A 72,089-nucleotide genomic window follows, 5' to 3' on the forward strand; every position below is an offset into this window, starting at 1 on the left:
ACGAGTCAAGAAGGGGACAGTGAAAGAACCTCTCAGAATAGTGATGACTACACAAGCTTGTTTCTGTGGTCATTTCGTATTTTGCTTGCTGGATTAATATTATACGAACTCAGATCGACGATGTGTTATTATACCCCCCAGCATTTGCCTGGTGTGAAAATAGGAAACCTCGGAAAGGGCTGCTGATGCTGGGGTTCGCGCCCACCATCTCCGGAATGCAAGCTAACAGCTACACCACAGGATCTCCAGTTTTACGTGAATTGCGGCCCACGGGGTTTGAAAAATCCAACATGCATTAGCCGGGCCTCAAACCTCCTCACTTTGTGGAGAAACCAGCATCTCTGCCACTCTGTTGTGACACCCCTTGAGCTCCCCAGGATAGCGAAAAGCATAGCAGATGGCTTTGAGTAGCCCGGAGGAGCTGTTTGGAGAAGCTTTAGGTCATGATAATTCGGTCTAGAAATGTTCCCCTGTTATATCGCAGTGACATTAGGTACGACAATAATAATAATAATAATAATAATAATAATAATAATAATAATAATAATAATAATAATAATAATAATAATAATAATAATAACGTTGTTACTTGATTCATCACTCCATAGACTCATATGATGAAGCTATCCATGCCTCCCTATCTTGCACTAATCTTTTCATTTCTACGAACTACTACATCCTGCATCTGCTCTAATATATTTGTGATATTCATACCTTGGTCTACCGCTACCGTTCTTACCATTCACACTTCCCACATAAACCAACTGAACAAATTCCTGGTGTCCCATCATTCTCTCCCTTCCTTTCGTCAAATTTCACCAAATCGTTCTCCTCTCAGCAATTCGATTCAGTAGTTCCACATTCTTCATTCGATCTATCCATCTCACCTTCAGTACTCTTTATTCCTATACTAGTGTTCGAAATGAACACATTTCTTTTCTTAAGAAAGACCCTTCTTGTTTGTGCTAGTCTGCGTTTTATGTCGTTATTTCTTCATCCATCATTTATCATTTTACTACCCATGTAACAAGATGAATAATAATAATAATATTGGAAGATGGCGTCGGATTTTTGAAGGGCGGAAAAAAGTCCATTCGACACTCCATGCCGTACGATGTCGGCATGTAAAAGATCTCTGGGGACACATTTGGTGTTTACCCGACAAAATTCATTAAATCTCAGCCATAGACGCCCAAAAGAGTTTCGGTTTACTCGGTCTGCCATCTAGTGGGCCTACAGTAAAACGGATCGTCGAAATTGACGAGCAGACAGCCAGATGGCGTACAACTGAAATGTCTGCACACGGTAACTGAGGTCATACGATTATTATTATTATTATTATTATTATTATTATTATTATTATTATTATTATTATTATTATTATTATTATTATTATTTCATTAACAACGAAATCTTAAGAAAAGGTCAATAGAGAATGCAGAAAATTGCTGAACAAAGAAGAAGGTAATGAAGATCGGTCCCGGAGAGTCTATGTTGACTATCTGACTTTCACGGATGACTTAGCCATTTTTGCCAACAACATCCATTCGGCAATTAGGAAGATGAACCTTCTTAAAGAAACAGCAGGGAATGTAGGACTGCAGATCTCCTTTGAGAAGACAAAGTAAATGAGGAACAGCAGTGATAGGCTGGAGTGGATGAAAACTGACCACGGAAAGTTTGTAGGAGTTAGGAATTTAAGTATCTGAGTGAAGTAATCCAACAGTATGATCTAGAAGAAGAAGCGACCAGTATCCGAATGTGAAAATTAGAGCGGGCATACGTACCAACTGGCTAGAAACATTTGTAATAAGATGATGCTGAGTATAGGAGACAAACTACGAAAATACAGAACGGAGACTCGATGCATGTATCGAAAAGGACAAGTCGACCAGTTACTTATTAGGTAACGCAGGCCACTACGAAAGATCCTGGGGGTAGGATGGGTTGATAGGCAGGTTCGATTAATGTCGAACAAAGAAGTGCAGCAAGATATAACAAATACGGACAGCAATTAGAAAGACAAGACTGCTGTTCTACGGGAACATCTTCCCTATGAACAACGAGCGGCCCTCGAAAAAATCTGGAAAAGTTTCAATCCGAAGTCTCCCAAGTTTAGGTGGTTCCAAGAGTGTGAGAGAGATCTGCGAGAGGATGACATTGCGGGGGACAAAATCAATGGGATAGTCTCAGGAGGATTGGGAAAAGTCATCGTGGTTTTATGGCGGAGTCAGGACCCAGAAGACGGAGAGCACCTTTAAGAGGAGAGAGAAAGAAAGTGCTGATTGACGGACTCAATAGTTGCTGGCAGAACGTCAAAGCCGGGAAACGAACAAGATCTACTAGACACTGAAATTGAGATTAGTTGTTAACATGCAGTCCATAGATAATTGATAATGATAATCCTCTGCCTGTTTCCAGTCATTCGATCGGGTCAGTACTGTAATGAATGAAACTCCCATCTAGCGGCGTAGGTAGGCACTGTGCCAGCTGCCGAAGCCTGTAGCACTCCTCTGGGGCAATGACTAATGAGTGATAGATGAAATGATTGAAATAATATTGGAGAGTTTTGGTGGAATGAATGATGACAGAGCAAACAGGAGTATCCGAATAAAAACCTGACCTGCCTCCGATTTTTCCAGCACAAATCTCACATTGAGTGACCGGCATTTGAACCACGGAACCCAGACATGAGAGACCGCGCTGCCGCCTGAGTTAGGGAGGCTTTAGAGGCTTGTTTAGAATGTTAAAATAATAATAATAGTAATAATAATAATAGTAATAATAATAATAACACCAGGTGTACACTTCTCCCAGCTAGATAAACTGCACACCTTCTCTACGGCCATCTATGCCAGCGGACGTGAACTTTTAAAAACTTTCAAAAACGTTCTTCTTCGATGGGGAGATGGCTCTGCCATCTAGTTTCTGATAATATATGGTGGACTAAAAACAAACTAATAGCTGAGGAAATTTTGTTTTTTTTGTTATTGGTAAATCTTTTTCCTGAGGATTGTTTTTTTAATGTAACGAAGTTGTCAACACTTCAGCTGGTTCGTCCTCTACTGCAATCTACCTATCAAATGCTTGTAACTTCGTTCTCTAGCCAATCAAAACCAGGGGTGTGTATGAAAATACAGCCTAGCAGAGTATTGTATTCTAATTTAGTCTGGAACTTTCTCCTACGGAACTATTTATAAGGAGGGCACTTCAGAGCCGTCTTGTCTGAATTGCTCCAGTTATTGAGAGTGCGACTTGACGGAGGCCACAGAGGGCTAGGGAGGCAGGGGGGCGGTCAACTTGAAGAACATCCGGCGATACAAGGTAATGGCAGAATTCATATAACATGCGATCATGCCTGCGGGTAGTTCGCAGGAAAGGTTTCAGCCGTTTCTTAATGTAACTTTGTATTTTGGTGATTCAAATGTAGAACCTCCGGGCTCTATTTCTAATCCCTACTAAATATTTAATGTAAGGTAGCACGAAAAGTAACCCTCAATTGTCTCCCCTTCAAGTTTTGAGTTGGGCGACTAAAGTTTTCAACCTCTAAATTCTGAAAATATTGTCTCGGCTCGTAAAGTTTCCACCTTTAGCCACCTTTTTTATTATGGGGTTAGCCTCTGTTTCAGTGGGCCTAAAGCCCGCTTAGGTTCTCGTTCTTCCAGAAATTTCTATAAAGGGTGCTGGTGTTTAGCCTCCTTGCCTTATGTTGATGGCGTGTTATGTGTAACCTTTTTTTATTCTTAAGGCCGTGTAGTATGGGTATATATGGCACTGTTTATTAGGGTGTCCCTTAAAAGGACAAAAATTGTTTTTTTCATTTATTGAAACGCATACCCCGTTATTGTGTTTATTAGTCTATCAGTTACCCAAATACAGAATTTCAACTTTCTACATTAATTTTAACCCGTGCCGACGGGACCTAAAAGTTTTAGAAAATAGCTGCTTAAAGGGTCTCTTAAATGTAGTTGTAGATGATCACTCAAAACAATTATTTTAGAGAAATACAAATGAAAACAGAAATTTATATAATGCTCTTCTTGTAAGTAACAAAAAAGATACAATTTTTACAGTTATTCATTTGGATATTTCCTCTTCAAAGTCTCTTTTTTTTACAGTCTGGGTAAATTGTTCTATGTTCTTGCACACAATGTAATAAGAACTGCTTCTGTTCTTCATCTGCGGTAATCAAACCATGAAAGTCTGTCATTAGTTTAACAGCTCTTTCAGCTGTGCCATTAACTGCTTTTAAGGTAGAAACCTTCTTTTTACCTTCCACAAACGCCACGTTGTCTTTCCATGAAGATACAGTTTCTTGAAGGAAACCACTGTCAAGTTTCATTCGTGAAAATAAATCTTTACTCTTGACAGAAACAAAATCACTCCAAGATTTCCCTGAAACAAGATAAAAAATACTTGTAGTGCCTATAAATAAAACAAATAAGTTCTAAATTGAATACCAGATTAAACACTACTAGTATACTATGTACCATATAGAGAGCCAGACATCTCTTCTTTCGATGGAACATATCTCTTTCCGGAATCACCAAAGCTTTCTTTTTGTAAGTTTTCTACAATGTTTCCTTCGGTCTGCTCATCAACTTCATTATCAAAAACTGAAAGGATGGCTATTTCCTCTGACAAGTACCACAAGTGTTGACTGAACTTGTTTAAAGCCACATTGGAAATCAACTTGTCAACTTTCTCGTAATATTTTAAGGTCTTTAAAAACAAAAATCTTGATTTGGCGCTTTTATCGCCAAACTACATCGAAGCCAGGGCTTCACATAAACTGCCACAATGAATAAACAAACATCTTGTAAAGCTTGTTTGTCCTTAGCGCTCATTTTAAACTGGGACTTCAGTAAACACATTTTTAAGGAGTAAATAGCTCTTGCCATCCATCGTGCTTGATGCATTGCACCAGGAGGTCTGATTTTTGTTTTATTTTTAAGGTCTCCACCCAGAAAAACAATACCGAGCTCCGATAATCATCTCGTACAGTCGATTTTGCCAGTTCATTGTTAAAAAACGTCACCAATTCAATAATATTTGCCTCACAGAGATGTTGTTGGACAAAACCAGTGCACGGTTCGATGGCACTAGGATTAATATTCTTCCAGTTGTCTCTAAACTTTTTAAATAGCGGAATATCAGGACTGCTAGTGATTTGTTGGATCTTTGATTTAAACACACTTTTGAGCACCAGTTCGTAAATATGATGGCGGCAAGGAAAGAGTAACAACTCTCTTTCTAGTTTTTGATCTAAAAGCACACAAGCTCCGTTCAAGCGTCCTGTATTAGATGCTGTTGTATCACAGCACATTATTTGTATCTTATCATCCAGTTTCCAGTCATGAAGGGCATTTGACACTGCTTTCGCTTGCTCTTTGCCGGAAGAGTTGTCTAACTTCGGCACAGCAAGATGTTGTTCTTCCTCGTCGTATGAAATAATAATTGGTAGCCGTTCTTCTTTAGAACTTCTTACGTCCAGAGCAGATAACAATTTTCCATCCCAATCAACAGTAACTACTTCGGGCACGTTATTCTGAAAATCGGATTTAATGGATCTCGCTCTATCTTTTCTCATTTGTGTTCGAATGCGTTGAATGGAAGGTTTGTTGATCGGGTAATTGTCAGAACTAAGACCAAGTGCTTCTACTACAGACTGAATTATATAAACAGAACCTCTGATGCTTAGTTGACATCTGTCTAAAGTTGCAACTAATTTAGATGTGATAAAATATTTTCTTGCTCTTCTTGTCGACGAAGCTAAAGAACTTACAGATTGAGATGTGGATGGCGGAGATTCTTCAAGGCTTTCTTCAGAGCTTGTAGATTGTTCTTCTATGTCTTCATGTGTATCAAAAGTCTGTAAACTTGCAGATTACAATGAGCCCGCGGAAGCCATTTGCTTTAGTCTCTTTTTATCTTCTGCGAGTTTTCACAGCCGGGCCCTTTCTTCAATTTCAGCCAACTTTTTGTCAACACCCGCTAGGCATCCTGGACTCTCTGGCTCTCTTTGCTTTTGAAAAAATATTTTATCTTCTTCGATTTTTATTCTTTCAAGTGCATCAGCATGTGCGATATCGAATAAATAATCTAATTCAATTTTTTTGGAGTTCTCGCCAGACCTGATAAAGATCCACTAACTTCTTAACACAATTAGGCACAGCTCTGGTAGGTATTCTAGCCTTTTCCCAGAATATATTGCACTCCCGAATGACAAGATTTGCGCTTTCACTAACAGTCAACTTAACCTCACGTATGTTGAAAAATAGAACTGCGAGAACTTGACGATTAGACGGTAATTTTGCGCCTGTTATTTGGTGATTTACTTCACCAACCAAGAAAATGCTTTTTTTATTGCTCCTTAGTTCCACTGACATCTTCGAAATATAAAACAATCCGTGCTAGCTACCCGATAAGCGAAAACTAAGTGGCAATAACAATGAGAGCGCGCCACTCTTGTGACGCAACTTGTATGGACATGTTTGCGCGCGAGTCGGTACAGGTTGCACTGTTCCAAATAAGGGAAAAAATTTGTTTTCGGGTGTTTTAGGCCCAAATGAATAAAACAATAACCTATGCATTGCAAAATTAAAACTATGAACAATAAGGGACACCCTACTGTTTATTCTGCATTCTTAGGGTAATTGTGTCTTCGGTCTGGTTCCCTTTGGGAACAGTAATTCAACTTATTGTGGAACCTTGCAATTGATAAGCCCACCATGGGTCAACCGCGCAAGAACACTTTGAAGTGGGGTCACCCTATGAGTTGCCTATTGTAATTAAGAATGTCAAAAGCAACTTACTGCCTGCTCGAGGCTGAGACTCCTATAAAGTGTACCTGTTCGAAGCAAGTATGCTTTTTCACAATATTGCACCTGTCAGGAGCATTTATGCTCTTTTGTATGTAATTTAAAGACTGCGAGTTTTCTCCCAAGTTATTACATGTTTTAAGACTTCTAAGTTCAAGGCTCGTTGTTAACATTTTCAACTGTTCTTTGTTATACCATTCAATTTCTAACTCTCAATTTTAAGAAAGGAAAGAAATAAAATTTCCAAATTTGTTAAAGTAAAAGTTGCTTTAAGTAATCCCCTATCCAGCCATTCAACCCAGGCGTTTCCTATTCCACTGTGAGCCACGGAAACCAGAATTAATAATAATAATAATAATAATAATAATAATAATAATAATAATAATAATAATAATAATAATAATAATAATAATAATAATATTATTATTATTATCATAATAATAATTTATTGTACCAATAACAATAAGCGTATGGTCTCAGCTACTGCAGGTGCAGACATTCTGCCAACGAGTCAATTTTCAAGTTCCGTTTCACTTCACCAGACGGCAGAGTTGGGCGACCTATGGCTAAGTTGTTTTAATGAATTTTGTGCTGTAAACGCAAAAAGTGTCGGCAGAATTCTTTAACATGTCTACACCATTTGACTTGAACCGCCGAATGACATTTCTGGCCCTTGACCCTGCCTGGCTTGAACCCCCGCTTTTGGAATCCGGAGCCCGACAGTCGACAACTGATCCACAGAGCGGACGTACACGCTTGTTACTGTTGATATCATTTCAATAGCCACGGGACCTACAGTTATACCAGGAATTCACTTCAAGAATCCCACATATATCAGCTGGAATTTGAGTGGCACCTGCATCAGTGGGAAGTGGGCGAGAATGTCACTCGGTTATCACGGTCCCCGCCCTCTTTTCTGGAGATCGACATACATGACCTTCACTGAGAGGACTTGAGAAGTAGAGGAGTTCCCAACCAATCTTAAAGGACAGTCAAGGTGTCTCTGACATTCCATTTCTCCTTGGATTTGAAACATTTAGCGTCTGATGTTACACCGTGTTCGTAGCACAGCAGTTGACATTGTCCTGATGTGCTCGTTTATTGGTCACTGTGTAGATGGTATGGCTCCCTCACCGGTGATCGTCGATTCGATGCTCGGTCGATCGGAGGTCAATTCCTCTGGCTCGGGGATTGGATATTTCTTCATTTACGCGAAGCACGTGACACTACCAGCCAATGTAGAAACTCACAATTGTGAATACATTCCTGGGCATAGGATTGGTGTCAAGAATGGCATCCAACCGTTGAACTGCACTAAAATAACAAGGTAGAATTGCCACTCAAAGGCAACCTTAACTTGAAAACAACAAAAATTGAGATGGAAATTCAGTTAATTTCACATTACTTTCTACTTTATGGACGACGTTGAAATTAACTCATTAACTGTAAAACAAGCATTAACATTTATATCTAGCATCAAAAATTATTTTATCTTTCAGCGTTGTTAAACAACGCCGAACATTTTTAAATTTCTTTTTTACCTTGCTCATCACAACGCTCCTGGAGTGGGTGTTTGTTAATTTATTTCATTTTCTTCTCTTTATTCTGCACTTCGTTTTCTTCATATTTTCCCATTATCTACAGCTGAAAAACTCTCTTCTTCATTTCCCGTATCGTCTTCTTTCTCCTCAATAAACTGTAAATTGTCTTTAATAAGGAAGACTGTTTCGGTGTGAGAGGGGATCATCATCATCATCATCTAAGGGCTTCGCCTTGTCGCTGCAACCATTGATCTCTTCTCTCTGCGATCCTTTTCATCTCTCCATAACCTTGGCATCCCATCATCTCAACTACCTCTTCAATGATCTTCTTCCGTGGTTTCCCTCTGCCTTTCTTTCCCATCACCTTGCCTTCGAACAAGTTCTTTATGAAGTTATTATGCCGGAGAATGTGACCGAAAACTGATGCTTTTCTCCTTTTTATCGCTGTTATTAAATGCCTCTGGGTGTTTATTTCTCTAAGCACTGCTTCATTAGTTTTCTTCTCAATCCAGCTAGTTCTAGTCATCTTCCTCCATAGCCACATTTCCACTGCCTCTAGTCGTTTCACGTCCTCCTTCAAGAAAGTCCATCCTTCACAGCCGTATAGCAGCACACTCCAAATGAACGGTTTGATAAATAATTTCTTTTGTTCAGTATTTAAGGATTTATTAGTTAAGAGCTGCTTCTTCTCCTCAAAGGCTTTCTTACACAGGGAAATCCTTTTTTTTATTTCCACAGTGCATCTGTTGTCATCGGTAATAACTGATCCTAAGTAGCAGAACTTGTGCACCTGTTTTATTAAAATATTTCCAATTCTGAGCTGTGCCTTTGGCTTCATTTTAGATTTGCTTACAACCATAACATTAGTTTTATTTACATTAATGTTAAGTTGGAAATCTTTTAAGATGGATGTTAATTTGTTGAGCATGATCTGCATGTTCTTCTCATTGTCAGCCAGAAGTGCAATATCGTCGGCAAATCTAATACAGTGTACAGTTGTTCCATTTATTTTAATGCCAGGTGTTTTGGATTTAAAAATTTTCATGGCCTCTTCAATGTACAGATTAAATAGAAATGGTGATAAGGAACACCCCTGCCTTACTCCTTTCCTGATTCTCACCTTGCATACTTTATCATTACTTTCGATGTTTATTCTTTGATTGATGTAGAGGTTGAGTATTGCTTTTCTGTCTTTCCAGTCCAAATGAATGTCCTTCATAATTTTGAACAGTCTTTTCCAATGAACATTGTCAAAAGCTTTTTCCAGGTCTACAAAAGCTATATATGTATTTCTGTTAAGCTCCAGTCTTCTCTCCAAGATGGTTTTAAGTGCTATAATAGCTTCTCTTGTTCCTACTCCTTTCCTGAACCCAAACTGATCATCATCTACATTCTGCTCAATTTTCATTTTGATTCTGTTTTTTAATATGCATGTGAATATTTTTGCTGCATGTGAAACAAGACTTAGTATTCTGTAATTGGAGCATTCTGTTGAATCTCCTTTTTTGTGCAGAAGTACTGCTTTGCTTTCAACAAAATCCTCTGGCATATCTCCGTTTTCATAGCAGTACTGGATGATTTTGAAGAGTTCATCCTTCAGCTTTTTTCCAGCGTTTTTCCACAGTTCAGCAGGCAGTTTGTCTGGTCCAGGAGCCTTGTTCTTTTTCAGCTGTTGCAGTGCTGTTTCGAATTCACTTCTCACTATGGGAGGACCTAGTTCATCTTGTGAAACCTGGTCTTGTTTTTTGATGTACTCATCTACATTGTCAATTTCTTCTCCATTATATAGATCCTCCAAATACTCTTTCCATCTCTTCATTACCTCCTCATCTTCTATTAACAGACTTCCTTCCGTATCTTTTATTACACTGGATTTCATTTTAGCCTTGAATTGTGTTCTTTTTACTTGATTGTATGCTCTGTCAACATTTCCGATTTTCATATCATGTTCTATGCTTTTACAAATGTCATTCATCCATCTTTCTTTCGCCTCTCGGCACTTCTGTGTAACTAAGTTTTTTAGTTTCTTATAGTTCATCATTCCTTCTGGGGTATTTTTCCGATGCTCTTTGTTTCTTTCCTGAATGAGATTTAGTATTTCTTCGGTCATCCAGTTCTTCCTGGGTTCAAGCGTCTTTTTTCCTAGCACTTCATCTGCTGCCGTTGTAAGTGAAGCTTTGACAGCGTCCCAATCTGTTTCGTTGCAGTTGTTGTACATGATCGTATCTGTCTTTTCTTCGAATGCTACTTGTGTTAATGGATCATTTAACTTTTCTAGATTCCATTTCTTGCTTCTTGGTTTCCTAAACTTCTTCAGCCTAATTCGACATTTTGCTAATACTGGGACATGGTCGCTGTCGATGTCTAAGCCAGGATAGCTATGGCATGAAGTTACCTGATTTCTATACCTTCTCTTAACTAGAATGTAGTCAATTTGGTATCTGTTATTATCTCCGAAATCCTTCCATGTGTAACGTCTTCTATTAGGCATGTCAAATACAGTGTTCATTATGATCATGTCCTGTTCTTCACAGAAGTCCATCATACGTTCTCCTCTATCATTTGTTCGTCCTAGACCGAATCTGCCAGCAACTTTTCTAGTAATATTGCTGCCAACCACAGCATTGAAGTCTCCCATTATGATTATGTTATCTTTGTCTTTGTTTAGTTTAATTATATCTTCTATTTTATGATACATTTCCTCAACTTCATCGTCGTCATGTCCAGTAGTAGGGAAGTATACCTGTATTATTACCATATCTGTTGGTTTGGCAGCTATTTTCACCATCATTATTCTATCATCAACATGATATGTGTTTAGCACGTATATTACAGCTACTCCATATTGTCCACCATTTTCATTTCCACTGTACACAATTCTGAATGGGTCACTGTGGAAATCACCTTTGCCAGGCCATCTAGTTTCACATAATCCCATGATATCTATTTTGTTTTCATCCATAATTCGTTTGAGTTCTTCTAGTCTTCCTGTTTTTAGCATTGTTCTTGTATTCCATGTCCCTATTTTAATCCCTTCTCCAAACTTCTGAGGTTTTCGCTTGCTGACGACCTGGGATACCTCAGTTACTCCCCTACCGGATCTTGGTGTCCGAGTTCCATGATCAGTAGTATCTAAGTTACAATTCGTACTATCCATGGTTGCTATACTAGGAAAAATAATGTGGTGGTTTCCCGTTGCCTTCCACATCGCAGTTTTACTGCCATTCAAGTCTTCTTGACCATGCCAGTAAATTTTCAGCGACAGTCCAGTAGACACCTCAGTCCTGCACTGTGCTGACACTGATAGCGCTGCTTCCACTACCAGGAAGAGAGACTCCTCCACCTTTCCAGCTGTTGGGACATATCCTCATCCACCCTTCAAGCCATTGGTCCTCTTCACCTGTAACCCTAGGTAGGGGCCCTATAACAGTGTGCTACCATCCGGAGCCAGATGGACCCTGGTTTTTTAACGAGGGAAGAGGCTTTCACTTGGGCAGAGTCCGTAGCAGTGTAGCAGTAAAGATGCCCGCACAAACTCCTATAAGAGCATGCGCCAGCCAAATCTCCATGGACGCATGCAATAAAATGAGATAATAATTTATGACCTTGTTTGCCCTATTATTTTTGTTTTAAGAAGAAAATAATTATATTGAAATTTAACATTTGAGACCAGTAATTTTTATTCAAATTGGGAAGATTGCCAGCAGTGAATTAGTTTGTTTTCGCGTGGAAGACTTGAATGAGTGTGGTGGTACTGGTCAGTAGCAAAGAAAGATTTGTAGGAAAAAGCACTGTTCCCCCTCCCCCTCCCCCCCCCCCACCCCGCCGCGAGCTGAGAGTCTACCGACCGCCACTGCAGTGTAGCATAAACTAACAGATCTTTGATGACTGCGCTCAAACTCAAGGATTCCCCATGTAAGTAGCATATTGTGGGAAGGAATGCAGTGTGTAATTTATATCCTGTCTGTTCAATTTCTTGTGCTACACTGCGATGGGAAGCGAAGAGAACTCGGTTTAAACCCATTGTCATTCCCCCTGCTGTCGAGGCGCTTTTAATGACCACCTCTTAAAATCTATGTGAATGTCAGGACGGATCGTTTGGCAGAAGCCACAGCCATGTGTACAGACGAGCAGAGGCGCTCGACAGCGAGAGTGCTCGCTAACCTTGTCCTAGATACAGCACCTCACTGCCGGTACCGGTGTACTGTGTTCTGATGCGCAATACAACACGACAAATATGGCGCTTGTTGCTCTCCTCTCTGCTCCAGCGTTACAGTCTGCAGTCCATGGCTGCAATGAAGAGAAGTAAGACAGGGCTGCAGTCCTCTCCCACTCCATTACAATGCTAAAAGGAAATCAAAGATAAATTTAGGGAGAAGCATCACAGTTCAATCAATCAATCAATCAATCAATCAATCAATCAATCAATCAATCAATCAATCAATCAATCAATCAATCAATCAATCAATCAATCAATCAATCAATCAATCAATCAATCAATCAATCAATCAATCAATCAATCAATCAATCAATCAATCAATCAATCGACATTGATTTGCATTTAGGGCTCTCCCTAAGTGGCAGATTCCCTATCATTTCTTTACCAACTCTGTTCTTAAATGATTTCAATGAAGTTAGAAATTTTGGTAAATTATTCCAATCCCTAACTCCTCTTCCTATAAATGAATATTTACCCCAGTTTGACCTCTTGAATTCCAACTTTATCTTCATATTGTGATCTTTCCTACTGTCAAATTCTCAACTCAAGCTTATTCATTTGCTAATGACTGTCCACGCCATCTCTCCACTGACAGCTCCAAACATGCCACTTAATCGAGCAGCTCGTCTTCTTACTCCCAAGTCATCCCGGTCCAAAGTTGACAACATTTTCGTAACACCAGTTCCTTGTCGGAAATCACCCAGACCGCTCCTAGTTCTCGTATCAAATAGTCCTGGTGTGGGTCGCGTACCGGAGCTAACCACTGTACCCGACGAAGCACCGAGGTTACGGGTAGTGGCCTTTACTTCTTACCCATTCCAGGGCCTAGATCATTTTGCTTTTCTCCTTTTACGAAAACAAATCTCGTGGTGCTCGTGAGTGGCTGAGTTCTAAGATCAAAATTAGGCATGACTTGAAACCTAACCTTTTTATTCACATCCTCACATAAAATATTCAATTTATAGTTTCTTTGTAGCTGTAGTAACCGTCCCTGTGTGCTTTTCTGAATGTTTCTTTTCAGTATTTGTATTACGTGTTTGGTTTCAGATTTCTTTATTATGACGTTGATAGATATTTTGCGAACATTTTTGTTGTAAATGTAGAGTTATTGTGATATGTATTATTTTGAGATTATTTAGCTTAACGTTAAACATTGTCCTTGAGCCAGCCTAGATTATCTGAAGCACATAATAAAAGTAATTTAAGACATTTAGGCGTTGCTCTATAGATTTCAACTGTTACTCCGACTGTCACCACGAAAACTCTCAATAATCTTGGTCATTTTAGACGTTACCTTTTAACATCGATATATTTTTGTTCGGGGGTCTCTCTCAACTTAACGCGAAAAGTACCCCGACACCATCGTAACCCGACAACGAGTGTACGTCATATGGAAGGAAGAAGGATGTCATTTTGGCGGACGGAAAGACATGTTTTTGGAAGATGTACATGTTGGACGTACTAGACCTACAAAGAGAAGCGGTAAGCAAAGCAATGGCAAATAATTTTAACGGAAAAACATTAATTCAAATTCTGAACACTGAAGAAGGAAGAGAAATGTATTTATTGGACATAAAGTCATGCGCCTTGGACCAACGGTAGGCCCTATTTTATTTTCTTGTAATGGCGTAGTTTTCTTCTTTCGAGCTCTACCGTGACTTCGTGATTACGTCCACTAAAATTGCGTCGTTCTATCATACATTTTCTTTCATAGTTTATGATTTCTTTTTGTGCTCTGGTTAGGAATGCCAAGAATTTATAAGAAGCAAGACCGACTAAAATATCTCAGACCTTAATGCTATTATCGATTTTCCGGAAAATGATGGAATTCGTGGTGGTCGTAAGTGATGGTTGTGTTTGTTTACATTGTACTTATAGCATAAGTATATACGTAGACATTATCGAGTCATTCATATTGTGTAGGACTAGTGTTGAGTCAAAATAGATCGTTCGTGCTGCGTACTAGGTTGTAGATTAAATTATACTGTTGCAGATACCGTCCTTCCCTCAATATACAGCTCTAATGGTTAAATGTGTAAGGAATATTCACTGGGAATATTAAGTCAAAGGTCAAACCGTTCAACGTATTGAATCAAGATTGGTGGTTAGAAAGCGTCTCTTTCCAACAGAAAGTGGTAATATTTCAGGGAGACGAGTTGAATTTTGTTAAAACTTGATCTACTTTTGATGACAGCAGAACAAACTCCTGGTTCCACTTAATGTGGACGATAGTGCTCTTTTTATTAAGGTACACGATGATGAATGATTTGATGACATCTTCTCAAGTAATGCCTGTTTTGAAGTGTCGAGTACTTTAAATGTGAAGGTGTTTTATTAGAAAATAGGCGTGTGCTAACCGAGACTGGGATAAGCTGTACAATTTGGTGAGTCAATTTACAATTACGAACATCTTTCCACCTCCAATAGGATTTATATCCCAGTGAATACTTTTGAGGATGCCGTCATTCCTGATAATGGTAGGAAGTAGGATGTAGGAAAATAACATTTGCTTTGAAACGATATTGCATTTATTAGTTTCAGCTTAGGGCACAGTATCCACCAGAGCTTTTGATATGGACTCCTACAATTTCTCACACATATCCGGGTGTCTATAAGTTGATACAAGGAACTAACATCTTGGCTCTATCTCATCATTGATTGAGTAGGTTCGTACTAATACTATGAAAGCTTGCTCTAAATTTGACCATGTATCCAACAGTTATCGAGATAAAGTTTCACTTATGATAAGATAACAATTGTATTTCTGAGGGCACGGTGCAATTTCTGAATGTAATACCCAAATAGCGGTTGAACAGAGGTGTGCCCAACCTATATACTCACATTAACTTACTTTGAATTTCCTGCCGTAGCAATTCCGTCTTAATATTTCTGTAACTGCTCAATTAGGATTGCGTTGATGGAGATCGTCAAACCTACCGCCATCGTGTACCTTAATAAAAAGAAACGATATCATACTTTATTACTATGTTAAGTGAAACTAGCTGTTTGTTGGATAAAATTAATCTAGTGCATACCATATTTACTTACGTGTTTCGTTATATCAGTGTTGTGTTACTCATATTTTAAACCTAACGTATGAACACCTGAAACTACAGTAGCTTCGTTCGAAATCCTCTTCTTGCTTATTGTGCATCATTTCCATTAATGTCTATAAAGTACATGGTTGTGTCATTAATCTGGGAGTTCCTGGAGGAATGAAGTTATTTAGAGGACTCCCTAACCTTGAACAGTCGGCAGCTGATCCCCCTATAACGTCCACCATTTTGTTTTTGATATTACGGTCTGATAATGATACTGTAGTCGTTCTTGTGAGAAGGTATTAAAGCGCAGTAGTAATGGGAATATGGAATGTTTTAAACTTTCGGTAGACTACCGATTGCGAAGCTTGACTATCGAATATTTTTTGAAATTGATTAGAAAGTAGTAAAATACGTTTTGTACTGCGGCGCTGGACTGCTAGTAACTAGTAATAAATCATTTGCTAGTAACTACAAAGATCAAATGTTGAAATGTGGATTGCTGTATTATACTACCAATTTGTATAGCATGTTTGTTTTGTTGGTAGTGATATAAGAGGCTAATAACAAACGTTACACAATGTTCACGTGAAATGATTGGAAACTGAAGTACTTTGGTCTGTATCCCTCCCACTTCTGTCCCATCCTCGCCATAAGACCTGTCTGGGTCTGTACGACGTAAAGCAACTTGTAAGCCCAAAAATATATCCATGATTCGATTTTTTCCTTGGAGCGGAAAAATTTACATAGATTTTCCTCACCGTTTCTCGCCCACATGACTATAGGGGCTGAACTTGGACTTATCTACAACGGAAGAATTACTATTCTTCTCAGCGAAGCGAAAAGTATGGATTCGACTCTATTTTCGATTATTGTTATATCTCACTCCATCCCCACTCCTACCTCTAGCGGTGCTAGGAATGCCTTACCCCCCACCCCGACTATTTTTCTCAAGATAGTAAGTCAAAACTGTACCAAGTTTGCTTGAATTTTCTCCAGAAGTTGGAAGGAGATGTTGAATATATACAACGACACACATACAAAATTTTTACAGATAAATAGATTATATAATAAAAGGAAATGGACGAACTGCAATAGTAGAAAATAGCTGAACTTGGAGTAGGCGACATGAGTTGACCCATTATCGGTGCACCGTATATACAGTTCTGGACGACTCCGCATGGACGAAATACTGCAGTGAAGGAATGGACGTAAAAATTTGGGACAAACTGTCAGTTGAGGAAACGTCCTGGAAAGAGCTTGATAGGTTCCCTTGTTCTCAAACTGCACAATGTGAGGAGCTCAGCCAGTTGATATATTCCTTTCACCATTCAGTAACGAGACCTCAGTGAGGTAGCTACAGTGATCCAATATGCGGTGGTATTCACCTTCACAGGAACAACTTTCACCTGAGAGTGCTCATAAATATTTTAAATATCAACGCTTCCATCAGTGGGTGTGAAATAACGACTTCACAGGACACACATATTCTGTTGAATACTGAACGTGCGTATTTCATTCCCTCTCCATTACGAAACTCCCTTATTACTGCGAAGATTGTCGTTCTTGGCTCCAATGACCAATATGGTGTACGAACATCAGGAAAACAATTTTATCGTTTTCATGTTATCACTTTAGCTCTATCGCGCCTACGTGCACTTGCTAAATAGGGCACACATAAAGTGACTGTCATATTCTGATGAAGCCGACAGCTGACATGTTGGGAATTTAAATGCAAAATTAGAAAACAATAGTATATTCTCATCCTGAAAGTTATGTTGTGTATAAATATGTTTTGATTCCGAGTCATCTGGAATTAGCGACAGAAAATGTGTGACGCGACGTTAACTAGCAACTGTGCAGGCTGTGATGTGAAGTACTGATGGCTGGCCAAGATTGAGAGACATATTATCAAAGAAACCTTTGGAGTAAGGAAGTATAGATGTATGAATATTAAGATCTCAGATGGAAAGCCACTTTTAGGGAAAGAATACAAAGCAGAAGGATGGCAGGAGCATATCCAACAGCTGTATCAAGGTAAAGATGTAGAGAGTTTGGTTCTGGAACAAGAAGAGGGTGTTGATGCTGATGAAATGGGAGACCCAATTTTGAGGTCAGAGTTTGACAGAGCTATGAGAGACCTAAATAGGAATAAGGCACCTGGAATTGATGACATTCTCTCTGAATTACTGATTGCCTTAGGAGAAACCAGCATGGCAAGGTTATTCCATTTAGTGTGTAAGATGTATGAAACAGGAGACCACCCATCCGATTTTTGGCAGAATGTTGTTATACCTATTCCCAAGAAAGCCGATGCTGACAAGTGTGAAAACTATCGCACCATTAGTTTAGTATCTCATGCCTGCAAAATTTAACACGTATTATTTACAGAAGAATGGAAAGACAAATTGAAGCTGAGTTGGGAGAAGATCAATTTGGCTTCAGAAGAAATGTAGGAACACGTGAAGAAATATTGACTTTACGTCTGATCTTAGAGGATCGAATTAAGAAGGTTAAGCCCACGTACATGGCGTTCGTAGATCTAGAAAAGGCATTCGATAATGTTGATTGGACCAAGCTGTTTAAGATTCTGAAGGTGATTGGGATCAGATACCGAGAATGGAGAATTATCTACAATCTATATAAAAATCAGTCTGCAGTGATAAGAATCGAGGGCTTTGAAAAAGAAGCAGCAATCCAGAGAGGAGTGAGGCAAGGCTGTAGCTTGTCCCCCCTCCTTTGCAATGTTTACATAGAACAGGCAGTAAAAAAACAAAGAGGAGTTTGGAAAGGGAATCGCAATCCAAGGGAGGAAATCAAGACCTTGAGATTTGCCGGTGATATTGTTATTTTATCTGAGACTGCAGAAGATCTGGAGAAGTTGAATGATATGAACGATGTCTTGTGTAAGGAGTACGAGATGAAAATAAATACGAGTAAGTCCAAAACCAATGTAATGGAGTGCAGTCGAACAAAGGCAGGTGATGCAGGAAATATTAGATTAGGAAATGAAGTCTTAAAGGAAGTAGTTGAATGTTGTTACTTGGATAGTAAAATAACTAATGATGGCAGAAGTAAGGAGGACATGAAATGCAGACTAGCACAAGCAAAGAAAAGCTTCCTTAAGAAAAAAAAAAATGCTCACTTTAAACATTGATATTAAACCATTCTGTTCATGACTGAATAGGCGATATTTAACGCAATTGTAATATTGCGCTACATGGCGCGATGCAGTATAGAACGCGGGAGCTTGGGGGTGGTTTCCTAGGAAGGGTGTGACCATGCGTGAATGAAACAGAAGATGTGTTGGAGAAGGAAAGAGAGATAAGAACTTTGTTTTAGGAAGTACCATGCCACCTTAACAACATTTAAAGCGGGAAGAGTCAGGTTCACCACGTGACGGGAATCGAGTGATATCTCCACCACCTGAGTGTTTTCCAGGATAATAAAATGATGAAAATTATCCCCAGAATATTGTGAACATAATGGTATGTCTAATGTCATTAATAAGTGACGAAATTGATTACTCCGCATTAATACAACTACCGTGGGAAGCTGTTTAGTGGCTGCATATCAAACTCAAGTGTGTTTGGCGGGAGTTCACCCGGCGTGGTTTCGCTTTTTGCTCCCTATAAGAGATGAGACATTTGAAGGGCGGCGTCTCATTCGACTGTAAGATTGCTGCCAGTGCGCGTCGTGCGTCCGTCGTTGTGATTACGCCATAAACCTTTGTCTAAGCAGATGCTTTGATTACTTTTGGAGCGTTCGCGCTGATTTTATTCAAACTGTAAAAATGTGAATTTTGATTTGTCACAGTGCGGTCATGACACCTAAATAATCGACCATAAACTTTGCTAATGGCATAGATTTCTTTTTACAATCGTACAGGTCAGTTTGTTGTATGAGGTTGTTCAGCAGGAGACTGTAATCGGCGGACTGAAACTACTTTGTATTTCAGAAGAATGCACATGTATGGTTGAGCTAATATAATCCGTGTAGCTCGACGAAACAGGCTAAGAACTCATGTATGAGTAAGCCTTGACAAATCCCAGCGCGTGTTTTATTTTTAACACTACACTAACGATGTCTTAAATTCAGTACGTTTCAGACTTGCCTAGTATACGCAGGAAACGGCGTTTGTATAACGACTGTACTGTGTGGATGAGTAACTATATATTTCATTCTAGTAATTCGGGAACCGAGTTTCAAGACCGTGTGGACATCACGTCGAGCAGAGCATCAAGCAGATGCCAAGGATGGACCGAACTGGAGACACCAGTACGAGAGGACCTACAGCTGTGAACGCTAGTCATCATACTTGGCTAAATGGAATAGCCAAGTCCTGAACGAGAGAGGAGGTAACCGAATATGAGTTAAGTGAACCAAACTTGTAAGCATGTGGTAGGATTAGCGACAGTTACGCAGAAAGTTAAAAACTAATTATGTAAATAGCAGCCAGTTAAGCCCTTTGGCAATTAGATTAAGACTTAATCATGACGTAGGATTCCATCAAGCTATTTTGTTAAGATGATTTTGAAGTCACTAATGTTTTCAATGTACATAACTTACCATTTGGGAATTTCCACCGTATGTTATATCATTTTACGGGTCATCCTGGAGCTAGGAGTAATTTAAGGTTGTTTATGTTAGTGTTAGGTCAGCATTTTCTCTATGTTTCGTGATTTATATTTCTGCTGTAAATAAGGGTCGTCTAAGGAAAGCTTGTCACACTCTGATATCAGGAAGAATAGAAAGATTAACATGACGTTGTAGTTGCATGATGCATGTGCACGATTTATCGGCATGTTCACTATGAGTAAAGTCTGTTGAGTGAATTAAAACCACGTTGTAGGCAATTGTTGTTATGGGAAAATAGTTAAATGAATTAGACCCTGAAGCGGTCTGGTAATCAAGCCTGATATTTAGAAAGGGAATTGGTTCCTTACTTGTTATAAGAAGTTGTGTAGAGGCTCATATGTTTGTCGAGAGAAGATGAAATTGAAAGCCCTTATGTGATTTCGAGACCAGAAATGCTGCCAAGACAAGGTCAGTGTTAGCGGTGTTTACGATTTTTTTTGTGTGGCTGGAGTCCATCACACTCCAGACAGCCAGGTCATTGGCACAGATACCGTACTATAGGAGGTATCGGCCATTTTTAAATATTGCAGGCAGTACTGCGTTCCTCCTCTTTCCGGTCAAGATTTATTGGTGACAAAGATTTTTTTCCTTCCACTTGCTTGTCCATATTGATGTGTATTGAATGTGTGATACCTTTGTGTACTAGTAGATTTGATGTTTATTGTTAGATTGTCTGGTAACTATGAAGTTTATCCAGGAAATATGAGTTCACACTCCTATAATTTTAAGTGTAATCGGGCCACACGTAGCTTCAGAGTTTTGTTTTATTTTAGTTGGGTTTTATGGCGTTCATTGTTTTCTGTTTATATGTAAATATCTCCCAGATGTAAGGGAAACTTAATGGTAAATTTATTTCTGTGGAACGTCTCTAATCTTAGCACCATGTTTTTTTTGTAGGTCCAATGGTGGTGATCATTTGTTCATCCATCAGCACATCGACATCATTGTATTTTTTAAATAATAAATGTACGCCGTCTATGGCATTTTACTTTCGCTCCACGAGTGTGACCTATTGTAAATAATTATTGTCACCACAAGATATTTATGAATTGACTATGCTTTATCAATTAAATAGTTAAAATAGTTACAGAGTTCCTCATTTGCAAAATTAAGATTAATACAGTAGTATACCTGTCCTATTATACTCTCGTCACAAGAAACCGAGACGCCTATTCTCCGGTTGCAGCTAGCCTGGTGTAATTTATTTCATGGACAGGTAAGCAGGTAAGTTAGGTAACCCACTACCTTTTGGTGTGATTGATCCATTCATGATTCATTTCATGTTTCTGAAGACTTTCATCTGGAGCGTGGCATTGTATGGAAGTGAAACACGGACAATAACTAGCTCGGAAAGAAAGAGAATAGAAGCTTTTGAAATGTGGTGTTACAGAAGAATGCTGAAGGTGAGATGGATAGATTGAATCACGAATGAAAAGATACTGAATCGAATTGGTGAGAGGAGATCGATTTGGCTAAATTTGACAAGAAGAAGAGACAGAATGATAGGACACATCTTAAAACACCCAGGACTTGTTAAGTTGGTTTTCGAAGGAAGTGTAGGCGGTAAGAACGGTAGGGGTAGAGCAAGGTATGAATATGACAAGGAGATTAGAGGAGATGTAGTATGAAATAGTTACGTCGAAATTAAAAGGTTAACACAGGATAGGGTGGCATGGAGAGCTGCATCAAACCAGTCTATGGACTGATGACTCAAACAACAACAACAACAACATCATCAAAGACGGGCGTTGGAGTACATATAGTCGATGTGACCTTGAAGGCTGTGAATGAGAGACATATAGAAGCCTCATCTCAGGCCGTGAGTTTTTCCTCCATTCGATACACTGAATCCTACACTTGTGAACTCCAAATCTCTCGGAGACGAACGTTAGTTGCAAATAAATTAATTGTTCATCTATTAGAGACATATTTATTATCGATTGATTTTTCCCAGTGGGAAATGTAAGTCCCTGTAGAAATATTTATGCACTTTTATTAAAATTATTTGTCTAATTTTGTAATATTACTCGCTAAGTAGATAAACTGGATCTCTAGATCTCTGTAGATTTTCTCTACATAAATTCTGGAGCTCCCGTTATGTTGTATCTCATCAATCGACAGCCAAAACCTATAACCTAAGTTAACATTCATATCTGGTGGTGGTGATTATTGTTTTCAGAGGCAAACACCCGCTATTAAAACCAATAAGAGGGAAAGAGGCTGGTAAAAGGGGAGGGTGTCAAAAAGAAAGACTGCCTAGGATAATACTGTTGAGTTCAGAAAAGGACAAGAATGCAGAGAATATGAATATATGAATATTGTTTAGAAACAAGACCACATGCTTTTGTTTACAAACATAAGCACGTGTTGGGCCCGGAATTTTAACAAAATTGTACGCTCCCTTGACTTCTGCCACTCAAATTGAGAAGGGAATTATTAACTACATTGGTAGTCCCTCCAGTTACAAAGAAGTTGGAGAAGGATCCCATTCCTACTGCCTGTCAAAGTCGCTGCGGAGAGTAACGGTTAATAATAGCAGACGTTCTCCTGCTGAGAGTTACTATCGATGTAGAATATTACGTATAGTGGCAAAACACACCCTTCCTACATCGCTAAAAATCGACTTCAATGAATATGTATAGATCGACATACGAAGAATATGCATGTCTACGATATTGCAAACCTTCATTTAGAGATTAACTGCTGCTAAACGATACATCATATCGACAAACGGAGTATACCATAAGACGCATCACTCAGGAATCTAAATGGCTGGTCTTAAGATATTTTCTCCTGTCTCATCCATTTATGGGTAAAATTAAGTTAGAAACGTTGAATAGGCTGAAATTCTCGTAAGGTTTTTTAACAGTGCATTACTTTTGCGTACTAATATGACAGCTACCATAATATAATTTGCTCACGTATAGAAACTGGGTGGGACAATGTTCGCGTAGAATTAGATAATTCTACTTTTTGTATAAGTGACTCCAACTACGAATTATACCTAAACAAAGAGCAAAATGTATGTATAATGGAGAAATAGAGAAAAATCTAACATATAAAGAATAGAGATACGATGAAACGTCATAGGACCAAAGTTGCAGGTCATTCCAAACTGAACGTAGACTGTGCCATCCGTTTTGTGACATGGCTTACCGTTTACCGGCAAAATACCCCGAAACGAAGGTCTGCACCGTTATTAAAATTGCCTCCATATTTCGATATTCTTCGCTGATAAAAAGTGAAAAAGTTAATGATCTTGGAAGTTTTCCATCGGATGCCGGCTAAATTTTGCCTAATTTCAATTTTCTAACTTGTCTGGCAGATTGTCCCACAATCTTGATTTTGGGCGAGGGGGTAACATTTGGGACTTTGAGGGAATTTGCAGGTGGTCATTATTACCCCTTAAACAGATAGCTGTACGAAAATGTCGCCAAAATAGTCAATGCACAGACACACGGTCGTTACAATTTTGTTTATATAGATAGATAAGGAATCTGCTCCATGTACAACAACTTTTGGGCTATGTCCGCTGGACTTAGCCTGCAAAACCGACCGTTCATGATATCTCCCTTATTAATCCTCCTGTCGACAAAATACACATGAGAAAAAAGATTTAGAAATGGATTTTCATTAAAGTTGGTCGATTTCCAGTCAGGTCGGCCTTGTATGTATTGTGGGAGAGTAAAATCACCGTTCCGGTTCCCTATAAACCCCCAGTTCAGTCCTGGAATTCGAAATGGTATGGACCTTAAAATATACCTTTGGACAGGTGGATGCAAAATATGAAGTTTGGTTGTCATATTTTCAGTAGTTTCCAAGTTATAAAAGATTCTCTTTACACGCACCCGCTCTTGAGTTAAGTCCGGTGGGACTTGTACCGAAAAACGGTACGTTAATGATATTTCCCTTATTAATCCTCGTATAGAAATGATTCACATGAGAAAAAAGGTTTAGAAATTCCTTTTCAATTAAGTTCGGTTGTGTATATTTTGTGGGAGTGTAAAATCACGGTTTCGGTTTCGTACATATCCCCTGTCAGTTAAGGGATTTAGAAAAAATATAGGGACTAAAACCTGCCCAAGGGCAAGTAAATTATTAATATGACATTTGGTGCAAATATATCCAGTAGTTTTCAAGTTATAGACAGACAAACAAACAGACAGACACCAAAGCTAAAACATATGCAGATGGTCATTATTACACCTGAAATGGATAACTGTGCGGAGATTTTACCAAAATAGTCAATGTAGAGACACGGTCGTTACGATGATATTTATATACATACGTACATACATGCATCCTCATTATAGACCATTGAGCGTTTCAGCGTTCAGTCTGCAATCCTCTGTGAACTTACTAAACGTCGACACAATCCTCTATTTGAAACTAGTGCTGTGGCTTCATTTGATTCTATACTTCTTATCTTTAAATCGTTAGAAACTGAGTCTAACCACCGTCTTCTTGGTCTCCCTCTACTTCTCTTAACCTCCACAACAGAGTCCATTATTTTCCTAGGTAACTTATCCTCCTCCATTCGCCTCAAATGACCCCAACACCGAAGCCGGTTTATACCTACAGCTTCATCCATCGAGTTCAATCCTAACTTAGCCTTTATCTCCTCATTCCGAAAACCCTGCTGCCATTGTTCCCACGTGTTTTTACCAGTAATCATTCTCGCTACTTTCATGTCTGTCACTTCTAACTTTTGAATAATATATCCTGAGTCCACACAGATTTCGCTCCCGTAAATCAAAGTTGGTCTGAAAACAGACCGATGTAAAGATAGTTTCGTCCGAGAGGTGATTTCCCTCTTACTGAATACTGTTGATTGCAAATGCGAGCTCACTGCGTTAGCTTTTACTGCACCTTGATTCAATCTCACTTACTATATTACCATCCTGGGAGAACACACATCCTAAATAATTGAAATTATCAACCTGTTCCAGCTTTGTATCACCAATCTGACAATCAATTCTCATGGATTTCTTGCCTACTAACATCAGTTTAGTCTTAGAAAAGCTAATTTTCGTGCCATACTCATTGTACCTCTTTTCAAGTTCCAAGAGATTAGACTGCAGGCTTAAGGAGCAATCTGCCATTAATACCAAGTCGTCAGCATAGGCCCGACTGCTTACTACATTTCCGCCTAACTGAATCCCTCCCTGCCATTTTATACCTTTCAGCAGATGATCCATGTAAATTACGAACAACAAATGTGAAATATTACAGCGTTGTCCCACTGCAGCCCAATTGTCAACATAAATGCCTTTGATTGATTTTAATAATCTACCCTTAATCCCATAGTCCCCCAGTATGGTGAACATCTTTTCCATCGGCACCCTGTCATATGCTTTCTCTAGACCTACGTAACATAAACATAACTATATATTACTCTTGTAGCATTTTACAATTACCTGGCGAAAACTGAAAATCTGATCCTGACACCCCCTCTGTGGTCTGAAACCACTCTGGTTTTCATCCAGCTTCCTCTCAACCACTGCTCGCACCCTCCCTTCCAAGATGCCAGTGAATACTTTGCCTGGGATACCTCGATAGTTGTTGCAATCCTTCCTGTTCCCTTGCTTATAGATAGGTGAAATTACTGATTTTGTCCAATCTGAAGGTACCTTACCAACACTCCATGCTAATCTTACTACTCTATTAATCCATTTCAAACCTGCCTTCCCTCTATACTTCACAATTTGAGGTCCAATTTCATCTATTCCGGCTGTTTTATGACAATAGAGTTGATTGACCTCGTTTTCCACTTCTTCAAGCGCAATTTTATCAAAATAATTTTCCTCCTCCCCATGAGCTCGGTTGTTCGCCATACCACTAGGAATATTTCCTATTGCGTTGAGAAGATTTTCAAAATATACCCTCCACCTGTCTCGTGTTTCCTTGAAATCTATTATGAGTTCACCTGAATTACCGACAACACTGCTCATTCCCTTTCCACCCGACTCGCTGGCTGAATGGTCAGCGTACTGCCCTTCGATTCAGAGGGTCCCCAGTTCGATTCTCGGCTGGGTGGGGTATTTTAATCACTTCTGATTAATTCTTCCGGCTCGGGGCTAACACTTCCCTCTTCATATTCAGACAAGACACCACACTACCAAACACTACAGAAACACGCAATAGTGATATCATCCCTCCATAGGGTTGGCGTCAGGAAGGGCATTCGGCCGTAAAACGGGCCAAATCCACATATGTGTGGCGGAGTTCGCACCCACTAACCCACAGATGTGGGGAAAGCGGAAAGGCGGTAGAAAAATAAGAAAGACACTTCATTTCGTTTTCCCTCCCTTCCTAAGATTCTTTATTACTGTGCAGAAAAGTTTCCCTGTTTCTTGATCTAGCCTTTCCGGGTTATTAACAAAATCTTCCCGCAGCTTAGTTTTGGATTCAACAAGTATTTGTTTCGCTCTGTTTCTTTCATCTACGTCTGTCTGCATTAGCCCTTGTTTGGAGCCATGTCTGATAACCCTTCTTTTTTACGTTTACAAGCTGCTCTCGCTTCCTCATTTCACCAAGATGTTCGCTTTTTCCCATCTTTACACACAGTTGTTCCTAGGCATTCCCTCGCTGTTTCTACTACAGCATCCCTGTATGCCACCCATTCTCTTTCTATATCCTGAACCTGCTTACTGTCCACTTCGGAACTTCTCGCTAACCATATCCACGTACTTATGTCTAATTTCCTCACCCTGGAGATTTTCTACCCTTACTCGTTTGCACAGACAGATTTCACTTTCTATATCCTAGGCCCAGAGATACTTCGTTCGCTACAGATCAGATAGTGGTCTGTATCATCGAAAAATCCTCGGAAATCCGTACATTCCTAACATATTTCCTGAATTCGAAGTCGGTTATGATATAGTGTATTATGGACCTAGTACCTCTGCCCTTCCAGGTGTAGCGGTGAATAGCCTTATGTTTGAATAACGTATATAAACTTATAAACCCATACTAGCATAGTCCAGCAGACGCTCCCCATTCCTATTATCTTTCATATCTTCTCCACGTCTAACCGTGTCCCTCGAATCTTTGAGGCTACTCAAATGCAACTTTCCAGACATCTTTTTTTTACAACTCCAGATCTGTAGAGGGAACTTTTGAACAGTAATAAATATAAAACTACTACTCCTATATACCTGTATTTTCTACGAGGGATGCATGTAACACTGTGGAAAAGAAAATTAAAATTTCACTAACCAAAATTGGGTAGATTAATTCTGACAGATTAAAATATTTTGGAAAATTTATAGCGGGCGATATGAACAACCGGGGAGACGTAACTCATAGTTCAAATATAACGGCTTTGCTTTTATTTCTAAGAGTATATTTAGTTTTGAAAAGTTAATTTTCACTAGAATACAAGTAATGTACTCGTAGATTTCCATTTCTGATTTCCTTTATTTTGTTGCTTCATTTTTGCGCACTGGTTTGTATTGCCTGCCGAAAGTTGAAAAAAGTCCTCTCCAAAATACAAAATTCAATGAAAACTAGTCCAACACACTTGATCCTACCAGTAAGTTTTGGAAAACACCTTGATCTTCAGTGAAGGGATAGGGTGTGATATAATCCAGATTATTAGACCTTTGCACAGGCGTAGGCGTAATTATTTGAGCTATCTTCACCAGCGGAGGTCCATCATCTTCCTGTATTCAACACTCCCCATCTTCAAATCCTTAGATTTCTACTTCAAAATCACTACCACCGCTGCTTTAGCTATCACTTTCATCTGTATAACCTCCTAAATCAACACATTCGCCCTGCAATAACGGTATTTCCTCACCACCTCTCACCGTGCTGCCATTTCTCTTGACATCGAGTACGACCTTGCCGCGATGCACACGTCACATATTTCCAAAGGCATTTAAACCACCCTCCAAAGATCACTAAACTTCAAGATACATAGCCATCTTTTCTAAATACTCCGTGCTAAGAGTTCCAGTAGTTAACTCTAAAATTCACCAAGAGATTGCGCAGGTATACGTTCCTAAAACACAGCAGTACGATATATTAGGGAAAGGGTTAAGGTGTTAAACCACGTGGTCATCGGTCCATATCGACAAGGAAAATTGTGAATATGATCATAAAAAATGACAAAGAACCGTAAAGAAACGATCGCTTGAAGAATAAAACAAGAGGGAGTCATGAAAGAAGGAAGGACTGCCTTTACATTAGATGTCCCAATATTCCAGTCAAAATAAAACTAGATGTGAAGGCCTACACTATCGGAACACGATGCTTGGTTTTCTTTCACCCCGGAAGAAAGAGATCAAATCAACATCAACAGTAATATTAAACTGCAAAGGGCCAGAAAGGGCAAGGAAGCGAGTACGTCACAAGCCGCATGTCCACTTATGAACATGAGGGGTAGACAAACGTGTAATTATGCACATGGTAAGTAATTCTCCCGGGTACTTCAGCTAGTTGCTCATAAACCTCAAAACTACACTTACACTCTTGGACCTCAGTGCTCTGGGTAGTAACAGTGTGTTCCCACGTGAGCATATCAAGGCTTGTAAAAAGTAGCATTGATCACGATGTCAAAGTACTGCATAATATTTAACTTTCATGCACGTAGTGTGAGAAGGTAGCACGAAGAATTCACCAAAGAAGATTTATATAACGTGGAATACAAATGAAGAAATAACCGGAGTAATCAAAGTAGAAAGCGTGCAGTATACTTGTCCCAGCCGAGCAATTAACGTGTCACGCATGGAAGAGCCTGGCACATGCTCGTGATACAACCGAGCGGACACAGCTGATTGTCATGTTCACTTGGACATAGAGAAGAGGGATTCGTTCTAACATTTACAACACAATCAGCTACGAAAGAGAGCGGGAACATGAAGGCTGCATTCCCTTCTTGAAGGAGAAATATCGCGCACGTTATCGATTTGCGGCTGGTATTTTGTCCTCTTTATTCACACAACTAATGAGCCTATTGCTGACACTGTTGTCATTGTTCACCATCACGTTTACCAGGCATGTTACCCTTAATGCCATAATTATTTAGAGTACAGCCATGGAAAGTGATGTTTTACGTTACAGGAAGTAATTACAATAGGATAAAGTGTCATTTTCCATGCTCTGTTGAGTGCGGGAAGAAGGCAACTACGTCACAGTATGAAATGAACTATTTAACATTTTGATAATATTGTCCTCAAATTCGCGCGCTCTGTCTTTGGGAAACGTACAGAAGCAAGCCGCTTCTCTCTGTTACAGGCGGTAAGAAAAGCGGTTATAATTAAAATAACCTTTGAATTTGTTTTCTGGATTCTTCCTCAATGTGCAATTCTGTTTCTCATTTCTTCCCCACCTTTCAAGCTATCAGCCCGAGAATTTACGCTTACGTAATTCCGTTAGGATTTAAAAAGGTGAAAAAAGATCTGTGACACCTTAGAAGATAGCCCTTGGGGCATTTCACCGAGAATTTCATCAGAAGATAGAGGCAATGACGTGATCCATTTCGAGTACATGCAGTAATAAAAGACAGTTCGAGTACATGCAGTACCCTAATAAAAATGCGAATTATCACAATATAGTTCCTAACTTGTATTCTGGCTTTTTCTCTAACGTGTACGTCTCTTCTTATTTCCTACTTGAAATTTTAATTCACATCCCTGAGTTGGGATATACAAGACATCAGCATGTAGTAGGTCACAGTATATCTGTGGAAAGGACTTCACTGGCCAGCACCAGATACTCGAGGTCAGATCACCTTCACTCTCCTCTGCCTCCTGGGCTTGTGGTAAATATTGACTCACTTTCTTTACGGGTGCCTTGACATTTCTTCAGGTATTTCCGGACTGACGGCCCGCGAGTGATCTCTTTTTGTACTTACAAGATGTAGAGTGACGTTTCCTAGGAAAGAGCCTGTGGCAAGGACGTTCGTTTTCTGTTCCTCCTTATTGCCAGTAAACTGCCTACAGGGAGAGTCTCACCGGTATAACATTTCACACCTATGATGTCCACATTGTAAGCACGTTTCAATCAATCAATCAATCAATCAATCAATCAATCAATCAATCAATCAATCAATCAATCAATCAATCAATCAATCAATCAATCAATCAATCAATCAATCAATCAATCAATCAATCAATCAATCAATCAATCAATCAATCAATCAATCAATCAATCAATCAATCAATCAATCAATCAATCAATCAATCAATCAATGATCTGCATTTAGTGCTGTCGGCCAGGTGCCAGATTCTCTATCAATTTTTCACCTAATCTTTTCTTAAATGTCGAAAAATTTGGACATTTATCCAACATTGTTCTTAATAAACTATTCCAATCCCTAATCCCTCTCTTCCTATAAATGAATATTTGCCCCAATTTGTCGTCTTGAATTCATAATTTATCTTCTTATTGTGATCTTTCCTACTTTTATAAGCTCCACTCAAGCTTATTCGTCTACTAATGACATTCCACGCCATCCCTCCACTGAGAGCTCTGAATATTTAGTCGAGCAACTCTTCTTCTTACTACCAAGACTTGGCAACCCAAATTTTTCTTTATAACACTATTATTTTTATTTACAAAACTGCCCACATGATAATGATAATTAGGATTACAACAATAATTACAATATTATAATATAATAATCTATATATGTAAAATAACTTGTCCTGACTGACGGATTCATCATCGCCGAGCCAAAACTACTAGACATAAAGAAATGAAATTTTGGGGATATATTCACACTATCATGTAGGTGCCCGCTAAGAGAGGATTTTTAAATATTCCGGCGCTAAGTGGGTGAAAATGGGGTTGAATTTTTAAAATGAGGTCATCTACATCACAAAAACTAAAATGTTTACAGACGTAAAAATAGGTATTTGGAATCTACTTTAAAAATAAAAAACTATCTTTTTGTTTTAGGAAAATCCCATTAATGGGGGTGAAAAAAGGGAAAAGGGGGTTGAACACTTTTTATGAGGGGACTTATTTCTCAAAAACTGAAGGTGTTACAGACATGAAAATTGAAATTTGGAATCTCCTTTGAAAATAAAGAAACACGTATTTTTGTGGTTTTGGATAATCCGAAGAATAGGGGGTGAACAGGAGTGACAAGCGGGGTGAATTTAAAAAAAAGACTATATCTGCAAATTATCTCAGACACGTAACATACAACTAATTTGAAAACTGGTATTTGGAATTTCCTGTAAATGTGAGGAAACATACATATTTTTTTCGGAAAATCCGTATATGAGGAACTGAAAAAGGGAGTGAATTTTTAAAATTAGCGTATTTATAGTATATCTCAAAAACTTAAATTGTTGCAGACGTGAAAATTGGTATTTGGAATCTCCTTTAAAAATAAGGAAACACGTATTCTTCGGTTTTCGGAGAAAACCCTTAACGGTGGGGGGGGGGAGTTAAAAGAATTAAAAAATTCGCTGTATGATTTGTCTGAGAATGTATCCATACATATATATATATATATATATATATATACCAAAAATCTAAAGATGTTACAAACGTGAAAAGTGGTATTTGCAATCCCCCTTAAAAATGAACACGCAATTGACGGGAGAATCAACTTGGAAGGGGTGGGGGGCGGGATGGAAACGGAGATGAATTCCTTTTACGAGGATACATATATTTATCTCAAAAACTGAAGATGTTACAGTCGTGATAATTGGTATTTGGAAGCTCTTTGAAAGAAACGGGTACTGTTTGTTTTTGGAAAATTCACTTGAGTGGGGAGTGTGAAAGGAAGCAAAAGTGGAATTCTTTTTCTGGAGAAATTTATATCTCAAAATTGAAGGTTACAGACGTGGAAATTGGTATCTGGAATCTCCTTTGAAAATAAAGAAACACACATTTTGTCGGTGGGGGGAAACCAACTTAACAGGCGGGGTAGGAGTGAAAAAGTAGTTCAATTCTTTTCATGATTATACTTATATCTCAAAAAATGAAGATGTTACAGACATAAAAGTTGTATGTGGAATTTTCCTTCAAAGTAAAGAAACATGAAATATTTTGTCTTTGGAAAATCCACTTAAGGGGGGTGAATTAATTGAAAAATTAGTTGAATACTTTGTATGAGGACACTTACATCTCAAAACGAAAGTTGTTACAGACGTGAAACTTAGTATTTGGAATCTCCTTTAAAAATAAAGAAACACGCAATTTGGGGGGTGGGAATCAACTTGGGGCGGGAGTGGTAGAAAAGGAGTTTAATTCCTTTTTATGAGGATACATATATCTCAAAACTGAAGATGTTACAGTCGTAATAATTGGCATTTGGAAGCTCCTTTATAAATAAAGAAACAAGTTATTTGGTTTTCGGAAAATTCACTTAAGTGGGGAGGGAGGAAGGAAGTGAAAAATTTAATTATTTTTATACAGAAACTTATATCTCAAAAACTTAAGGTTACGCACGTGAACATTTGTATTTGGAATCATCTTGAAATTAAAGAAACATGCATTTTGAGGGGGTAATCAACTTAACGGGCTGGGGTGAAAAAGGAGTTGAAATCTTCTTATATCTCAAAAACTAAAGATGTTAAGAAGACGTGAAAATTGGTATTTGGAATCTCCATTAAAAATAAAGAGTCATTCCCTTTTGGGGAGGGGGGAATCAACTTAACGGGTAGGAAGGGTAGTGAAAAAGGAGTTGTATTACTTTTATGAGTATACTTATATCTCAAAAACTGAAGATGTTACAGACGTGAAAATTAGTATTTGGGATCTCTTTAAAAATGAAGAAACATGCATTTGTTTTTTTCAGAAAATCGACGTACGTTGTGTGGAGTTGTAAATAAGTTAATAAGGAGTTGAAATGTATTTATGGGGATACTTTATCTTAACAAAGAAGCTGTTACAGACTTGAACGTTGGTACTTTGAATTTCCTTTCAAAATAAAGAAACACGTATTTTTTTGTTTTCGGAAAATCCAGTTAAGGGGTTGAAAGATTTGGAAAAGCGGGTGAATTTTTAAAGTGAGTGCCTGTATATCTACATTATATGTCAAAGACTTTACATGTTAGAGACAAGATACTCGTTATCTGGAAAGTCCTTTAAAAATACAAGAACCTATGCCTTTTTCTTTTCGGAGGAGGCACTTAACAGGGGGTGAAAAGAAGTGAAAAATAGTTGAATTATTTTTATGAGGATACTTATATCTTAAAAACTGAATATGTTACAGACGTCAAAATTGATATTTGGAATCTCCTTTAAAAATAAAGAAACATGTATTTTTGTTTTCGGAAAAATACACTTAGATGGGGGTGAGGGTGGGAAAGGACTGATCAAGGGGCTGAATTATTTTTATGGGGATATTTATATCTCAAAAACTGCGGATGTTAAAGATGTAGGAATAGGTATTTGGAATCTCCTTTAAAAATAAAGTAACATGAATTTATTTCTTCGACTTCTCACATGTACAGTTCTATGTCGCATGGTCGCCTTGGCCGCAAAAGTTAATACCACAAACATGGTTTACGAAGAAGTTCTGGGGTAAATGAAACTCAATTATTCGGTGAGTTTTCATACTTTAGGAATTTTCAGATAATGTCTTAGTACAATGCCGAGGAACGATTACTTTGATAAAATTACGAAATCCACGCGAACGAAGCCGCTGGTAATTGTTAGTATTATATACAATTTCAAACAAATCTTAGAGTTGTGGAACAAAATGGTGATCAGAATTTGACAAATCTTCTCTAGGACTATGGTGACTATCTTATCTCGTACGGAAGTTGGAGTGTGGCATTTTGTCGAAATTCCTAAAAATACGACGTATAGTACCACGTGCTCCTATCAGTAGACCTATTAAATAAATGCATTTGAGCTTATACCTTTCTTTGAAATAATATTATATTATATTAATACATAGGTACTTACAGTGATCCCCTCCAGTTACTCTCACTCTATCAACAAGAAATTAAAACTGAGAGGAGTTCGTAGCATGAAGTACACATCTGTCTATATATGAGCTATCTCTGAGCGAAATATCAAACCATTTAGGGGTAATCTGATTTGGTGATGGGCTAAGCGAAACCACACGCAACTATAGCACTGACGAGTCTTGGCCTACTATGCGATCGCTGCTCTGCACGAAGGCCTGCAAATTACGAAGTGACGCATAGTCATTGCCGCAAATTCTCTCGGCTGTTATTCTTGGTTTTCTGGACCGGGGCCGCCATCTCACCCCGTCAGATAGCTCCTAAGAACCCGGCATTTAAGAGTCTTAACTTAGTTATAATTCGCCAATTTACAGTTCAGTATTTATATAAACCCATATTACTTGTGCCTAGTTGCGTAAGTTAGTGGGATATTCAATGGTATATCTTAAAAATATTATATTTTCAGGCTTGATTTTAGCTGTTTGTTCTATTAAAGGGGGGTCATCCTTATTCATCTTGTTGTAGAAGTATAATCATAACGTTGTGTCATCATGGAGAATTGAAAGGCCGAGTGTAGTCGGTAGAGGCGGAACAAGAGATGTGCAGACTGAAGCCAGACAAACCTGATCTAACGAGGCCAAGGACCGACACTTGTGTGCGGCTTCTTGCTGCATTTACCAGTGTGTACACACATTATTCTTCACTTTACTAGGCCTTCTTGGGGCCATATGAAATATTGTCTTAGCAACATTTCTTCATCCCTTCTCGGCGTTGTTGCTTTCTTTCTTCCATGCATTTCCTGCCTGATTTCTACTTGGCATTCTCAGAAAATTTACTATCATATATTGCTTTCTAATTTATATTCTGTTTGCAATTTGTTCTCTCTTAATATTGAGTATTCTCAAATCTCCTTCGGCTTCTTTGAAAAAGCTCGTTTAGTTCTTTTTGGGATAATGTTCAAAACTTTTTTTGTTAATCCCTATTTGTTCATTCTGCTCAGATGACGAAAGAATCTTAAGCTTCTATTTTCTGAAAGCATGACCTATTTTTCTTTTATTTTGTATACATCTCTTTGTGGTCTCAATTTCTATGTGCCGTCCCCCCAAATAGGACTCAATAGGATTCTCGTTTCTGTTTTGCTTATTCTTCTGTCAGAGATGAAAATCAAACACTCTGTGCTGCATAAAGCTGCGGGAAGAATGATTGCTTTGTAATGTCTCGATTTAGCATTTCTAGATACTGACTTATTTGCATAAATTCATCGTTCCGTGATAAGTTTTTTCCATTTTGTGAATTTGTGCCTCCTTGCTTTCCTTCTCCGCTGTTGTTACTGTTATTACTTCACCTAAGTATTTCTATTTGTTGACTCTTTCGATTCCTTTGTTTTGGGATATTTTAACTTCTGCAGGTGCATTGTTGGTACTAGTGATCCATTCTGTTTTTTCATAGGAAATCTGTAATCCTGTTTTGATCGCACTCCTTTTATGTTTTTTTAAATTTTCTCCTTCCTTCTTCTGGGATTTTTACCGATATGACTAGATTATCTGAAAAAGCTAAGTGGTTTCAACAACAATTAGGTTATTATTATTATTATTATTATTATTATTATTATTATTATTATTATTATTATTATTATTATTATTATTATTATTATTATTGTACCGGAGGTACACCTGCCCCGTACATTTAAAATTAAATGCCTTTTAAAACAGCCATCTAGAACTTGGCCGTCAAACTGTTTGATAAAAGATGTTTGGACATTTCTTGACAGATGTCGCTACTATCAATTTATATCGCGCCCTCTAGGGTGAAATGAACTATTAATTTTCAAAGAAATTTTGTGCGTCACGGTTTCCTAACCTGAATTGTTTATTGGTTGTTTTTGGTATACTAAAGTTATCAACACTTCTATCTCTTCCCGCCAACTTAATATGTTACCCAATAAGAATAGTTGTACGTTTATTTAAGTAACCAATCATAAATTTTTGACATTTATTCAGTTAACCAATAGGAATGGTGGCTGTGTCAGAGCCTAGGCCCAGATAAATCTGGAACCTTCCTTTTCGCTTTAAAAGCTGGATGATTTCGGATCATTTGTGATTTGTGATCGCTCCAGTCCAGAGTGTGAAAGGGCTCCCTCCTCCGTCTTCGGGAGGTCCACCAGCTCAAGGTAATGGCAAATTCTGCTTAACAATATGAGTAGTCTTTGAAAGCTAGCTCAAGGGGAAGGGTTCAAATTTATTTTGGAATGTGACTTGTTTTCCTAACTAGTCTAAAGAACTTTACCGAACTTACGGAATAAAGAGTGAGGAACCCTCTTGTATTCCCTCTCAACTTGATATTGAGGTGACCATTATTTGGTAACCTTTATATTTATCTCTTAATTTTGTAAACTTTCTCTCCATCTACTCACCTCCGTAGTACAGGCTTAGCCTCTGTAACGTCGAGCCAAAACCCATATAAGGTTTTAAGTATTTTCATGCGAATTTCAAAAAGTGCAAGAGTTCGCCTCCTAACCGTTTGATATTTCGTCCAGTAACATTAACCTTTTCTTTTTAACATAGGCCATGTAGAATGGGTATTTGTTACCCCTATTACAATCAATTTCATTCATTTCATTTTAAGGCCATAAGGCCGATAGGACAGTGAATACTGTTTGTTTTGTTAAATGCAGGTTGTGCCTTTGATAGGCCTAGTCTCCTAAAGTGTAAATTTGCAGAACAAAGAAGCTCTTCCACTCATATAAAAATTGGGAGATCCGTCTCCTTGACTGTTGGTTGAAAGAAGCAGTAGTGCTCATGTAATATTTGTAATTTGGGAGCTTCAAGCTCAGGTTGTTAATTGGTTATTAGTTGATTATTCTGATTTTTCTAATATTGCTACCCAAGCTCACGAGCTAGATTTTGTACCTGAATTGTTATTTGCTGATCAAAGTGTAGAGTTTAAAATAGGGGAAAAAGGAAAAGGAAATATAGCTCAAATGTTAAAGATTTACATTCGTCTTCTGACTTTTGTATATCCTCCCATTCATGCCCGCACCTTCTTTCACCTCTGCGTTCCACGGTATACCCGGAACAATTATTATTATTAGTTGCAGTAACCGTCGCTAACGGATATATCATATAGCACGTGCAAAGTTATTGAACTCACCAACTACTTTCCGCCAATATTCAGGCAGGCTGTTTTACTCGGGATGGAGCAGTAATCCTATCTATCGAGATGAGTGGCAGCAGAAGAGACAAAGCGCACAACAACAGTGGTTAATGTAATGTTATTTTTGATCAGTTTTATGAGCTTTCGATATTGTAGGGCTTCATAATTAAATTTCTTTCCAATACCTGATATTAGGAAATATATTGTAAAAGGAGCCCTTCCTTCTTTCATGACTCCCTTTTGTCGTATTCTTCAAGCGATCGTTCTTTTACGATTGTTTTTTATTTTTATAACCACAATTTTCCTTGACGATATGGACCGATGGCCACTCGATTTTACACCTTAAAACAATCATAACAAAAACCATCGATTAAACAATATTTATATGTTAGAAATGCTCGGCGTTGATATGGACTAGGCAACAAAAGTCTAAATTCATCAGTTCTATTATCATAGTCTGTACGTCAAAACTGTGTAAGACACAAATGATCTGAAACTGTATTTCCTACAAATGTTATGAAGTACTTTTTGATAGAAACAATAACATAGGTATTTAAAAATTGAATTTTAGGAACTTTGCCCTATCTACCATTTCATCCAGGTGAATTAACATTATTTAAATCCTAGACTGTAACAACTTATTCCCAAACTTTATATACCGATTTTCATTATATTCTGTTCACCCATTTTCTGGTGGTTCGGCGTTGATATGGACTTGGCAACAAAAATCCAAATTGTTGCCATTAATGCTTTCACGGCCTGTACTTATAGACATGATATGAATATCTCTGGCCATATCTCTGTTATAGCAGGCACGGAAAAAATGTATAAGACATAAATGGTCGGAAATTTGATTCTATATAACCACTAATAACATAGGCGTTTGAGAATTACATTTTGGGCCCTCCCATAACCTACCCTTTCACTCAATAGTCTAGATTGTAGTGCCTCCTTTCCTGATTTCAGATAACGGTTTTTATTAAAGGTTCTATTTCCTGATATACTGCTGCATTTGTGATGATACGCCATTTTCCTCTTTTTTGGTACTTCTTATTAATGCATGTTCTTACTATTCTTCTTTCTGTTTTTAAAATTTTGTCTATGGTATTATTTTGCCTTAGTTTAAATAACGTTTCACTTCCTTAAGTTATTTCAGGTTGTACTACAGTCTTATAATGTTTCAATTTTGTATTTATCGACAAACATTTCTTGTTGTATGTTTTTCTATTTCTTTTGGGGCTCTGGATAGTTTATTTTTTCTCTCTGTCCAAGAAATTTTTTCATCTAATTGTATATTATACTTTCTCCAAAGTATTTAAATTGCTTTACAATTTATATTTCATTCCCACATATCAGAACACTGATTATTAAAATGGGATCTTTTGTCATTATTTTAGTATTTTCAAATGAAATTGTTAATACTATTTTTCCAGCAATAATTTGGAGATTTGTGATTTGATTCCGAGCTTCAATAAGGTTATTAGCTAGTAGTGCCAGATCATCTGCAAATCCGAAGCAATTTAAGCTAATTTCATCTTTAGAGCATCCAAATTATATATTTTTAATTCCCTTTATACCATTCCATTATCAAGTATTCCAGAGTACAATTAAACAAATGTTGTGATAATACGTCATATTGTACTAATCCTATTCTGATTGTGAGTGCTTCGGATAATTCTCCTTTAAACATCATCTTCGATTTAATATTTGTCAACGTTAAGCTTATCTTGTTAAGTACAGTAATTTAGGATATAATCCAAGATATCGTAATATGTTTAATACTCAAGGTCTGTGAATGCAATAATAAGCTTTCCGAAAGTCTACGAACGTGATAATCATTTGATCTGGACAACTACGCCATGGTCGAAACCCTCTGTGGTACGCCCCTAATTCTTTCTCTAGCTGACATTTGCGCCAATTTTAAATTATTCTCGAGGATACTTTATAAGTACAATCCAGAAGAGATATTCCTCTATAGTTATCAGGATTTTTTCTATCTCCTTTTGTGTGTAAAGGATGGATTACTGCAGTTGTGCAATGTTCCGGTAATTTTTCATCATTCCAAATTTTTATCAAGTAGTGGTGTATTGATTCTCTAATTTATTCCGCTGCATTCTTCCACAACTCGACAAATGTTTGGTATGCCCCACAAGCTTTATAATTTTTCAGTTTTTAAAATGACTTGATTAAGTTCATCAGTGCTGGGTTGATCCATATTTTCTGGTGGAGTTTTTTTTTTTTTTTTTTTTTTTTTTTGCTAGGGGCTTTACGTCGCACCGACACAGATAGGTCTTATGGCGACGAGGTGGAGTTTTAATGGGCATGTCCGTGTTTATGTGAAGTAGTTATTTTCGTTATTCACAATTCAATAATTTATTGAATGTGTCTGCTGGAATTTGTGTATTATCTTTATTATTATGTGCCACCCTTTCGTTCTTACCTTTTAGCTTAAGGACTTCTTCTTCCCCTTTCTTTTAGTTAAATATGGTGAATTGGCACCAATGAATGCGGTGTTGAATCAGTAAGGATTTTTATTTCTTGGGGGGTTTACACACCTTAATTCAGCCCACTCTCTGTCAAAATACATTTTCACGCGTAGCGTCCTCTCACCTCCACTCTCGCACCGAGTTTCAAGGTTCCGCGGTAATACGCTATCCTTCTCTCGATACAGCACAGAAAACTGCTCCCTTCGAGCCTGCGTATCGCAACTGATGTCCCGGTTCGGAACGTAAACTGCTAATTACGACATTATATGTCGCATAATGTTGCGGAAAACTAAACCCTCTAACATGCCTAAGGTGATGAACGGTTACAATAGGTAGATGCTGTTATCATATTATGATGTCTACAAAAACCATCTTATTGGTCTGTTTTGGAGCTGGCCAATTTCCTATTATGTCCCTGTATCTCTTTTCTTCTCCTAATTGTGCATTGAAGTCCCTATTAAAATTTTGGCATGATTTTTATTTTTATTTATCGTTTTTGATTTAGGAGGTCCCAGAATTCATCCACCTCTTCTCTGGTTTTTATCCTATTGTTTTTATCATTTGTAGGAGCGTGGGCGTTAATTATTGTGTAGATTTTGTTCGCTACCTTTATTGTCAGCGTCGCGAGTCTTGGTGATTGCGCCTGAAAATCTATCACCGAATCAATTATTTTCATCTTAACTATGAATCCTGTACCAAATTGTGGACAATTCCTCATCAATCTTTCTTCAGGAATGCGTTTGTACACTTTATACCTTTGGTATTCCATGGGTTCCCTGTTTGAATTCCTCATCTCTTGTAGTCCTGATATAAGGATTCCTTGTTTGGCTAGTTCATAAGTTAGGATTTATAATTGTACCACCTGTGCCAAAGAGTTGATATTATATGTTGCTAAATAGTTATCTGTTTCACCTTTAATCTTTGGTTTAGTCGTTGGTTTGTTTTGGGTATTTCCAGATGCTCCGACTAATCTGATTCATCTTTCAAGGGACTGCCCATCGTATCCGAATGTAGTCTTCCCTGGCTAGTACCAAGCGGTGCAAATTTACTGCAAAGATTGCCGACCATTCTTGACTGTAAAAAGGCATATAGCCTTGGATGGAGCAATCTCTGACTTACAACTATGGTTGTGAACCATGGACGTTGCCTCAAGATGTTCTTTGGGTGTCATTTTACGGCATTGAGCCAACCCTCCTCCTTTCCCCGGGCTTGGGACCGGCAACAGTAACAACTGAGCTACTCAATCCAGCCAGTCGGTACTGCAGGCGAAATAGAGGTTATTATTATTATTATTATTATTATTATTATTATTATTATTATTATTATTATTATTATTATTATTATTATTATTATTATTATTATTATTATTATTATTATAGTTGCAGTCCTTTCGACTTGAAACACTTCCAAATTTTGAATCATCGTCCGAAATGTTTTCCTGTCTAACATATGAACTTTCTGGATATTGGACTTCTCTACATCTTTACGAACTTCCTTAATCCTGGTCGTCGTTGTCTTCTTGTTCCACAGAGGTAGTCGAATAACTTTTTGGTTAGTGTGGTTTTGTCTATTATGCACAAATGTGCAAATGTGCGAGAAATGATGAAAACCTCCTCTTTTTCATGGTTTCTGAAATTTTCTCCACATTTTCGCAGACTTCATTGTTGTTGTTCCGAGGTTTCCAGCCGGTTTCAGTCTGGACTGGGTCCGAGATTTTCCGTACGATCGTCTACAGCAGATTTCTCTAGTCCATTCTTGTTTGATTTCACCAACTCAACCCTCTGAATCCGTCCAATATCTGTTCCAAGGAATTGTGGTCCATGTTTGTCATAAGCAATTGATTTTTGGTCCCTCCCGATTTCCTTCCTAAGCAGATCGGGGTTATCCCTTGATTTTCAAGTTCAGAATTCCAAATTCTCACAATCTTCTCCTGGGCACAGTTCAATAATAGTGCTGATAATCCATCACCCTTTCGCACACCAGTATTTATTTCAAATGAATGAGACAATTCTTTCATGAATTTCACTTTAGGAGTTATGCCGGTAAACATTTCTCTGATAATGTTTGCTAGTTTGGTCTTAACCCAAAATTCTCTGATGATCTTACCTAGGATGTCTCTGTCAATCGAACCAAAGGCTTTGTTTCAAGTCAATGAAAGAAACCACCATATGTTACCGTTCATCACTCTGTGGCGAATTATTGATTTCAAATGAAGGATTTGCTCAGCATAGGAGCGGCCTTTAGAGAACCCACCCTGGTTTTCTCCAACTTGTTTATTTATGTTCCCTTCAATTATGTTTAGAGATATCTTGGAGAGAATTCTGTAATCGACTGGGAGTAGCGACAGGCCTCTCTAGTTGTTAACATCTTGTTTGTTCCCTTTCTTAAGGAGTGGGTGGATCAGCGCAGTTTTCCATTCGTCTGGTAGATTTTCTGTCTTCCAAATTTGCTGTAAAATATGGCGCAGTCGTCCGGGATTTCTGGTTCATACATGTCAACATATCTGTTGATATGGAGTCTTCTCCACTGGCTTTGTTTTTCTTGAGAATTTTAGGGCTTCTTTCATAGGAGGAGCCAGAAGTTCTAGCTTGTTTGTTGGAGATGGGCAGTTCAGGAGTTTCTCACAGTATCTAGTTAATATATCGCAATTTTCTTGATTGTTCACTTCAATTTTGCCTTGTTCGTTTTTGAAGCTTATACTTGAAACTTGGTATCCTTTGAACTCTTCTTTAAAGGTTTGGAAGAAATCTCGTGTGTTATTTTTAGTGAAGATTCCCTATAGGTTTTGTAACTTTGCTTTCTAAAATGATCGTTCAGTCCTATTATTATTATTATTATTATTATTATTATTATTATTATTATTATTATTATTATTATTATTATTATTATTGATACGGAAATATCGTGGAACAGAGAGGTGCAAGAAGGTGCCGGTGTGAGTGGGCGGACAAGGAAATGACCATAGCATAAGTTAAAGCACTAAATTTTGAAAATGTATTTCTTTCCTTTTTTAAGTTTAAAATTTGGTTGGTACAAAATCTGAATAAACAAGAACAAATAACAGTTAAATGGAATAGGCCCTAACAATTAGATCCACTGTTCTGATAACAACGGACTATAAGTCCAAGATAATCAGGTACAAGAGAGAAAATTATCGACACAATAATATACAAGGGATGAGCGTAATCGCTCTGAACCAGTGCACTTTTATAAGAGCATGTCTGCTCCACTCATTTTCATTCTAGGAACCTTAGCTGCGAAAGGTTACTGCAGTCCAGCCTCCATGAGGCACAAGATTCTTACAAAACTAGGCCTTACAACTTTCAAAAACTGTGATTACAGTCATTTCTTTTCAATGGGCTGTTACACATTCATTTATATATAATTACACTTTGAACAGGGGCAATGAGTGCCCATACTAAATAGCCTTAATGTAAAATTAAAAGATTTAACTCGATTGGCCATGAACAAAAGCTAGGAGGCGAATCACTGCACTCGGTATAGAAAAACTCTTATAACCCTAAATGGGCTCTATGGCCCGAGGTTGCAGAGGCTAAGCCTATACAACGGAAAAATATTAAATGCCGAAGGAAAGTGAAGAATTGAGATGTTTAGAAAATTGTAGCCACCCCATATAAAGTTGAATGGGAATCAACAGAGGGTGAACACTCTTTGTTCCCTTAGTTTACATGTTTCCCAGCAAGGATTTGAGCGGAGTACTCAGACTTGGCCAAATGTATATGTAAACTATGATTTTAGAACCTTAAATTAAGAAAAGAAGTTTGAAATATTCTCCTCAAGTTATCTGCCTTGAGCTATCACATATTAAGAAATTTCTGCCATTACCTCGATTAGTTGGGCTTTCCGAACGACGACAGGTAGTCCCTGCATCCTAATAACACTCCGCAGTCACTAGACCGGAGCGTTGAAGATGACAATACGGCCCTAAAGCGCCCAGCTTTTATAACATCTCAGAGGGGAAGTTTCCAAAATCTCATATTGCACAAAACATAACTCTACGAATAATCAAAATACAAAAGACATCATGGGTGAATCAAGCAAGATTACCAGATAGATGGCCGAAATATCTATCCAGTGAGGAATGGAAAAGGGGAAAACCAGTAAAAATAAATAAGCACAATTCAAGTATGCCAGGGGAATTACCCAATATGACCAATGTCCAACCGGAGTGGGTTCAAAAGGAGAAAGATTAGCAGAATCCTAACCGAAAGGAACACATAATTAATTCGACACACCATAGACATACGATGCACCACGTGATGCAAAATCAGAGTAAACTGCGATTCAACATAGGGAATGAATAGGTAATGGGCCTGCATTGAGAAGGGTATAGGCCAAGAAGAAAACAATTTTCACTCAAAAGAGAAAGCATCTCTTACGGATAGTTAGGACATAAGCGCCACACATGTCATAAATGGAAAGAAATGGAAATAGGAAGGCCCGAGTAAGCAAAGGGGCAAATCGTACAAGGAAGTAAGCACATATTGAATGGTAGATAACTAACTAGAAACGAGAACCAGATTAGCTTAGCAAGAGGTCAAGGAGCAGATGGTCTAAAGGCGCCGCACCAGTACTAGAAGAGTAGGTCTACACCTGAGAATTTACGATACGGGCGTACCCAACGATATCGCCAAACACTAACTACGCCTTAAATTGACGACCGATTATGTAGGTGAGAAGTAGCACCCGTGTTAAGAAGATACAAAGTCCGAACGACCAGATCAAAATAACAATAATCATCCTGTAAGGAAACATAAAGTAGGGCAACGTAGTCACTCTTCCCACTTGCAGACCCGGGCAACAATTGATTAATTTGATTAGACAAATCAGAAATATGTTCAGCCATACTCGAATTAGCCATACTCGAATGTTCATCACTGAGTTTCAGAGACAATAGATCCCCCCCTCAATTGTAGAAGTGAAATAGCCTACCTAAAATCATTTAAGTTGGTTACTGGAGGGTTCACCTCCTTCAAAAACTCAGGGCAGAAGCAAGTTCAGTAATGTTAGTGGTGATCGTGGATAAAGGGTCTCCAAATTCTCTCTCTCCGTATACAAGAATACTAATAGGCAACTCCATAGAATCTGTGAGTCGAGATGCGTCTGTTGCAATTGTGCCACGAGACTGGACCTTTCTAATAGATAGTTCATAAATAAGTTCTTCCTTGCGCAAATACCAAGGAGCAAGAACCTCTCTAGCACCAGACATAACGAACAAAAATGTTGACAAAATTTAGAAAAATCACAAAACAGAATAATTTCTAGTGTTCAGTTTCAATTTTAAGAAAAGCCATCAAAGCGGGCTTTGTCCAGGCCCATTTAACCACGCTCTGCTACCAATCGATACGTAAATATCGTGGGATAGAGAAATGAAGGAAGGTGCCGGAGTGAATGGGCGGACAAGGAAATGACCAGAGCACTAAATTTGAAATTTTATTTCTTTCCTTTCTTAAGCTTAAAATTTGATAGTTAGAAAATATGAATGCACAACAACAAATACAGTTAAATGGAATAACAATGGGTTCGCCAGCTCTGATGACTATAAATCCAAGAAAATCAGGTACAATAGAGAGAATTATACAAGGAATGAGCGTATTCGCTCTGAACCAGTACACTGATATAAAGAGCATGTTTGCTCCACTTATTTTCATTCTAGGAGCCGTAGCTCAGAAAGGTTACTGTAGTCCAGCCTCTAAGAGGCACAAGCTTCTTACAAAATTAGATTTTACAACTTTCAAAAACTGTGCCTACAATCACTTCTGCTCAAAAGGCTGTTACACACTCGTTTATAAATAATTACACTTTAAACCGGGGCATTGAGTACCCATACTAAATGGCCTTAATGTAGAAAGGTTTAACACGATCGGCCATGAACAAAAGTTAGGAGGCGAAACACTGCACTCGGTATAGAAAAACTCTTAAAACCCTAAGCCTATACTACAGAGGGGTGACTACGAGAAGTATCAAATGCCGAAGAAGTGTGAAGAATTGAGAGGTTTAGAAAATTTTAGTCACCCCATACCAAGCTGAATGGGAATCAAGAGGGGATGAACACTCTTTGTTCCGTATTTCCCAGCAGGGATTTGAACAGTGTCCTCAGACGTGGCGAAATATACATTAAGCTATGACTTCAGAATTTTACATTAAGAAAAAGATTTTGAAACCTTCCCCTCAAGTTATCTGCCTGGGGCTATCACATGGTCTTCTAGAAGGCGCGCAGTTCAACGGGACGGAGAAGGTGTACCCCATGTACAATTATTATTATTATTATTATTATTATTACTATTATTATTTATTCGCTGTGGTCATCGCTTTGTTTTGAGCCCAGAATTCCGCCATTCCTTCTGAATGGGCCTGCTTGCGTTGCTCTGTCCAAGGGACAACGTGTTCTCTTTTCGGTTTTCTCCTCGGTTTAGCCTGTTCGTCACTCATATTTTTCGGAAAAGACGTCTGTCATAGACGTCTTACGGTTTGATCGGTAGCACTTGAAGGTCTTCTTTGGTGGTTTTAAACCAATTCATCTTAGTTTTTGGTTTTGAATCGAACAAGTGAAAGGTCTGTGTGGTCAACCTGTTTCGTCCATTCGTTTGAGGTGACCGTAAAATCGTGCCCGTCTTTTGTGGATCGTGTCTGTCATTGTCTCTATTTTGTTATTGGCTTCCTTGTTGGATCCTTTTGGGTGAGTGCCATTCTTGTAGTTGGATCCCATGATTCCCCTAATTATTTTGCGCTCCTTTTTCTCCAGCTTCTCGAGGAGTCGTTTGTGGGATTTAGGGATATAGTTTCGGCTGCATAAGTAACTACTCGCTTCAGAACCGTTTCATAGTGACGTATTTTATTGTTTTCGGAAAGGCGGTTTTTTGTTGTTGCAGATCGTGCGTGACGTTTGGCAGGCTATTTGCAGTGCTTCCTTGTCCAGTCCATTTTTCATGGTAATCTCACATAGGCACTTACATGTTTGTACTCGCCTGATGTCCCCGTATTTCGTTTGAGGTTTCGGTGGTGCTTCTTTGATGTTAGTCATTACTTCTGTAATTTCAAACGATACGTGCAGGCTAGTTTGGTCAACGATTGCCTTTAACAGATCTATTTGAATGCTAGCTGCTTCTACGTCGTTTGACAGAACGGCGATGTCATCGGAAAAGCTACACAGTCTACCATGATGATATTGATGACGATGGATACTGATTATTATTATTATTATTATTATTATTATTATTATTGTTATTGTTACGGAGTTATCCGTGGTAGTTAGAGGTGAAAGAAGGTGCGGGCTGGAATAGGTCTCAACTACCAAATTAAAGTTAATTTAAAACTTTAACAAAGGTTATATTTTCTTCTCAAAATCAACAAATAACAACAACAGAGAAACAGGTACCAAGTAGCAGGAAAACAAGTTAATAAATTACTTTTGCTGGGGTTCAAGCCCCGGGTGAATAATTAATGAGCTCCAAGCTCCACTTTACCAATATTCAACCAGACCACCTGGGGCAGAGTTCCCTGAAATCAAAGAGCACTTGCTCTCGCCAAATACATTCCGGCCTTCAAGAGGCACTCAAAACCTAATTTGAAACGAGCGAACAGGCTCCCAGTTACTCACACCTATTTAAGGCATCCTCGAATTTTACAATCGCTTGCCTGCAGGCACAACTTACAAATTTACACAGGGGTATCATGTACCCAACCTACTGGGCCTACTCAGAAAAGAAACAGGTTAATTACATGGCCCAAAATACCAAATTGACTGGAGGCATAGTTTGCAGTCCTAATACATTTTTTAAAACCTAAGTGGCTCTAGGCCGATATACCGGGGCTAATCCCAAGCTAGGGAGGTGACACGTATGAGAAAACTTTAATGCATAAGGAAGAGAAGAAACGGTTATGAAAACGTAGTCACCTCAATTTCAAAATGAAGGGGAGTTCGAGAGGGTGAAGCACTCTCTATCCCCGCTTTACAGTAAAAGAGATATGAAGTTTTTACATACACAGAAAAGTTAATTTACATTTTAGAGGAATTGGTTACATATTAAAGGTTTCGAACCCTCCCCGAGAGTAGACTGCTGAGCTAGCACGAAATGAAGATGTTAACAGGCTATTACCTTGTAGATGAACTGCTGCTTGAAGAAAGAGGCGCTTCCCGCCCCCTGCTATATATTCACACACTGAGAAAGATGTTACTGAAGTGGCACCGAGACAAGAAAATCAGCAGTTTATATACCCTCGTGGAACATTCGAGACCTTTCATGAATGATAACAACCCGCCCACACACTTTTATTGGCTACCAGCAAAAACTAATACACTAGACGATGAAGATACACCTTATTGTTGGGAAATTAATTACAGAAATTTATGATTGGCTAATTTCAAAACTGGCGGAGGGAGAGGATTTATATTGCCAACCCACAAACCACAGAACAAAATTTATTAAAAATAAAACTTAGAAATACAATATTTCTTCAAGAAAGTTCATTCCATTGCACCAGAGTGTGTTACCATAGTTTTGGGTAGCGACATCTGTTAGAGAATGTTCAAACTTCTTGATACGGAGCAAACAAACACAAATCAAAATAGACACAGTTCAGAACACTTCCAAATTATCAAATTTACAGTAGTGACATCTTCCGAGAAACCGTTGGGTTAATATAGTTTGTTAAAGTTCAGGCTTTCTCCTGTAGAGAGGTTTCAACTGGCGCAATATTTGAATTAGCGGCCTGGAGGTGTACCGCCCGGTACAATTATTATTATTATTATTATTTTTTGATTCGTTGTGCCCAGCTGTGGAGCGCGTTTGAACTTATTTTGCACAATGTTTCTTCTTCTTTTCTTCCCAATATCTCTTCATTTTATTATTATTATTATTATTATTATTATTATTATTATTATTGTTTGAATTAACCGCCAATGCTTGCGGTGTACTTTCTTCAAAGTTTTGAATTATCTGGTGAGAGAATGTTTGACCTTAGCGGTCAGATACTGTTACTGGGAATACTCTAGAGCACCCTACTGAACCGAAACTGAACTCTTGGAAGAAATTTGTCAGTCTCAAGATTGTATTGGTATTTCCTTTGTCATGGGTTGGTATTCTTCCTGGTAAAATGTTAGCGATTCACTTTGTCTCTTACCGTTTTCTGCCACTCAACCTGGTCTTTCTCCCCCCTCTTTGTTCTGTTATGCTCCGCCCGGTAACTATATAAGGGCAGGGTTCTCTGCATCTAGTGCCTTGTTCGGTGGAGCATAATTGGTGCAGCGTATTTGAGAGGAGAGCCCCTCTGTATGAGGTCCCGAAGGATATGGGGGAGATGACCAGCATTATTACGGAATTATAAGGTAGGCAGAATACCAGTCATGTAATCATTTTGTGAGGTTTCCTCCGGAAGATTTCTACGTCCCATTTAGTATGTAATTGTTAGGTCTTAGTATATAAATTAATCATGTAGAAGTTTGCTAGTAACATAAACTTATGTAAGCTCACGATCTCCTTCTTGGCTTTTCGAAATTCCCACTGATGGGACATTCTAAAGTATAAGGAAGCCCGAGTGCGTAGCCTCGTTATACTTTCTCACAATTTAAAATTTTCTCACTAAGTTTTTGAAACGTCTAAATTAAAAGGTTTACTTTTACCTTTTTTCATATTCTTACTTAGTCACTTTTTCGGGCCTTTTGCCCAAGTAGGTGACTGCTAACTTTTGGCGAGTTCAGACTGTTGGACTCCCTTGTCTTTTGTTTCCACTTATTGTAAATTTTATCTTGGTCTTGTTGCTTTTTTAAATTTTGTGGCCGGATTGCATGGGCCTCCTGCACCTTTTGGGATCTCCTGATCCTCTGTGTATACTATCCTCTCCTGTTACTGACGTGTGTACTGTTATGCGCTGTCTTGTAAGTGAAAACGGTCGTATGGGTTTAGGCACGTTTGCTAATGCATTGAAAGCTACGGCTTATTAAGTGAATAATTCTAAGAACATCGAGACTGTAGTATATAAGCCCGCCTAAACTTGAACTATGTAATTTTTGTGAACATTTTGAAATGGGAGAATGGTTTTGAATCTCTAAATCTTGTAAAACGTATTGAGCCTGGCGCTCATTTTTGGTGTAACGCATTCTACACTGACTGACAGAGCAAATGCAACACCAAGAAGGAGTGGTTCGAAAGGGATGAAAGTTGGGGAAAAAACAGAGACGGCACGGACGAATAATTTATGTTTATTTCAAACCGATATGCAGGTTACACAATGCGCACGGCATCGACTCAGTAGGATGTAGGACCACCGCGAGCGGCGATGCACGCAGAAACACGTCGAGGTACAGAGTCAATAAGAGTGCGGATGGTGTCCTGAGGGATGGTTCTCCACTCTCTGTCAACCATTTGCCACAGTTGGTCGTCCGTACGAGGCTGGGGCAGAGTTTGCAAACGGCGTCCAATGAGATCCCACACGTGTTCGATTGGTGAGAGATCCGGAGAGTACGCTGGCCACGGAAGCATCTGTACACCTCGTAGAGCCTGTTGGGAGATGCGAGCAGTGTGTGGGCGGGCATTATCCTGCTGAAACAGAGCATTGGGCAGCCCCTGAAGGTACGGGAGTGCCACCGGCCGCAGCACATGCTGCACGTAGCGGTGGGCATTTAACGTGCCTTGAATACGCACTAGAGGTGACGTGAAATCATACGCAATAGCGCCCCAAACCATGATGCCGCGTTGTCTAGCGGTAGGGCGCTCCACAGTTACTGCCGGATTTGACCTTTCTCCACGCCGACGCCACACTCGTCTGCGGTGACTATCACTGACAGAACAGAAGCGTGACTCATCGGAGAACACGACGTTCCGCCATTCCCTCATCCAAGTCGCTCTAGCCCGGCACCATGCCAGGCGTGCACGTCTATGCTGTGGAGTCAATGGTAGTCTTCTGAGTGGACGCCGGGAGTGCAGGCCTCCTTCAACCAATCGACGGGAAATTGTTCTGGTCGATATTGGAACAGCCAGGGTGTCTTGCACATGCTGAAGAATGGCGGTTGACGTGGCGTGCGGGGCTGCCACCGCTTGGCGGCGGATGCGCCGATCCTCGCGTGCTGACGTCACTCGGGCTGCGCCTGGACCCCTCGCACGTGCCACATGTCCCTGCGCCAACCATCTTCGCCACAGGCGCTGCACCGTGGACACATCCCTATGGGTATCGGCTGCGATTTGACGAAGCGACCAACCTGCCCTTCTCAGCCCGATCACCATACCCCTCGTAAAGTCGTCTGTCTGCTGGAAATGCCTCCGTTGACGGCGTCCTGGCATTCTTAGCTATACACGTGTCCTGTGGCACACGACAACACGTTCTACAATGACTGTCGGCTGAGAAATCACGGTACGAAGTGGGCCATTCGCCAACGCCGTGTCCCATTTATCGTTCGCTACGTGCGCAGCACAGCGGCGCATTCCACATCATGAGCATACCTCAGTGACGTCAGTCTACCCTGCAATTGGCATAAAGTTCTGACCACTCCTTCTTGGTGTTGCATTTGCTCTGTCAGTCAGTGTATATTCATTAATGTAATTTGATACCTGGAGCCTTGGCTTCACCTTTCTCAGTCTATTGAATTGCTTTTGATATTCCTGTGTATTCATTATGTGGAAAAGAAAGAAAATACATGTGTGTACGGTTACGTGCCGGATACGACCACCGAAGTAGCAGGTTGCCCACCGGGTGTTTACCAAGTCTTTCGTTAAGAATATCTGGAAATGTATTGAACATTTCCCTTGGTAAATTAGTCCAATCCCTAACTCCTTTCCCTATAAAACGAATATGTGCTCCAATTTTTCCTCTTGAATTCTAATATCATGTTCATATTGGGATTTTTTCTGCTTTTCAAAGCATCGCTCAAACATTTCGTGCCGGGCTGAGTGGTTAAGACGGTTGAGACGCTGGCCTTCTGACCCCAACGTAACAGGTTCGATCCTGGCTAAGTCAGGTGGTATTTGAAGGTGCTCAAATACGTCAGCCTCGGGTCGGTAGATTTACCGCCATTGTAAAAGTACGTCTGTGGGACTAAATTCCAGCGTCTCCGAAAACCGTAAACGTATGTTACGACCGCTCTACTACATCTTACCTTCTGCCTTCTGTCGCATTCTACCGTCCATCTGCTTGCTCGCCCAGCTGTTCACTGACTGGCCTGTTCTCCGGCACTGTTGCTGCTCCCTCGTTGTGACGTCACACCTACGTATTTTTCATCGAGTAACCTCTCGAATCTCTTCACCACGTATATAAGCAAGCTATTCCTTAGTTTCCCCGGTCAGACATCGAGTTGGAAAACAACACGAGTGGAGAGAGCGGAACTGTTCGCTAGCGGCTGGCCCGTTGCGACATTTTACCTACTTTTAATTTGTGAATAGCTGCATTGTTTATCAACAGACTGGGTGAGCAAAATGTTACAACTTTTTATATCTTTCGTGGTTTATATCAAGATTTGAACTTTGAATGTTAAATTACTTGGTGGCTTCATGGTCTCCATTCTGAGTCCTTCAGACTGATACTTTTATCTATCTCATACACCAAAATAAACTGTGCTTGGACAAGTGATAGAAGTGTTGCCACATCCTGGACTTTTCTACAGGCCCGAGTGGTCGCTTACATTGCCAACGTGATAGCGATTAAGCAGCCTGGAAGGATTTCTCCCCCTCCTTTTCCTCTTTTCTTCCTTTCTCACTCAGTTTTCTTTTTCTTTCCCTTTTTTCTTTTCCGGTATTGAGTGGTAAAAATTTTGCCTCCCGACGTGCTTTAATTCTCTTGCCCTCTTTTGGGTTTCAAATGAAGATTGTAAGGGTGGCCTTAAATAATTATTTTCAGATATACTAATGTACCCCCCCCCCCTTTAATTCTTAACCAATGTGTTTTTTTAAAAAAGGGGTAGTAGTAAATTTAAATAGGTGCTAATTCTGGATTTTTTTTCTGTCGAACTCTGGTCTTGGGTTTTTCTTGAAAATCATAATCGTTATTCCCAAGAATTCTTAATTATTATTCATGCTGATTGTATTTTGGTTGTCAAACGGGCTGAGCCCTTGCTAAATGTTTGTAATTCCCATTCTTTGTTTGATATACACTGCCTATTCTAGTCATTTGAAGTTTAAATACAATTTGTTTTAAATCAATTCACTTTCCTTACATTTGGTTCGTTGTACGTTCTCTCTCACTCTTTACCTTTTCCTTCTCTTTTTTTTTAACATTGTACTTACCACGGACAGCCCTCTCGGTTAGCCCGCCGTGGCGTCCACTGGCTCTGCTGATTGATGAATAATAAGTCTGATATACTAGGTTTGACCCAACGAGGCATCAAGCGCATGCCTTTCCGTGGTTCCGACAAGTCACCACCAGTGAAATAACATTTGCTTGCTTCTAGCGTTATGGTGTCCTAATGATTACCGTTTGACGATCTTTGATGTTGTCGGTCGACCATCCTATCATTATCTATGCCAAGATTTTCGTCCTTTTAGCCATTTGTATGAACATAATATTTATTAGCACCCCACATTGACAAAGACGCCACACGTAGTTAGTGGGACGTAAACCAAATAACATTATTATTAAACTTATTCCTTTACTAATGTTATTCCACGTCATCTCTCCACTGATAGCTCGGAACATACTGCTTATTCGAGCAGCTCGTATTCTTCATCCCAAGTCTTAGCTTAACAGTGCACGCTACAAACCTGCGAATTACGGCACTGTGATCCTTCCACCAGGATCTCTTGTATTAATTTGGTGCATCAGTTACCTTCCATCTGTACATACTGCAATGTGGTTTGATTATGTAACATGATCTCACGAAATTTCAAAGTATCTGAATAAATGCTACCAATTCTTATGGTCACCTTAAAAGTTTTTAATCTTGTTTTTTTAGCGTATTATATTTAATGCCGGGAGTGTCCGAGGACATGTTCGGCTCGCCTGATCTGTAGCTGATTTTCCCGGTATACCCCCATGGGAATGATCTATATGTACTACTGTTTGACAGTGTTGTCTGTGGGTGTCGGTGTAATTGTACGGGCTAGGAATGGGAAGGAAGTGGTCATGAACATGAGAAAAGGTACCATCTCGGTATAGGTGTAGTTCAAGTGACATTGCTCTCGGTGCTGGTTCTTCGCAGTAAACCCTTAAAAATCAAGATGCTGATTTGACATATCTGTCTTCAGAAGATCTAGGGACTGATCTTGATGATCCCCAAGAACTGTATTTATAGAAAAGGTAACTGAAAAACGAACATAATCTTCGTTAAAATATAACTGAGCTTATGTTATTCTAGTATTCACAATCACCTGATTGTACACTTTCCCCCACATTTTTAAGGGTTTGACTTTAAAATACATCTTGCATTATTTATGACCCATCTAAGTTTTCTCTGGGGAAGGAATATCCTCTTTATGGCATTCTAAATTATACATTAGACTGATTTTCGACGCGTTCTTGTGTTTTATTTAAACTTTCATCATGGAATTGTGCTCACTAATAAGACTTTCATGGAATCGCTCGAATTTTTCTCCGTAAAGGCTTATATATACTCTATTTTGCGATGAATAATTCAGTGTTGTTTTGCATACTTATATGTGGTGCACGGTTTGCGGTTATAGTAGTTCGCTATTTGGACACAATTTGAACAGAACAAAGAACAATTTCATTGTCTACCCGGTAAGGAGTGCTGTACAATTTTGGCCCATTTTCTAACCTTTCCTGGTTCTGATTTAGCTTACCTTATCTTGGATGATGACATAGCTTGAGTTTTTGAGGCAACGTCTGGCACGACACCGTGTGTAGAGCGCTACTTGACTTTCATGAATATACTAGCTGTAATACCCGACGTTGTCCGGGTAGCTTTTGAATGTTTAACTTTAGTATTTGTATTACCGGTTAGTTAAGCGTGAAGTGGATGCTTATTGATTTATTTTTAAGATACTGATATTACGGCCTATTATGTAGTTTTAGAGTTATTTAGATGTATCTGATTTCAAGTTTTAGATTATTTAATTTTCGAGTAAAACCTTGTCCTTGTGGAAGCTAGAATTGACTGGGAAGTACTTGATTCGTTCCAAAAAATAAAAGTAATAATTATATGTATTTACCCCTCACACTTCATATAATAATGTACACGATTTCGGCAGTCATTGAGACTATCACAGTCAGCCTAGTGACCCCAAAAGCAGTGTATTCAACACTGATCTCGGTCATTTTATACTGTATACTTTTAAGCCCTTCTCAGCTCCTGTCTCAATGGAGACTGAACGTGGACTTAAACGGTATCAAGAGCGTCACAGTTCGTATAAGAGACACATGAACAATGGATTTCGACATTAATATTGGCTATTTTCCATCATTTTTGCACGCCAGCCCCTCTCATTCCCCATCCCCCAGCTGAGGCTGTGATTTTTCATCTCCAGAGTATTTTTTCTAAGATGGTAAGTCATATGTGAACCAAGTTTCGTTGAGAGCAATTCTGGAATATACCCACATACAGTACATCGATAATATCCGTTATATTTACATTCATTTTCACCCCCTCTCAACCTCCATACTGATTGCGGCTGAAGTATGACTTAACCATCCAGTGTCACAGATCAACCCTGTGACCTCGTAAAGAATGTATTCGACATTAACATCAGTAAAATTTGTTTATTTTTATACATCACCATCTCCCCTAGGATTGCTAGGGGTGTTTTACCACAACAGTAATTGTTTCAGATAGTAAATCATACGTGTACCAATTTTATATGAGGGCTATGCTGGATGAAAAACACATACATCCGTATTTTGGGTCATTTTGAACATTTTCCTTTCCACCCCTTCTAATATCCATGCCGATAGGGGCTGAACAATGACAACCGGAGTGTCATTATTCACCTCAGCGACCTCGAAAACTATGGACTGTACATGAATATTTGTCGTTATCTATTATTTTTTAATATTTCGCCCGTCTTTCTGTGTTTTTTATAATTCACCCTCGCCCATAGGGGTGCTAGGTGTATCTGACCCCCACAGTAATGTTTTCTATATAGTAAGTGTATACCAAGTTTGGTTGAGAGGTATGCTAGAACATACGCACATACGTCTTTAAACTCTGTCCCTTTAGACTTTTTCTAACCCGCCTGCCAATAGGGATGTATCACGCAAAACTTGTCCGCTAGGCAGCGTAATGGTGATACCCGGTATGCGCTTTCCGCTGTTCGATTGTTTTACATGAGACTTATATGGAGTATTCCTACATTTGTGATCATCGAAACGAAACTTTTGCTTTAAATGCATTAAAATGGAGTTACCATATTCTGCTAATGTTTTTTACAAGACGGGAAATGGTATCGATGTAATGATGATTGCGGATTTGGAAGCAGAATTGAAGAAATGAGCGAAAAAATATCCGGAAAAATGCAAGAGTTGATTGAAAGCAACTCCTTCTTACAGCGTTTTAGTCAAGACTGAATTCTTAAAGTACAAACAGCATTTTGAAAACATTCCTAATACGGTATTTTTCTTTTCTTTGCAGGTTATAGGCGTACATAAGGCACGATATTGGTGTGACAGCAGTGCCTCGGGCTACATCCAGTACGACTGAACCTCATTTCCTTGCAGCGCACGAGTTTCAGGATCTTGTTTCGGACCATAAGACAAATATAAAGATTTAAAATTTGGAAGTAATGAATTATTTCCTTGTTCAGGGAGTCTGAAATTGATGTTGCTCGAGTGTCAAATTATAGGTCACTGTGTGATTCAGGGTACTGTATCGCACACAGTGTTATGGCTGTTTTCCTACTTCTATGTCTTCTTGCTCTCGGAGTTATTTCCAAGGTACCGGTGCCACACAATAAAAATATCGAAGGTACAGTGTTCTCCTTAAGTCTTCGTCTTTCGCCTAAAATTATTGAAATAGGTCATATTAACTTTTCAAAATGTCACAACCTTATTCTAAAATTATTTCTTAATTAGTACTAATTAGCTTACTTACCATTTTCAGTAATTACATAATCTTCAACTGTAAAAGGTTTCGAGCAGACTTTGATGTTAGGAGTCACATTTTTATTTCATAGGTCCTGCCTACGAAACGAACAGCATGCAACCACTTTTTACGGAAAGGATCCTGCTTAGGAAATTGATGGTATGAATACGGTCGACCTTGATTTTGGGACATTGGGACACAGCAATAGTCAGGCCTCACAATTTTCTTGTTGTCTTTGTTGTCGTAACGATATATTCAATCTTTAACTTCATCATTTAACTAGGTAACTTCCATTAAAAAACACATACAAACAAATGACGATCGACAAGCGCATACCGGGTACTACACGTGAGACATCTATCGGTAGTGTTTCAGTACATCCCTATTAGGACTGAACTTAACCCTAAACGGCATCCAGAGTATCACAGTTCATCTCAGCAATCCTGAAAACTATAGATTAGAAACAGATATCGGTAGTTTTCCATTAATATTTGCATTTCAGCTCTACTTTAGAGGCTAGGGGTCTCTTACCGCCAAGGTATTTTTTTCCAGACAGTAGGTCCAATTTTGGTTGAGAGTTATGCTGGAATATACACATATAAGTCCATTATTTCGGTCATTTTGGAAATTTTGTTTTTCACTTCTCGACGCAATGCGAAAGGAGGCAGAACTTGGACTTCTAAAAAATTCGGAGCGTTACTATTCATCTCAGTGACCCCGAAAAGAGTGGATTCGACACTATTTTCGATTATTCCTACATCTCACCCCTTCGTGGGTGTGCTAGCGTTATCATACCTCCACGCACTTTGTCTCCTGATAATAAGTCATAAGTGACTTTGTTTGAAATCGCTCCCGTAGTCCTGAAAAGTATAGATTCAACACTAATACTGTTATATTTCGTCCCCTTATCTAAGACTTCTAGCGGTGTCTTTCGCCCACAGTATTTTTTCTAGATAGTAGGTTATATTTGTACCAAGTTCAGCTGACAATTACAGTATATAGGGACGTACACACAAACATCCTTAATCCCGGTCATTTGGATATTGTCTTTTCTTCACTTCTTCTCATCCGCCTGTCAATTCGGAATCAACTTGGACTTAAACGACAACCGGAGTGTCACTATTCATTTCAGCGACCCCGAAAACAATTTTGATGTGACCCTATTTTAGATAATTTTTATATCTCATCCTTTCCAACCCCTACCCCTAGGGGTGCTAATTTGTCATAACCCCACACATTTTTTCTCCTGATAGTAATTCATAAATGTACCATTTTTGTTCGAATCGCTCCAGTAGTCCGGAAAAGTATTATTTTTCGCTTTTAGTTACGTATATAAATCACCCCTCCTCTAGAGGTTCCAGTAGTTTCTCCAGATAGTAAGTCATAGTTGTATCAATTTTGGTTGAAAGCTACGCTGTAACATACATAGCCTACGGTACGTCCATTATTTCCGTCAATTTTGACAATTTCTGTTTTACCCGTTCACCCCCTATGCCAAAGGGGGATGAAATAGGAATTATAAAACATCCGGAGTGCCATTATTAATCTCAGGGACCCCAAAATTATGGATTCGACACTATCTTCGTTTATTTTTATTTATCACTTCCTCCCCCCCCCCCGTCCCAAAATGGACTGAACTTGGACTTATAAAATATTCGGAGTGAGACGAATTATCTCAGTGCCCACGAAAATTACCGATTCGACACTATTTTAGATTACATTTATATGTCATTCTTCCCACTTCCCCATGTCGAAGTGGGTTGAACTTGGACTTTAAAAAATCCGGAGTTTATTCGATACTATTTTCGATTAACATTTATATCTCAAACCCCCTCACCTCCCACAATTAAGGGGCCTGAATTTGGACTGAAAAAAACGGAGTGCTACTAATCATCTGAGCGACCACGAACACTGTTTACAGCTCTTCTCCCTCGTCGCCCCCCCCCCACCGAAGGGGATGAACTTGGTTTGTAAAATTCTGGAGTGTCACTGTTCATATCAGCGACCCCGAATAGTATGGATTCGACAATACTTTCGATGATTTTTGTATCTCACCCCTTCTCCACCACCACCCCTAAGGATGCCTAGGGTGTCTTATCCCCACGTGATTTGTCTCATAATACTAAAAATCCGGAGTACCGCTATTCATCTCAGCGACCACAAAAACTGTGGATTCTACACTATTTACGTTTATTTTTATATATCAGTCTCCCCTCGCCCCCACCCCAAACAGGGATAAACATGGACTTTAAAAAATTCCGGAGTGTCAATATTCATCTCAGCAACACCGAAAAGTATGGATTCGACACTGCTTTACATGATTTTTATATCTCACCCACCTCGCCCCACCGCCCCTAAACTGTACCTGGGGTGTCTTACCTCACGCGGTTTGTCTCATTACACTAAAATTCCTGAGTGTCACTATTCATCTCAGAGAACCCGAAAAGTACGGATTCGACACTATTTTCGATGATATTTGTACCTCACCCCCTCGCCCCTAACGCTTCCTGGGGTGCCTTACACCCACGCGGTTTTTCTCCTGATACTAAAAATCCGGAGTGCCACTATTCACCTTGGCGACCCCGAAAACTATTAATTTGGCACTATTTTCGATTAATTTTATATAGGTATCACTCCTCTCGCCCCCACCCCAAAGGGGATTGAAGTTGGACTTTAAAAATATTCAGATTGTCACTATTCATCTCACGACCACGAAAAGTATGGATTCGACACTATTTTTGAATATTTAATACGATACCCCCTCGCCCACCCTCCCCAATGGGCACATGGTGTGTCTTACCCCAACGCGGTTTGTCAAAAGAAATCCGAAGTGTCACTATTCATCTCAGCGACCCCGAAAAGGATGGATTCGACACTATTCTCAGTCATTTTGATATATCAATCCCCCTCGCCCCCACCCCAAAGGGGGCTGAACTAGGACTTTAAAAAATCCGAAGTGTCACTATTAATATTAGCGACCCCGAAAAGTATGGATTCGACACTATTTTCGATAATTTTCTTATATCACTCCCCCTCGCCCCCACCCCAAAGGGGGCTGAACATGGACTCTAAAAAAGCACCAGAGTGTCACTATTCATCTCAGCGACCACGAAAAGTATGGATTCGATAATTTTTTCGAATATTTTATACTGTATATCGACCCTTCCCCCCACCTCCTCCGCCTCAATGGGTACATGGGTTGTCTTACCCCCACGAAGTTTGTCAAAAGAAATCCGGAGTGTCAATATTCATCTCAGCGACCCTGAAAAGGATGGATTCGACACCATTTTCGGTTATTTTGATATATCACTCCGACCTCGCCACCCACCCCAAAAGGATTGGACTTTAAAAAATTCCGGAATGTCACTATTCACCTCAGCGACCATAAAAAGTATGGATTCGACACTATTTTCGAATATTTTATATGTCACCCCCCTTGCGCCCCCCCCCTATGGGTACATGGGGTGTCTTACCCCCACGCGGTTTGTCTCCTGATACTAAGACGTAAGTGTACCAAGTTTGGTGTAAATCACTCCAGTGGTTTAGGGGGAGATGTAATACATACATGCATACATACATACATACATACATACATACATACATACATACATACATACATACATTCATTCATACATACATACATACATACATACATACATACATACATACATACATACATACATACATACATACATACTGTACCGAAAACGCCACTACGAGAGAAGTCCGAAGTATGTTTATTGAACTTCGCGCAAGGTGGAAGGTATGCAACCCGCCGAACTCAATGACGTACGCAGCGAGTGACGTGACCTCCTTGAGCACGCTATACGTGACCATATATGGTAATGTCCTAGCTTACCCGCAAAAGTCTAGTTTGCGCTAAACTATCGCTATTTCGACACTGCCATCATAAAAGCCATTACTATGGACGCAATCTGTCAATATTTCAGGGAAATCCACCGAATACTTTAGGGGATATAAGGGTAGATAATACCCGGGTTCTAGACACTTCCACGCGAACGGGTATAAAAGGGGGACCACCCGACCTACGAATTCAGTATCTGTCGCTCCACCGTCTCTGCAACACGGGTGACGGGAGGAGCATTGTGTGTGCCGAACTTATAGTTGAAAAGTCTTCGAAATCCAAGTGTTGGAACTTCGTTATTTTCTCAAGGTGTCGTGTTGGAACTTTGTCATATTCTTCGAGTGTCACATTGGACTTTGTTATTTTCTTAAAGTGACATAGGAACTTTGTTATTTGTTATTTTCTTAAAGTGACATAGGAACTTTGTCATATTCTTCGAGTGTCATATTGGACTTTGTTATTTTCTTAAAGTGACATAGGAACTTTGTCATATTCTTCGAGTGACACATTGGGCTTTGTTATTTTCTTAAAGTGCCACATAGGGACTATGTCATTTTCTTGAAATGCCGCGTTGGGACTTGGTTATCCGACGATGATTGAAAGAACTTAGAATTTTCATGAGTGTTGTGTACCACATTGGAACTTACGTTTCGAACTTATTCGAACTTGTATTTTCGTGAACATAGAAATTTTCCGAACGTGTAGGTTGAACTTGTGTCCTACCAACATAAACTTTCGTGTGAACGATATGAATTTTTTCTCGAGTGCCCCTCGAATTTACGTTCTGTGAAGAATTTCGAAACTTAGGGACGTTCAAACATTACGTTTAATTGTGAAAATATTCAATACTTTCCAAGTCCTGCATCGGGACTTGTGTTTAGATTCTTATCCTCATTAAAGACGGTGATAACTCAGAATACGCATGTCACGTTCCCAGAAAGCATAGAACTTTCCAGCATTTTGAGTGAATCCATCATTTATGAAATTAGACTTTAAAAAAAAAATATCATTATTCGCTTTGCCTATTGACGGAACAGTTTCAGAGTGTTATTTCATTTATTCAGTTCATTGCCAATGTGCCAATGTGTTCTAAATCTTCAGAAACTATGCGTTAAGAACTGTGGTGACTGTAATCCTACAGAACATTCTGATTTACTGTAAGCTTTTCAAAATCATCCTGTTCTCCGAGTGATTATAGCAGGGCGTTTTCGATTCAATGTTAAGAGTGTAGTAACAATCATTGAAAGGTTGTATCTGTTTAAACAGTGCCATGAATGTGTGGAGTGCCGTGCAGAAAACTCACACATGAATCACATCTCAAATCGAACTCTGAACGTGTGCATACAGAACTTCGGGACATTCCAGAACTTCGGGACATTCCAGAACTTCGAGACATTCCAGAACTTCAACAAAGTCCAGAACTTCTCATCCAAGCAGGCGTGGTCCCCGCCCAGGCCGTATCCGGCGCCATCTCAGGACTCGGAGTTACTAACCAGCCACAACACTTCCATGCTCCTGTACGAAGGTGATATCAACTTGCTTTCAATAATCAATAAATTCAGATTATTAAAAACATATTTAAGATTGATAACTATACCCCTCTCTGTACCAACTCCAATGATAAAGCCACTCCCTAGATAAAATCCATGCTCATTAATTTAATATCCAGCGCCTCAAAGATATAAACACTTTTCCGGGTACAATACATACATACAACGACATTTATATATATATATATATATATAATCCCTGCAACTCACACACCACACATAACACTATCCTCCACCACAATAATACACATAGTAGATGCCGCCCACCCTCATCGGAGGGTCTGCCTTACAAGGGATCCACTCGGCTAGAAATAGCCACACGAAATTATTATATCGGTAAAGACAAGAGTAGGCTATTAATAAGGGCATACCGCAATCTGAACCTGAGGGGAATGTGCAACATTTCACCAATGTGTTCTTAGCAACATTATTTTCGGTACTATATATTTTAGAGTGGTGGTTGTGATTATGGTTATAATAGGTAGTACAATCATCAAGTAGACCATCCTCTGTTAGCAGTAGTCAGAAAGACAAAATGGAAGGCGTCCAACACTTCGAAAAACGAAGGTAGTTGCCAGAGGAAATAGGACAAATTAATAACGTGTGTTGATATGAAACTGCTCTAGGATATTTTTGAAAAGTCTCTTTTAGGATTTATATTACCTGTTTAATGTGTCAAGTGCATTTTTGTGGGTTCTTTATTGTGACATTGATATTGTACGAACGTTTTGTACTTTTAGAATTATTGTTGTGTGTTTAATTTAAAGTTTTATTTATTTTTTAAGTTCTTAAAATTTTAGATTGTTTCAGATAGCTCAATTGGCACAGCAACCGACGTGAAATCGGGAGGTTGTGGGTTCGGATCCCACTGGTGTCTGGTTGGCCATTCTTGTTCTGTACTTAACATCTCTTCAACACGTACAATATGTACGTAACACGACGTAATAGGCTGAAAGCCGTTTTCGATTACAATGCGGTCGTAAAAATTCAATATTCACCTTGAAGTTTATCCTTGTTGCAGCCCATATTGTCGGCGAATTAGATGACCCTTCAGTGATGGTTGTATGTGTGTACGCGTCGCGCAATTGATATGATATACACGATTCCAACCGTCATTGGGACTGTCACCAATTAGCCTAGCGAACCCGAGAACAAATCCTCACACATTGCAGGAACTGATAGCAAACATTACGAATGCAAATCAGTGTTGCACAACTCACTCGCGTCAGCCAGAATGTGGTTACCAGATACCAAAATCAAACCCCATGGCATTACAGCCCTTGGCTGGTCTTAGCCTTCCAAGCGACCACTGCTCAGCCCGAAGGCCTGCAGATTACGAGGTGTCGTGTGGTCAGCACGACTAATCCTCTCGGCCGTTATTCATGGCTTTCTAGACCGGGGCCGCTATCTTACCGTCAGATAGCTCCTCAATTCTAATCACGTACTGTAGGCTGAGTGGACCTCGTACCAGCCCTCAGGCCTAGGTAAAAATCCCTGATATCGCCGAGAATCGAATGAATCGAACCCGGGGTCTCCGGGTAAGAGACAGGCACGCTACCCCTACACCACGGGACCGGTGGTTATCAGATACAGTGCCTGCATAACCCAAAAAGGACTACGCTTCCTTCATCTTTTATAAGGTAAGATTTCATATAAGATTGAATACACGCTTAAAGCAGGTTGGCCGCGTGCGACGTAAGTTCGCCTGGGGCAACTGCCGTAGCGCAGAGTAAAAGCTCCCTGCGTTCGGTCTTAGTTTATATGACAGAATCTGTATTTTGGTATTATAATTTAACTACTTTTATAACACTGCAAACCAATCAAACTTATTTAAATCTTCCTGTTTGTGGAAATGAAAGTTAGTGTATTTTCAAATGATCTGAGAGCGTGAGTCCGTGCGATTCTTTAAGTGAGCCATGGCTCTGTATGTCTCACCCGCAGCGAAAGTTCGGCTCCACGCCAGTATCCAGTGTTCCGTTAATGAACCGCGTGTGTGTTGTATCTTACTGAACCGCGAGTGCGCCAGTCAACGCAGTTACCTGACTCGTGCACCGTGAGCTCTCCCATGCTTCCCTTCACGCGGACAGTTGAATGAATCGATACACTGCTTTGAAGCATACACTCAGTAGTAACACAAGCGCAGAAAACTATATCTCCAAGGTCAGAAACCTCTTCTGTGATGGGTTTCCCAATTTACCGCACAAGTTACCGTAATTCATTCATACCTACAACCATACTTCCTGGAATTCCCTCCCAGGTGTAATTAGAGAGATATGTAGTTGAAATAATTTAAAAGGAGATGTCGAAAATGACTTAACAAATTAGTATATAACGTAGCGTTTCTTTATGTTATAGTAAGTGCCAGGAATGTGTGAATCATTTATAGCTATTGTTCAGGTAACATTTCATAATTAACTTTATATAATTAGAAACCTTAAGACTCTGCAGTTAGTATAACATAGTATAAAATGGTTCAGATTAGCATTACGCACCACAGCCTAAGTCACTTAAAAATGAATAAATAAAAGTAAATAAATAAATAAATAAATAAATAAATAAATAAATAAATAAATAAATAAATAAATAAATAAATAAATAAATAAATAAATCTATATAAATAAAATTGTATCTGTTTGTCTGTCTGTTTGTCTGTTCCACCATCACGTCGAAACGGCTAGATAGATCTCAATCAAACTTCATATTTAGGTTATACTCATCTCGGGGAAGGTTTTGATATGCATGTCATTTTAAAATCCTTGAATAGACGGGGGGTTTATAGGAAAACCAGAATGGTTTTTCCACCATCACGTCGAAACGGCTGGATAGATCTCAACCAAACTTCATATTTAGAGTATACTCATCCCGGGGAATTTTTCCATATGCATATCATTTTAAAATATTTGAATAGACGGGGGGTTTATAGGAAAATCAGAATGGTGTTTCCACCATCACGTCGAAACGGCTGGATAAATCTCAACCAAACTTCGTATTTAGAGTATACTCATCCCGGGAAAGGTTTCGATACGCATATCATTTTAAAATCTTTGAATAGACGGGGGGTTTATAGGAAAATCAGAATGGTTTTTCCACCATCACGTCGAAACGGCTGGATAGATCTCAACCAAACTTCGTATTTAGAGTATACTCATCCCGGGGAAGGTTTCGATATGCATATCATTTTAAAATCTTTGAATAGACGGGGGGTTTATAGGAAAACCAGAATGTTTTTTCCACCATCACGTCGAAACGGCTTCATAGATCTCAACCAAACTTCATATTTAGAGTAAACTCACCCCGAGGAAGGTTTCGATATGCATATCATTTTAAAATCCTTGAATAGACGGGGGTTTATAGGAAAACCAGAATGGTTTTTCCACCATCACGTCGAAACGGCTGGATAGATCTCAGCCAAACTTCATATTTAAAGTATACTCATCCCGGGGAAGGTTCCGATATGCATATAATTTTAAAATCTTTGATTAGACGGGGTGTTTATAGAAAAACCACAGTGGTTTTCCTCCATTTTCTCTTATACTATTGATTTTCTGTAAACTTCTTTTACCGTACGCGAAACGTCTCTTCATTATAAACAACTTTCGTTTTGTTCATAATTTACGTTACTCTTCACATGACGGAGAAATTTCCAATTTTCTGCTGGTATCATGCTCTGCATTGAGTGACCGACAGACCGACAACGAACCTACAGGTTACCATGGCAACGTCTCTGACTGCATGCCAGTAAGGAAGTAACGTATTGCCATTTTCCTCATCATGCTTTTAAATTCGTGGTTGTTCCTTGGGTAGATGGCAAGAGAGGCGTCAATCGGCTCATCTGCGGGATATTGGCGGAATATCGTTGGAGGTTATAACCGCCCTCGAATAGATTAAGTAATAACACCTTTTTTTTTTTTGCTAGGGGCTTTACGTCGCACCGACACAGATAGGTCTTATGGCGACGATGGGATGGGAAAGGCCTAGGAGTTGGAAGGAAGCGGCCGTGGCCTTAATTAAGGTACAGCCCCAGCATTTGCCTGGTGTGAAAATGGGAAACCACGGAAAACCATCTTCAGGGCTGCCGATAGTGGGATTCGAACCTACTATCTCCCGGATGCAAGCTCACAGCCGCGCGCCTCAATGCGCACGGCCAACTCGCCCGGTAATAACACCATTAGTCATCTTCTTATTTGTTTACCTAAGAATCACTGGACCTAAATTTCTCCTCTGTTACCGCTTTATTATATCCATAACTCACACTAGCATAATTTATTGAGGGGCATTTGATTTTCCAATACATTCACTTGGCATTTACATATTTGTCGTTATCCGGCTGTCCTCAGTTATAATCCATTTTCTATTAGTTTCAATATTCTTAACTGTATTATTTTCTTCCTTAATTACGCCGTATGTACGTGAGTGCTAGAAACTACTGGATGCATTTCCACCAAGATTCGTATTTAGAATACACCTGTCCTTGATAGGTTTTAGGGCAAATATTGTTTCTAAATCCCTGAACTGTCTGGGGGTTTATACGAAACCGAAACAGTGATTTTGCACTTCCAAAAATATACACAACCAAACTTTGTGGAAGTCTACCTACCTTGGTAGAAATTAATTTCTAAACTTTTTTCTCATGTGCATCATTTCGATACGAGGATTAATAAGGGAGATATCATTCACGGACCGTTTTTCTGTACAAGTCCCATCGGACTTGACTCACGAGCGGGTGCGTGTAAAGCGTATTCCTTACAACTTGAAAACTACTGAAGACATTCGAACCAAAATTTATATTTAGCATCCACCTGTCCAAAGGTAGGTTTTAAACGTAAATAACATTTCATGTTCCGGAATGGACTGGTGGTTTATAGGGAACACAAATGGTGATTTTACTCTTCCACAATATATACAGAACAAGACCAACCTGACTGGAAATCGACCAAACCTGATGGAATTCCACCTCTAAACCTTTTTTTTTTTCATGTGCAGTTTTTCGTCAGGAGGATTAATAAGGGAGATATCATGAATGGTCACTTTTGCAGGCTAAGTCCAGCGGACATAGCCCAAAAGGTGTTTTACATGGAGCAGATTCCTTATCTATATAAATCAAATCGTAACGTCTGTGTGCCTCTACACTGACTATTTTGGCGAAATTTTCGTACAGCTTTCCGTTTAAGGGGTAATAATAACCATCTCCATAATTTTTGGTTTATTTTCCTGAAAGTCCTAATTTTTACCCGCCTCGCCCAAAATCCACATTGTGGCATAATCTGCCAGAAGAATAAGAAGATAATTTAAACTTGACAAAATTATACGTTTTAGCCTGTAACGAATGGAAAATTCCTATATCATAATTTTTTTCATTTTTTATCCCCGAAGAATATCGAAATATGCAGGCAATTTTAATACGGTGCAGACCTTCGGAAATTCCTATCACATAACGGATTGCACAATCTCCGTTCAATTTGGAATGATCTACAACCTTGGTCTTATGACTTTTTGCCGTATCTGTATCCCTTTTACGTTTGATTTTTCTCTATTAATCGATGTTAAGTCAATTTGGAATTTTCACATGCATAATTCACACTTTCAATTATATGAAATACAGAATCATCAAACTCTTCACGAAAATTGGCCCACCCAGTTGCCATATGTGAGCCAAATGCTACGTATGTAGCTGTCACATTATTATCCGAAAAGTAATGTAATGTGAGATAATCTTACAAAACCTTTACCCTGTTCCAGGTTTCTAACTCAATCTGACCCAAGAATAGATGACATATCATGGGACCAGCCATTTAGGCCACTAAATCCGGCGTGTCTTATGGTATAATCCTTTGTCGATATGACGTCCGTTTAGTAGCAGTTAATCTGTAAATGAAGGTCTTCAATATTGTAAACACGCATATACTTTCGTATGTCGATCTATATATATTCACTGATGTCGATTTTTAGCGATCGAGAAAGGGTGGGTCTGCTATTGTAATCAGTACTCCCCACACCGACTTTGACTGGCAGTAGGAAAGGGTTCCTTCTCCAACTCCTGTGTAACTGTCATTAGTAAGGAAGGCCTACAATTGTAATGAATAGTTCCCTTCTCGATTTGACTTGCAGAAGGTAAGTGAGCATGCAGTTTTGTTTAAAACTCCCCTACCCGATTGTGTTTGGCAGTAGGCAAGTGTGCCCGCCATTATAAAGAAATGTCCTCATCTAAAATGTGACTGGCATTAGGCATAGTGGCCTGCTATTTTGATGGAAACTCACCAACTTGGTGTGACTGGCAGTACGCTGGCTGGCAGTAGGAAAAGGGGCCTGTCATTATAATGATAACTGCACAACTCAATTTCGAGTGATAGTAGGGTAATTGCCTACCATTATAATAGATACTCCTCAACTGTAATCTGTCTGGAAGTAGGAAAGGGGGGCTGCCATTTTAACCAAAACTCCCCAAATCGATTCTGTCCGCGTTGTAGGCAATGGGGCCTGCAATTATAATGTAAACTTCCCAACTTGATTGTGAATGCCAGTAGGCAAGTGAGCCTGCCGTTATATCACAAATCCGTAACAAACACTTTACATTGGAAACAACGTACGGGGACCTCCCCATGCTCTTTCTCGGATAACGCTAAGAGGCATGCAATTTTAAAACAATCTTATTTACTGCATGTACACTATTTACTTCGATATTCGAATACAATGTAGAATACCGTAGCGAAGCACGGGTACATTCGCTAGTAAATAAATAAATAAATAAATAAATAAATAGCTTAAACGTTGAATGCTTCAAGACTTTCGTAGGCACAGTTATAACTGATGATTGCCAATTTTATATCAGAATGTCATACCCCGCATTTGAGGCGTTTCTGAATCATTTTCGGGTTAAGGGATGTGATAAAAGCATTCACAAAATAATTTTCACAAGCTCTCGTCGGTAGATTAATTTTTCAAAGAAATTGTGAGCTTTTCTGTGTCCTCTGGAAAATACGTATTGATGTCAGAATGAATAAATAAATCATTCATAGTATTGTATACATGTATGGTATCATGTCTGAAGTACTCATTTGATTACTGCTTGCATCTTCAAATCCTCGGACACTCCCGGCACTAAAAGCCATACGCCATTTCATTTCATTTCATACTGCTTGCATGAAGGAGTTACACCAAATGAATGGACAGCCGCTATACTACCCCTAGTGTATAAAGGAAAGAGTGGTAAAAGTAAATGGATATTTACGGGTCAGGCAGTTTGACATGTGCTACGTGTAAGATAAACACATTTTTTTCCTGATGATGATATTATTATTATTATTATTATTATTATTATTATTATTATTATTAGTAGTAGTAGTAGTAGTAGTAGTAGGAGTAGTATTTCTCACATATTCTAGGTACAATTCAGGATGGTAAATGGAGAAGGGCATAGCCACACATACATGAAGGTGTCTCCATCCCCACTTACGATTACAATATTAATTCTACATAATGTGCTTACATACAGTTACCGTATTTACATAGACGTATTCTTTACATAATATTCACAAGACCAGTTCAACATTCTAGTAATCGCACACAAACACACACACATACTTGAATCCCCACATATGCTTCAACTAGGCTGGCTCATTCATACCCATATACAGTCTCACACACTCGGGATATCATACTCCTCTCACGCACATTTAACATTCACACAATAGAAAATTGTGATATGTTTACAAAACTTTCAGTAGGTGGTGACAGTTTGTTGCACAGCCGAGCAGAACGAACAGAGAAACCACGTTGATATGATGCTGTTCTGGCAAGTGAGGGAGCAGTCTTTGAGCAGAGCGGAAGTAGGTGGTTGAAAGCCAATGTTACCTGCGATGAATTAGGTATATTAAACACGTTTTCTAACTAGATTGATAGAATAGTGTTCGCCTTTAGTAAGGGTTATTCCATTGGAGCTCAACTTGTAGAATGGATGAAAATTATACCAGATACTGTACTTTAGATTAAGTGGGTGAAATGCAGTGTATCGCTATTGACCTATAGAATAGATCACATAAGACGGGGGACGAAAATAAAGGGATGTCAGGTTAGACAACGGAGAACATAGAACTCAGAGAATTAGAGTAGGTGGAGCATTATACGATTACCTAACGATTAGAGGGGATTGGTGAAAAAGTATGGTTTCTTGTATAGGTATATTTGCATACAACGCCTGATGCTGATGATGATGATGATGATGTGATGCTCGTTGTTTGAAGGGGCCTAACATCTAGGTCATCAGCCCATCGTATGAGTAAAGGACTGCGATCACAGATGAAGATTTTTGCGGATGATGTTATACTGTGTAAGGTGATGAAATAATTTACTAGATTATGAGCGACTGCAAAATGTCATCGATGAATTTGTGAGATGGACAGCAGACAATGGTTTAGTGGTACGCGATGTGAAAAGTCAGGTTGTAAGTTTTACCAATGTGGAACGTTCTCTCAGTTTTAATTACTACTGCAGTGAGAATTTATGATGGAATGAGTTGTCGATTCAGGGTACTTGCAGGGGTTAGACAAGGCTGCAATCTTTCATCTTTGTTGCTCGTAGTTCACATGGATCACCTGCTGAAAGGTGTAAAGTGGCAGGGAGGGATTTAATTAGGTGGAAATATGGTAAGCAGTCAGGCTTATGCTAACGATTTGGTCTTAGTGGCAGATTGTGCTGAATGCTTGGATCTCGAAAATAGGTGCAATGAGTATAGTACGAAATTAGACTTTACAAGACTAAATTGGTGTCAGTACGCAAGAATACGAAGAGAATTGAATGGCAGATTGGTGATAGAGTACTAGAACAGGTAGATAATTTCAAGTATTTCGGATGTGTGTTCTCCCAGGATGGTAGTGTAATAAGTGAGATTGATTAAAGTTGCAGTAAAGCTAATGCAGTGAGCTTGTAGTTGCGATGAAGAGTATTCTGTAAGAAGGTAGTCACCTCCCGGACGAAACTGTATTTACATCGGTCCGTTTCCAGACCAACTTTGCTTTACGGGAGCGAAAGATGGGTGGACTCGGGATATCTTATTCTTAAGTTAGAAATAACAGACACGGAAGTAGCGAGAATGATCGCCCGCACAAACAGGTGGGAAAAAGGCAGGAGGGTACTCGGAATGAAAAGATAAAGACCAAGTTAGGAATGAACTCGACTGAGGAAGCTGTACATTTAAATGCGCTTCGTCGGCGGTGGGGTCACGTGAGATGAATGTAGGAGGATAGGTTACCTAGGAGAATAATGGACTATGTTATGGAGGGTAGGAGAAGTGGAGGGAGACCAAGACGACGAGGGTTAGACTCAGAGTCTAACGATTTAAGGATGAGAGGAATAGAACTAAATGAGGCCGCAACACTAGTTCCAAGTGGAGGATTGTGGCGACGTGTAATAAATTCACAGAGGCTTGCAGACTGAACGTTGAAAGGCATAACGTTCTGTAAGTATGATATAGTGTATGTATGTATGTATATATATATATATATATATATATATATGTATATATGTATGTATTGTGCCCTACACACTCAAATACCCATCAAGCAAATGCTGAGAGTGTATCGGAAGTACTGTAGTGTCGTAGAAATACCTACCTTTGTGGGTGCTAATATAGTGGTACCTATCTTACCATCAGTTCCTGTCCTTTTCTGCACCGGGCTGCACAGGAGAGATCCGTGGTTTGTTCTTGTGACTTATATAATGAGTTAAGAGGGACAGGAGTATTATCTCGGAATATTACCTAAACTCGTGTGAGATAATAAGGATCACGTATCAGAATAACAATTTATTGCAAACATGAGGCTTGATGCGAAACCCCTGATCAAACATTAATCATTTTGTAGAATTTATCCAGTACAATTTGTACAGCCATGAGTGGCAAACATCTGTCTTCGTTCTGAGTCCGC

This window comes from Anabrus simplex, chromosome 1 (assembly GCF_040414725.1).
Source record: "Anabrus simplex isolate iqAnaSimp1 chromosome 1, ASM4041472v1, whole genome shotgun sequence".
Lineage (NCBI taxonomy): Eukaryota > Metazoa > Arthropoda > Insecta > Orthoptera > Tettigoniidae > Anabrus > Anabrus simplex.